This window comes from Aethalodelphis obliquidens, unplaced genomic scaffold (genome assembly GCF_003676395.1).
Source record: "Aethalodelphis obliquidens isolate GAN/ISIS:26980383/991018 unplaced genomic scaffold, ASM367639v1 scaffold6, whole genome shotgun sequence".
Lineage (NCBI taxonomy): Eukaryota > Metazoa > Chordata > Mammalia > Artiodactyla > Delphinidae > Aethalodelphis > Aethalodelphis obliquidens.
The window spans coordinates 73,052,348-73,122,292 of NW_020837950.1; the positions used below are offsets into that span (position 1 = coordinate 73,052,348).

At 54.3% G+C, this 69,945-nt stretch overlaps 1 protein-coding gene and 1 non-coding gene across 4 annotated transcripts; one reads left to right on the forward strand and one right to left on the reverse strand.

Annotated features, from left to right (window-relative positions):
- The first annotated feature begins 1,636 nt into the window (after window positions 1-1,636).
- Window positions 1,637-24,335, forward strand: CPZ (carboxypeptidase Z). Of its 3 annotated transcripts, XM_027103823.1 has the most exons (11): window positions 1,638-1,800; window positions 6,735-6,767; window positions 7,663-8,037; window positions 10,476-10,691; window positions 12,859-13,055; window positions 13,594-13,755; window positions 14,163-14,321; window positions 18,120-18,255; window positions 19,981-20,120; window positions 23,142-23,241; window positions 23,891-24,335. In XM_027103823.1, exons 1-11 carry the CDS (start codon window positions 1,713-1,715, stop codon window positions 24,238-24,240), a joined length of 1,956 nt encoding a protein of 651 aa, XP_026959624.1. In that variant the 5' UTR covers window positions 1,638-1,712; the 3' UTR covers window positions 24,241-24,335. The 3 variants fall into 3 exon arrangements, with proteins under 3 accessions (XP_026959625.1, XP_026959624.1, XP_026959626.1); XM_027103824.1 differs by lacking the exon at window positions 23,142-23,241 and having other exon boundaries at window positions 1,637-1,800; window positions 23,891-24,121; XM_027103825.1 differs by lacking the exons at window positions 6,735-6,767; window positions 7,663-8,037 and having other exon boundaries at window positions 1,640-1,800.
- A 24,240-nt stretch (window positions 24,336-48,575) lies between these two features.
- TRNAG-CCC (transfer RNA glycine (anticodon CCC)) lies at window positions 48,576-48,648 on the reverse strand. The gene has a single exon. It is a non-coding gene; the product is annotated as a tRNA-Gly (tRNA).
- Between the last annotated feature and the right edge of the window lie 21,297 nt (window positions 48,649-69,945).

Sequence of the window (69,945 nt, forward strand, 5' to 3'; positions counted from 1 at the left end):
CACGTGGGCGTGTGGGGGTGAGGGAGGGGGAGGGAACACACGTCCCCCAGTATGGGCACCACCAGCTGGCACTCAGGAAGACTGGGGTCTGCATTCACACTCCCAGTGTGGGCCAGAAACCTCAGAGGGGAAGTCGAAGGAAAGTGCCCGGGAGACTGCCCAGAGAAAGGCCAGGGGCTTCTGGAAGGACAAGCCTGCAGTCCATGTGGACAGAGGGTAGCAGGGAGGCCAGCGCCCCAGACTCTGGAGGTGCTGACGTGAGTGGAGTGAGCGGCTCCTTCTCTGAGCCAAGGATGGGTCAAAGCCCTCTTCCCATGTGTACTCCACAGTAGGTACTGTCACTGTCACCCCAGCCTCTGGGCTAAGCGGCTCATCCCAAGTCTTAGGGCTGGGTGACAACCGGCTCCAGGGTCCGGCCTCCCTGCCAGCCAGGACAATTGGTGAAGGAGGCCCATATAGGAACCGGGCTCCAAAGATGGTCTGGGCCAGTGGCCCAGCTGGGGAGGGACCTGCCCCAGGGGACGATGCTGGGCTGAGGACCTCCGTGTCTGGCCTGCACTGTTCCCAGTACTCAGGGCACGAGCACAGCAACGTACACGCTGGCTGGACCACAGCTGTGGGGCTGTGAGAAGTGGCTGGCAGGCAGATGTGCGCACATCTGGACAGCAGAGTGAGCACCTGTCCAGCTCCTTGGGGGGGCGGGGGGAGGGTTTCAAAGGCGTTGGCCGAACGCCCAAGCAGTCCTGACCCTGGGAGGAGAGAGGGGCTCTAGGAAGCACCTTTTTCTCCCCTTGGGGCTGAGGTCCTGGGCCTCCCTCCTCCCAGGCCCCTCAGGCCTCCTGCCGGGATGGCTCCTGGTGGTGCAGGCAGGAGCATGGGGGAGGGGAGGGGAGTGGGAAGGGGCTCTCTCGCACCCCCAGGTGTAGACATGTCGCCCTGGAGTTAGAGTGTCTGCGCTGGGCTCTCTGCCCGCCCCTGAGGTGCTTTTGCCCTGCCATCTGCTGGGGGCGGGTGGGGGGGGATGGAGGAGACACCCCAGTGAGCCTTTACGCCACCACCTGGACCTCTGTTGGCTCCTTTAATGGGCTGAGTGGAGGGACTGCCACGTTTCACTGAGGACCCCTGGTGCCAGACTCCCTGGCAGGTCCTGCTGGGAGCAAACCAGGAGGGTGCTCCTCCCCAGGGTGCTGGCTCAGAGGTGGGGGGTCACCCAAGGCGACAGAGGAGCTGCCTGCCCTTCCTGGTACCTGACCGCTCCCCCGACCCCCGACCCTTCAGGTGCATCCACAGCCTGTGACGGTGAGGGGAGGTAGGGACACTCCATCACTCCTCTCCTGGGACCCAGGCCCAGAGCTGGGGATGATTTGGCCTGGCTCCCCGCCAGCTGGGTCCAGCGCGGGCCAGGACCCCGTCTTGCCCACAGACCCCTCGGGTCCAGGAATCAGGGTTCGTAGGCAGGATCAGCAGGGGATCTGGAGGTCGGGGGGAGGCAGAAACCGAGCCCCAAGGGGGGCACCCACCGCTCGGGGCGGAGCATCGGCCCGGAAGCGGGCTGCGCGCTCCTTGGTCCCTCCCGCCGCATCGCTCTGCGCGGCTCCTGGCGCCGCCGTGCTGTAATCCGACTCCGCGCTCGTGGGGGGCGGGAGCCCGCGCGGCGCTGCGCCCCGGCCCGAGTGCCACATCACTGCCCGCCACCCTGCCCGCCGCCCACCATGCGGCCCCCGCCGCCGCCGCTGCTCTTCGCGATGCTGGTCCTCGCCGCCGCCCGGCCCTGGTGCGAGCCCACCCCGGACGCCGCGGGTAAGGCCGTACGGCCCGCGCCCTGGGGTGGAACTCGGCGCCCCGGAACCGGGAACTATCCCCCGCGTGACCCATGGTCCCCAAGTGGGCACCCTGTGACCTTGGACCTCGGGGTCTGCGCAGGAGGGGGCAGCCGGCTGTCTGAGCGCATCCAGGCTGGGACCCCCGGGCGGAACGCACAGGCAGCTTGTGGGCAGCGGAGGTACCCGGTGCTCTGGCCGGGGCTTCTTCTCGGTCTGGGCACAGCGGGCAGGGCGCCCTGCAGGTGGGGCCCGAGGGAGCGGATGCCAGAACTTTGCAGGAGGAGAGGTCGTCCGAGGTCCCCGGTCCTTCCAGGAGGGGGGCGGCCTCTGGGCAGGGCACACTCTTGACCCCTCCCTCCCATCTCTGCGGCCTGGACAACAGCGTCTCCGGAAGTGGGCGCAGAGGGCCGGGGAGGAGGGGATAGGATTCTGGGGCAGGGCGAGGGGGAGAGTGTCGGGAGCCAGGGACCCTCCCGGGTGCCGGGCTGAGGCGGGGGCCAGCTGGGGGCCCGGGCTCCGGTCCTGACCACACCTCCCGTTCTGGAGTGGGCCTCGCTTTCCCTTTACGTTTAAAGGTGAGGGTGTATCTAGTCCGCTGCCCTCAGGGTTCTCAGCAGCAGCAGACATCTGTGCCCCTGGAGTGCGGGGGTCCCCTGGGGCACAGGGGTCTGGGCGTGTCAGATTTGGAATCTCTCGAGCGCTGGAGGTTTGTGGATACCTGAGAACTTGCGGGCACCAGCCCAGTGGGTGTGCCAGGAGCAAGATGCCTCTCGAATGTGCCGACGGCCATCGTTTCCCTCGCTTCTCCCTCAGCCCAAATTAAATTTTCTCTCCTCCTCTACCCCGCTTCACCTTTTTCCTCCCCCACGTGCTACAGAAAGACCCGGGCCAGGCGGAGTGTGTATGGGTGTGTGTGTGTGTGTTCACACGCACGCCTGCACATCTGTGCACGGGATGCAGATGGAACTTGCGTGGTGTCATGGATGGACCCTCCCCTGAGGGTCCTCTCCTGAGGCCCCAGGAAATGTCTAGAATTATAGGCTGGTCAGGGATTACAGTCCCCTCTTCCAGGAAGCTCTCCCTGACCTCCCCTTTTTCCAGGGAGAAATGCAGCCCCCTCCTCTGGGCCCAGGTTGCCCCTTCCTCACCTGGAGGGATGAGCAGGGTGGATCTCTGTCCTCCACTCCGTGGTGGCATCAGTGACTGTTTCTAGAATAATTCCTTCCTCTGGTTGGATCTTCTCCTTACAGATGAGCATGTGTGGTCCATGGAAACCCAGTGCCTTTTCCAGACCGCACGCTGACGTGGGCAGGGCCAGGCAGCCTGAATCCAGGCTTTTATGTCCAGGAATATATCCACGTCCTCACCGTCCCAGGGCTCAGAGCGGGCCCAGACGCTTCCCCCCGCCTGTCCCTTGCCTCCCTCAGGTCTTTATCGAGAGCCTGGGGTTTGAGGCAACTTTCATGCTCCTAGGGGCCAGGCAGGTCTGGGTTCAAATCCTGAGTCCTCTACACTGCTGTGTGGTCTTGGGCAGATGGCCCGACCTCTCTTACCTCATTCTATTATCGTTCCTCGCCTCAGCCCCAGGTCAATGTTGCTCCCTTCGTTGAAGACATGCTGACACCTTGTGGTCAAGAGGTGTAACGGTCACGTGTGGACTGCTCAAAAGCAGCCTTGGGACCCGCGCTGCCCGACAGAACGATGCCAACTACATACATCACTTCACATTTCCCAGAAGCCACACGAGCGAGATAATAAGAAACAGGCGAAATTAACTTTAATAACAAATCTGATTTAACCCAATATATCTGAGACATTGTTTCAGTGTTTTGTCATCAATGTAGAAATTAAGAATGAACTGTTTTACGTTCTTTTTTAAGTGCTCGTGGCTACCGTCCTGCATGGCGTGTCCTCTCTCGACACCACCTCCAGCCCGAGCTCCCCAAAGGCACCCCCTGGGGCTTGCTTATCGTTATGGGTTGAATTGTGCCCCCCTTCCCCCTTCCTGTGACTGTGACTTTCTTGGGAAACAGGGTCTTTGCAGGTACGGTCACATTAGAAGGAGGTTGCACTGCTTTGGGGGGGTCCTGAATCCAATGACTGGTGTCCTTAGAAGAAGGAGGAAATTTGGACACAGACACACCAGAAAGGACGTGTGGTGACAGAGGCAGAGAGCAGGGTGATGTGGCCACAGCCAAGGGTTGCTGGGGGTGGAAGCTGGAGGAGGCAGGAGGACTCTCCCCGGACCCTGCGGAGGGTGTGGCCTGCCAGCAGCTTGATTTCAGGCTTTTGGTCTCCAGAACCGGGAGAGGAACAATGTTTGTTGTTCCAATTTGTGGTTCTTTGTTACGGCAGCTGCAGGAAACGAGTCCACCCATCTCTCTGTCTTGCTCCTGGTGCCCACCCTGGAAGTGTTGGTGACCAAGTCAGCAGATGCCGCGCCCTTGTCCTCCCACTGGGCATCGCTGTCTGGCGGGAGTCACAACGGGCCGTCCCTCCTTCTCCCCGTGCGACCCCGAGCCACTGTGTGTTGGGCCCTTACTGGGCCCAGGCCCTGGCCTCAGCACCACCTCATCGGACCCTCCAACAACAGTGGGCACTCTTATTATCATCCCCACTTTACAGATGAGAAGACTGAGGCACAGAGAGGAGCTTGATTCCCCAACTTCAGTTTTCTCACCTGTGACTCGGGGAGGCTCAAAGCCACGTGAAACCAGGAGGATCCGCTTGTCAAATCCGTGTGGCATCTGATGGCTTTGAAGGAGCAGGCGTGGGCATCACTGTGCTCCGGCCTCCCTGCCACGCGTTTGCCTGAGGCCAGCACAGGCCCCGGGGCCAGCGGGGGCTCTGCCCACTGAGCGCCTGCCGAGAATCTGAGCACATCTTCAGGTTCGCCCCCCTCGGCTCTGGGCTGGGCACACGGCAGGCGCAGCCTCGGCGTGGTGGGTGCAGGCATGAGGAGGGGTGGGGGCCTTGGCTGGAGCCATCCGCCTAGGGAGGCCTCGGGCTCCCGAGCTGACTGAGTCGTGGCGTCCGTGTGGGTCCGAGCTCGCACGGGCCGTGAGGGCGGGTCGGCCGAGCTGAGCGTGAGTTCTGAGTGTGAGCCCTGGGCACGAATGCTCCAGGGGGTCCTGCTCCGATCGCGTCCTTTCATCTGTTCTCCCGACATCAACGCAGACAAGCAGGTGACAGCGCAGCGTTCCAAGCTGCCCTGGGCCGGTTTCTGGTTCTTTCTTTCTTTCCCTTATGTTTTGATTCATCCTCACGCCTCCTCATTCCGCAGAGGGCGGTGGGCACAGGTCTGGAGACACTTTAGACCGTAAAGGTGTGGAGTCGGGCGGGTGCGTGGAAATCCCCAGGCTGCAGGCTGAGAGCAGGTGCCTCACACCGCCTGGTGTCCTCACTCACCACCAGCCTCATCCCAGCGGGCATTGCGGGGTAGCCGAGGGCACGGCTGGTGGGCACGCAGCAGTCCTCTCTGTTGCGTTAAGGGTGGCAGTTCCACTGCCTGGATACTTTAGGAAAATTATTCTCTTGCCCGTTTCTTTGCCAAGTGGTACCAGCCGGTTAGGACAGCCTGAGTCCTTGGCTCACCAGGTGGTGAGAGGGCACCCTGAACGTCTCCATCCCATGAGAGCTTCGAGAGCTGGCCCGAGGGGTCAGGGACTGTGGCCGCCTAGTCCACGGTGGGGGAACCGTGTGCAGAGGTCCTCACGGGGGGCTGCCGGGCCCCCGCCGCGTCCCCGCCACTGGGGACTGACGTGCTCAGGCAGGTTTCCACGACCCCCAGATCTTAAGGCGAATCCTTAGAAGCAGGTCCCACCCTTGCTGTGGTCCAGGCCTAGTTCCCGATGAGGTTACGGGGTTAGAAACAGCCTTTCCCTCTGGTCCTAGCCTCCTTACCCTGCTCCTCCTGGGCTCCCCCTGCACCCACTTCCCACTTTCTGTTTGTTTGTTTATTTACTTACTTATTTGCCCCTGGTCTTAGTTGCGGCAGCCAGGCTCCTTAGTTGTGGCGTGTGAACTCTTAGTTGCGGCATGCGTGTGGGATCTAGTTCCCTGATCAGGGATCGAACCCGGGTCCTCTGCATTGGGAGCGTCAACCACTGCTCCACCCAGGAAGTGCCCTCCCCACCACCAGCGCTGTCTTGTTTCCTGCCCTCCGCCTCCCGGGACCCCTGCAGCAGCTGAGCTTGAAATCTCATTTCCGTCTCTTGGAGCTGTTTTTTTCCTCTTAGCTCTCACAGAGCACTTGGGACCTGCCTCTGATGGGGAACCTGGCGGGTAGTGTTGGTTGAGGTTGGTCTCACTGACCTTCCCAGGAGTCTCACTGTTGGGTCCATGTGTCTGGGCCTCGGGGAGGACCCTTGAAACCCACAGTTCCAAGGACAGTTCATGCGTTGGTCCTCTTCTCAGGAAACAGGAGACAGCAGGCTGCAGAGTGTTCTGGAGGGGAGGGGGCCGCTGCCTGCCTGAGTCTCGGGGGAGCTTGGAATAGCGTGGGGTGAGAGGCACTGCGGGGTGCAGCCCCGGGTGCAGCCTCTGAGGGCTGTTTGTTAAATATTTGGGAATCTGGTGAGAACCCGCTGAGCTGCAGGAAGCTGCAACTGGCCGCAGTGGAAGTATCCTCACCACGGCGATCGGCCGCCACTGTGAGCCAGGGCTCTTTCGTCCTGGCTGTCTTCCGTTAGGGGAGTCGTGTGACCTCTTCGAGACTCAGTCTCCCCTCCTGTGAAATACGGGAGCACGGCCATGTGGACATCAGAGGGTGGCTGTGAAGGGGAGGGTGGGCAGGGGGCCGGCGGCCTGGCCAGTACCCAATGAGAAGCAGCAGCGCCTTTGTGCACACGTGGGGGACGACTGATGGGCAGGGGTCCGCTCCCCTGACAGCACCGCCCTTTCTCTCCCCAGGTGGATGCCCCAGGGCAGGAGCTGCGGACAGCGGTACGGTACACGGACTTCCTGGTTTTGTTTTGTAGCAGTGACGCAGGTCCTTCACACTATCAAAGCGTTTTAGGGGGTGGAACCCACCGTTCTAAAGTGGTGAGGAATAAGGTGGCCCATCGATTAAATCCAGACCCATTTGAAACAGCCAGAAATCAGACAAAACGAGACAAGGAGGCCCTTCCCTCTGTGCAGTTGGGCTCCCGAGCCTGACTCTGCCCGGCCTCCTGCAGGGTGTCCTCCCATTCCCCTCCCCCCTTCCCCCCCGCCAAGGCGGGATCTAAGTGGGCCGGGTTCCGACTGTGAGGTGTGCACACACCCGCTGCATTGGCTGTTCATCCTGTGCGTTCCCAGTCCTGTGCCCGGCACCTGCTGAGTCCAGGGCTGGGACAAGCCCCTTCCCTCCCTGGCCCTGAGTTCCTCCTTTGTAAAACAAGGAAGGGAATACTGATCTCGGGATGATTTGGGAGACGGCGTGGCTCTGACCTATCACAGGTGCTCAGAAGCACACGTTTCCTCAATGCCCCTCCTGCCAGACTTAGGCATCGGGTGTATTCTAAGTGGAGGGACTAGATTTTTTTTAAAGTAGGAAAATCTTTTCCCCATACGGAAGTCAGTGGCATGCCCTACCGTGGCAGACCCTCGGCCAGGGTGGCTTTCCTGCACTCCTTTGGCACACGCGGAGGCTGGGACCCAGAGAAGCCTGACCTGCTCTCTCACCAGTGAGCCCCGGGAGCCTTCTCTGGTCCTCCCACAGGCCCCGGCCTCTCCCTCCCACGCTGCAGGTGCCCATCCCCCAGGCCCCGGCCCTGAGCGGGGGGCAGAGCAGGCCCTTAGTAGGCGTCTGGGTGGGGCATTGTGGGAGGGAGTGACGTGGTGACCCCGCCTCCCCCAGCTACATGCGTGGACCTGCAGCTCCAGACCTGCAGCGATGCCTCCTACAACCAGACGACCTTCCCCACGCTGCTGGAGCATCGGTCCCGGGTGGCGGTGGAGTCCAGCTCCGAGTACATCTTGCTGAGCGTCCTGCACCACCTCCTGGAGGGCCAGTGCAACCCGGACCTGCGTCTGCTGGGCTGTGCCGTGCTGGTCCCACGGTGCGAGGGCGGCCGGGCACGCAGGCCCTGCCGGCACGTCTGCGAGACGCTACGGGACGCCTGCCAGCCCGCCTTCGACGCCATTGACATGGCGTGGCCCTACTTCCTTGACTGCGGCCGCTACTTCGCGGGCCAGGAGGAGGGCTGCTACAACCCCCTGGAGAAGCTGCGAGGTGGGCTCTGGAGTCCCGTGGTGGTGAGCAGCTGGGGGGCGGGCGGGCGGATAGGACGCACGTCGGGTGGGAAGTGCCTGGGCCAGGGCGCCGACAAGGAGGCCCTGGATGCAGGTGTGCGGCTGGGAGGGCGGAGATGTGTGAGTCCTCGACGGCACCCCTCCCCCGCCTTCAGAGAACAGAGGGCACTGTTCTGAGGAGGACCTGTCCCCCCGTGAGGCCTGCCCGGCAAAGCCTGCCGATGCCTGTGGTCAGTCCTGAAAGACCACACGTAGAATACTGGCCGGGAGTGGCAGCTAGACTCCTCAAAGTGGGGTCTGTGGAGCCCCAGGGGAGAGGGGAAGAGGGGCTGCAGAGATGGGCTTTGGTTTCTCGTGTGGACAAACCAGTGGAGGTAGAATGGGCAGCCCTGGGTCGTGGTGATGGAATGGGCAGCCCTAGGTGGTGGTGAGCCCCTCGTCTTGGGGGGTGTGCAAGGAGCTCCTGGGGCCCCGCTTGGTAGAGATGCTGGAGGAGGGGGGGCGTGCAGGCCAAGTGCCTCTGCAGGCCTCCCTACCCCCTGGCTGGGCTTCCAGACTGGGTGAGGAGGGATAGCTCCAGTGCACAGTGGAACCCACAGCAGCCCCACTAGTAGAAGCCTCTGTGCCACCCGCCACCCCAGTCAGCAGCCACTGGTCACACGTGGCTCCCGAGTGTGACTAAGGATCTAAATTTTGATTTGGTTAGATTTTAATGAATTTGAGCTTAAATGCAGATAGCCACACGTGGCCAGTGTGTGACACGGGGCGGTGCAGGGTGACGTCGGCTTCTGGCTTCTCACGTGCTCGTGTCATGGAGCTCGCGGGGAGGTTCACGTGATCTGGGGCCAAGTGCTATACGCGTACTGTCTCATGAAGACCCCACAGCGACCCTGAATATTGGTGTAACCATTTTACAGATGCAAAGTGGAGGCTCTGGGAAGGCCAGTGGCGGCAGGCGGCCGGCTCCTGCCTGGTGGAGCTGGTGGGAGCCAGGCCAGTCACGGATGGATGGATCCATCTGTCCGTTCAGCAAAAACTCTTGGGCACCTGCTGTGTCCATGGCTCCTGGCTGGGACATTGAGGATGGCGGGGGGCGGGGCACAGAGGTGCCTTGGGCTGGCCTCCACTCGCTGGCTGTGCGGGGCTCAGGGCTGATCCTGGAGCTGAATCTGGGGCGCTGGGGGTTCCGTCCACCTGCAGCTTCTGGGCGATGCGGTGGCCCGTGGGTGGCACCTTGCAGGCAGACAGGAGCCCTCTGCACGTGAGGACGCAGGAAGCGTGGACAGCGGGGACAGCCGGGTGGGGGACGAGAAACAGAGGAAGGAAACCAGACATCTCCCTGGGGTTGAGCCTGCCCGCCCTGAGAGAGCCCGCAGAGTGGGCTGGAGAGAGTTTATTTTGGGCAATTTTGCCACCAAATTACCAGTTCCATCTGCTTGCTTCTCCCTCGGAAACCATTCTGAGGAGAAACAAAACCACAGGGCAAGTGAGACGCTTGGGAAAAGCATTCCCCATCAGTGCTTCCCCCCAGGACCAGCCTGCGGGGACCTGCGTCTTCCTGCGCAGACACCCCGGGGAAGGGGGTGGGCAGGGGCCCCTGGGGCCGGCCTTGGGGTGCTTATGTGGGTGGGAGGGGACAGCCAGCTGGCCTGTGGAATTGTGCTAAAAAGCATCCTTCCCTCGACCTGGAAGCCCAGGAATTTCTCCTAAGAAAACTTTAAAATCGGGAAAAAAGCTTTTCTCTCGCCCCCTCCCGCTCCCATCCCCTTCCCTGTCTCTCCGCCTCCCCCCCCCCCCCCCCCGCATGCTCACTGTTGTGTGGGTAATAACAGCTACGTCTGGCCTCAGGAGGGTAGTGGAATAGTGGGCAGTAAGGAGCCTTTCAGAGCCTTGCTGCCTCCCTGACAAGATGTTGAAACTGTTTCCACCGCGATGCTGAGTAAACAACAGTAAAGGACAGAACCCTGCCTCCCTCCCCCCAGTTATAGCTTGACGCTCCCGGGACACCCAAAGTCAGGGGCGGCAGCTGAACGGAGCGTTTCCTTGGGTGGAGGATTCTGTCCGTGTGCCTCTTCCTTGGTGTTCTACTGTTCTGTCTTTCGTAAAATTTCCAAACTAACTACATATGATCGTTACTCATGGTAACGCCGGGAACTGTGTTGCTGGATACGTCTGCTGGGGGCTGTTCTTAGCTGTTGATATGAAGCATTATAAAGAGAGCTTTCATTACCAGCAAACACGGACTGGCCGGGGAGCCATCCGAGGGGGACAGGTGGGTCCCGACCCCCAAGCTGCCCCGGTGCAGTGTGGTCGGGGTGAGGGCGCCGGGAGAGGGCAGGGCCCCTTGTCGTCATCGTGGGGTGGGGAGGGGGGCGGGCAGGCCCCAGCTGACCCCCGGGACCCGCGTCCCTCCCCCAGGAGGCCTGGACGTCGTCGAGGAGGCGCTGCCCTCGGGCCTTCCGCCAACCTTCCTTCGTTTCACCCACCACTCCTACGCCCAGATGGTCCGCGTGCTGAAGCAGACGGCGGCCCGCTGCACCCACATAGCCAAGACCTACAGCATCGGACGCAGCTTCGACGGCCGGGAGCTGCTGGTCATCGAGTTCTCAAGCCTGCCTGGCCAGCACGAGCTGAGTAAGCCACTGTCGCCGTCGGGGGCAGGGGTGAGAGGCCTGGGCCGGGAAAAGGCTCTGGCCTGCTTGGCCTTGGGGTGCACGAGCCAGACCCGGGATCCTGATCAAGGTCCCCGATGTCAGGGGGACAGGGCACGGGCGGGGGCTTCGGGGTGTGCTTGGGGCGCTGGGGTGCAAGTCCCGTCCCACCGGGCATGTGTGACCGCTGTCACAGCCACATCGCTGGGAGGAGCAGCAGGGAGGCGGCCACGGTCCTGGAGAAGTGGGCTACACAAGTCAGGGGGCGTGAGGTGAGGGTGTACAGTGGCTGCAGGCACGTCGGGCCTTGTGCGTCTGTAGTGCAAACTTAACTGTGCTTTGTCTGTACCTTTCGTTGTTTTTGCAACCTTGCCCTGGCAAACCCGGACCCCAGGCAGGTATGTGGGGCTCTGGGTCCTGGCCCTTGACGTTTGCTACTTTAAGTTGCGCGCTCCACATTCAGAGAGGGATGTGAATACAGCAATTTTGCCATTTATTTAAAACCCATGTCCATTTCAGCTCGTATCAGGCTTAGGTCCTGTTTGGAGACGGGGGAGCACATGGAGAGCACCATATCTTACTGTCCCTCAGAGCCATGTTCTTGCAGGGCTGAGGAGGCGTCAGACTCCACGACAGTCCTGGGTCTTCTGCCATAACTGAGATGGGCCTGCAGTGCGGATACTGAAAAAACATGACTGTGAAACTAAATTTCAGGGCCGGGTCGAGGAAAGGCAGTGGGCCCTGGGGGCGGGGCTCAGGGGTCTGGCCCAAGAATCCAGACGTTCTAGCAAAGACTCAGCGCCCTGGCTGCAGCCTGTTTCCGGGGTGGCGGGGAGAAGATGATCACGAGACCCCCCCCCTCCCGGGGCACTGAGAGCATCGGGCACAGGGGCCCCGTTCTGGCCTCTGCTGGGGAGTCGATGAGTGAGGGTCCCCGTCCTTCCTCGTCTGGTCTCTCAGCTTGTCTGTCCCTGTGACTGTGGAAGTCGGACGGGATTGGTCTAGAAACAGCCCCACTTGACCTTGGTCCTTACCCCTCGTCTTGGTTAAGTGGCTCTGGCCCCTTCGCTGGGCTGGCCACACTCAGCCAGTTTCCATCCTGGTGGCTTGGGCGGCATGGACGTCATGAGCCCTGAGCCCTGTCTCCCATCAGGGGCCAGAGGTCATCTAGCCCCACTCCAGCCTCCAAGGCCCACCCTGTCTCCTACCCCTCCAGCCCTGGGCTGAAGACAGGACTCTGGCTTTCAGACTGATTGGCCTGAAGCTTTGGAACATGTGGGCGAGGGGTGTCCCCTGTGAGAGGATCAAGGGCGGTGGCTGGTGTGGAAAGCCTCAGGGTTGTTTATACCCTCGGAATGCGGGAGGGATGTGGCCGCTTGTTCCCACAGCTGGTGGTCCTTGGGCTGTGCACAGCCAGGGAGGGAGATGCCATTTTCCATTTTCCAGGTGAGCAGTGTGAGGCTCAGAGAGGAGAGGCGACTGTCCTAGGTCACACAGTTACTAAGACTGTCAGGCTCCTGGTCTACTCTTCCATCCATCCATCCATCCATCCATCCATCCATCCATCCATCTATCCATCCATCCACCCATCCATCCACCCATCCATCCATCCATCCACCCATCCATCCATCCATCCACCCATCCATCCATCCACCCACCCACCCATCCATCCATCCATCCATCCACCCACCCATCCATCCATTCACCCACCCACACATCCATCATCCATCCATCCATCTATCCACCCATCCATCCATCCATCCATCCATCCACCCACCCACCCATCCATCCATCCATCTGAGGGCCAGCTGCCTTTGCATCTAAGCACCAACGTATACCCTACTCTATTGCACAAACATGAAGAGTGGCCATGAATGAAATTCCCACAGACCAATGATAACTTATATTATTATTAATCCATATCTTTGATCCATCATGCTAATAGTTATGGCCATACATCACAGATGAGCTCAACAAAAGTGATGACCTTGATGAGACCTCATTAGTCACAGAGTCGCTTGGGCCAAAACGAATAGGAATAGGTTCCAAAACAACTGGCCCCCTTTGCCGTGTGGGCCCTCAAGTCTCTGGGGACCCTGGGGCTTTGAGACGATGCCACCAGGTCACTATATCCCCCCCCACTCCCGCAGTGGAGCCCGAGGTGAAACTCATTGGGAACATCCACGGCAATGAGGTGGCGGGCAGGGAGATGCTCATCTACCTGGCCCAGTACCTGTGCTCTGAGTACCTGCTGGGCAGCGACCGCATCCAGCGCCTGCTCAACACCACCCGCATCCACCTGCTGCCCTCCATGAACCCCGACGGCTACGAGGTGGCGGCCGCCGAGGTGAGCGCCCCCAGACTGGCCCCGGGGCTGCTGCCTTCCACCCTCCCCTGTTCGCTCACCCCCTAGCGGTTGTGCAGGGTCTCTGTGCACAGGACTCAGTGGGCCTCAACATCCACAAGGTCCCGCTTGGGGGTGGGGAGGGCGGCCGACGCTGCGAGTTCTATGGTGGGTAAAAAGGCGATGCGTGCTGTGGAAACAGGATGACGGGGGTGGGAGGAGCCGGACCGTGTGCTGGCTGCAGGGGGCGCTCCGGGAGAAGGTGGCCCTGGGCAGGGCCTGCGGGAGGTGGAGCGAGCAGTGCAGCCCTGGAGAGGGGTATTCCAGGCGGAGAGCAGCCAGTGCAGGGCCTGAGGTTGGAGGAGCAGCCCAGAGGCTGGAGAGATGGCAGAGGAGGTCAAGGGCAGCTCCCAAGTTCATCACATGAAGCCAGAGAGAAACCACAGCCCTGCCCGCGACTCTCAGCCCAGCCCTGCGCCTCCCTCCAGAAGGATCAGGGTGGGCGTGCTGACCCCTGGTCGGGGGCGACCTGTGTGTTCAGGGTGCCGGCTACAACGGGTGGACAAGTGGGAGGCAGAACGCGCAGAACCTGGACCTAAACCGCAACTTCCCCGACCTGACGTCCGAGTACTACCGCCTGGCCTCGGCCCGCAGCATGCGTGGTGGCCACATCGCCATCCCACAGCACTACTGGTGGGGTAAGGTAGGAGCCGCGCGCGCCCCTCTGATGCAGCCGGGGTCTCTGGTGTTCTGGGACCCTCGGGGGTCATCCTTCCCCAGGGCAGCAGAGCCTGGCGGTGAGCAGCCTTGGCCTCTGAGCCTCGGTTTCCTGCCTGCAACATGGGGATGGTTCTCACTGGGCCGCCGGTGGGATTCGGGGAGCGTGTACCGAAAGCACCCGGAGTCTGGCAGGTGCTCAGGGGCGGTGCCCCGGAGGGCTGCCTGGAGGGGGTGGCATCCCCAGGAGGTGGGCAAGAGAGTTCCAGGCCAGAGGATGGACACGTGTGAGTGCCCGGTGGGGCCTGTACGGAATCCTGAATCTTGGGCGTGGGGCTGGGTGGTCGGCGGGGAAGTGCCTCGTCCTGAGGACTGCCTCGTCCGCCTGGGCAGGTGGCCCCTGAGACGAAGGCGATAATGAAGTGGATGAGGACCATCCCCTTCGTGCTCTCCGCCAGCCTCCACGGGGGCGACCTTGTGGTGTCCTATCCCTTCGACTTCTCCAAGCATCCCCAGGAGGAGAAGATGTTTTCTCCCACGCCTGACGAGAAGGTGAGAGGCTGGGCAGAAGTGCAGTGGAGGCAGGAGAGGCAGCAGTGTGGGTGGTGCCCTCGGGGCCCCGGAGTCCTTCCGGTTCTGACCCGGTGAAGCCCATGGAGCTCTGAAACATTAGGAGCCTTCTAGGCCCACCTCCAAACCCCCTCCTCCAGGAAGCCTTCCAGCCAGCTGGAAGCCGCCCCTCCCTCCTCTGGCTGCCCCCCTTCCATCAGTGTCTCATCTCGTCTGGGAGCTCCTGGGGTGGGGACCCTGGCCGAGTGCCCTCCCCCGAGGCCGCCCCGTGTCTTCTGTCCTCGGGAGGCTGGGGTTCCGGGCAACACCGGCAGAGGGCAGCACTGCATCGTACACGGCGCCCGGCTGGCTCCTGGCGCCTCCCTCCTTCCTGTGGGTCTGGCCAGTTTGTTAAGGGTCAGGTACCCTGGGACTTGAGGATGCGGTGGGATCAGAGTAGGAATTTTGGCCCCAGTGCTCACGTGGGCCCTGAGGAGACCCTTCAGACCCTGCTCAGACCAGCAGGGCATGAGACCCGTGATGACGGCCGGACCCCTCACCAACGCCGTTCTTCCCTTCCCCAGGGGCACCCCCTGCCCTGACTGATAGTAGAGGCTGGTCTCCTGGGAAGGGCATGGGGGTTGAGGCCAGGCAGTGGGTGACCTTCGGTGGGTCACAGCTGAGTGCACTGGAGCTTAGCTGCCCCAACTGCCCTGATGCCCCCCCCGCCCCCAGGCCAGCTCCTGCCCTCCCACCCCGTCAGGAGGCAGGAGACTTCCCTGCCCTTCCGGGAAGACAGAGTTTGATAGTCCTTCCTTGACCAGCCCGGGGAGGCTTGGGAGGGTCTGAGCTGCCCGCTTGGTCACTCAGCAGGCCCCCTGGTGGCCCGGACTCGGGGTGGAGAGCGAGGCCTGGCCTCTGCTGCCTTCTCGCACTTTCCACCGGTACTGGGGCAGGGCAGGGAGGGTGGGACTGGTCCTGGACAGACACGTGCCCGGGGCTGGCTCCCCTCGTGTTCTCCTCCTGTGGCCACCCAGAGGTCGACCCTGCCTCACCCTGTCCCTCCCTGTGTGTGGCCGGTCCCGTGGACTGGGCCCTGGGCCGAGGGTCCTAGCTTAGGGTGGGAGACGGAGCGGAAACGGGAAAGGATGAGAAGGTGTGGCCTGGCCAGAACAAGGGACTGCCCAGGAGGCCGGGGACGTGCAGGGGTGGGGTGTGTGCGTGCGTGTGTGGGGGTGTGTGTGTGTGTGTGTGTGCGTGCTGGACCCTCAGCCTGAAGGTGCACTTTAAGGAGGGTGTCCTCAAGGGGCAGCTACCGCAGTGGAGCCTGAAAGAGCAGGTGGAGACTCCGCCAGACCCCCAGGAGTGAGGGTTCAGGGCCTGTGAGCAGTGGGGCTGGGGAGGCCCAGCAGGGATGGGCTGGGCCGGCCTCCTCCAGAGCTGGGGGCGCAGAGCCCGTGTCTCCTGCGATTGTGCCTGCACTCGTTCATTCTCGCTCCCACTCATCCATTCAGCCACTCGTTCACTCCCTCATTCATTCATTCATCCAGTCACTCCCTCACTGACTACAACCAGCACGTGCCTCGCACCTGGAGGGGTGCCAGGGTCTATGCTTGGAGCTCAGCCAGGGCCCCCTGGGGTGGCTGGGCGACCTCCGCTGTGCCTGGCCTCCGCCCGCTGTGCTGTCGGGGATCAGGGCCAATGCCTGGGGGAGGCCTGTGTCCTCCAGGCAGGAGGAGCCCCTGGCTGCTGGACTCAGAATCTCTGGATCTCAGGGGCAGGTGCGTGAAGACGCCTCTGGGGGGAAGTTCGCCTCCAGGAGTCCCCGCGGAGTCAGAACCCTGAGAACTTCCCCATCAGCCGTCAATCATCGATCATCAATCGATACTCCTTCAGCCCCGCAGCCAGTGGTGGTCTCTGTGGAAACCAGGGTCCCAGGAGAGGCTTGGGGAGTGGGGGCACGTGAGGAGGGCTTGGCCAGGGGGACCAGTTAACGCCCCCAAACTTCCACAGTGCCCGGTGGATGGGGGCCAGCGCCTCAGGGCAACGTCCAGGCCGGCCAGGGCTGCCTGCCTCGCCCGCCTCTGTCCCCCTCACACCTGCCCTTTCTGCCCAAATCCTACTCCCCAGCTGGGTTCGAGCTCCGTCCTGCCGACCAAGCCCTCCCTGACGCAACCCACCCCCAGTGGGAAGTAGCTGCCGTGTATCCAGGTCCCGGGCAGCCGGTCCTTCTCCGTGGCCCTGACTGTGATCCTAGGCCCCTCGCCAGCCCATGTCTGCCCCTCCTAGCAGCCCACTGCACCCCACCTTGTTTCATCTGGGGGGGGGGGCATTGTCTCTGTGTCCTTCCGCCACCGACCCACCGCCCCGCCTGGACTCTGGGCGGAGATCCTGCCCCCAGGTCGGGCCTGTTCCCAGCCGGGCCTGGGGCTCCAGCGCCCTGGGGTTGTAGGGACTGGTGGTGACTTCCCCTGCTCTCCTGAGGCGGCTGACTGACAGGTGACAGGACGAGGCCCCAGGGCAGGATGGAGAGAGAGACCTTCGAGAGGGGCTGGCCCAACCTACGCCCACCAGCCTAGGTCCCGCCCTACAGACAGGCGGTGGAGGCCCGGCCACAGTTCCAGAAACAGCCCCGTCACCCCCTGGACGCCTGGCTGAAGATGGTTGACCACAGCTCGCGGGTGACGGGGGCTGCTGGCAGGATGGCGGTCCCTGACTGCCCACCTCGGTGACTGAAGGACGTGCGTGGGCTTGTGTATTGGGTGCTTGGTTTGCGTCTGTGGGACCGAGTTGAAACTGCAGTCTTATCCCTGAGAAAGTGGACTCATCCTTCCCCAAACCCAAGGTTCCGGGGTCTGAGTCGCCAGGAGAGACTCTCGCTCTGGCCTGGAGCAGCCCCCCATTTCTGACCCCACCTGCCCACCTCCCCTTTTCTTAAAGAGGGGTGCCCAGCTCAGGACAGACCTCTCTCAGGGCCGCAGGGCCTGAACAGGCCCAGCACAGGTGGGCCCTCCTCCATCTGACCTCTACTTGGAGCCTCCGTCCTGGGTCAGACCCGTGTCCAGTCCTGGGACGTACAGGTGGCTGAGTCCAGCCTGGGGGAAGGACCTCGCGGCCCTGTGGGGTGGGGAGTGTAACGGGGGAGCTCTGGGCTGGGGGAGGTTAGTGGGGGAGGGGCTCTGCACCACCCAGGAATCGGGGTCACACCCAGACGGGCCCTGCCCCTGAGGCTCCCCAACAGGGGGTGGCAGGCCCCGTGAGCTGCATCCCAACCGTGGTGGGCACTGCACGTGGTTGTGGCAGCGGGCTGGTGGGCGCCCGCAGGGGCTGCTTGTCTCCTAGGGAAATGAAGTGACAGTTGTCGTAGCCATTCGCTTGGGGGATGAAGTTAGTGAAAATGAGCCCCATGCCAGCCTCCCGCCTCTCCCGAGGCCTGCCCTCTGCACAGCGGCAGGAAACGCTTTATAAATTGCAAAGCCGACCTCCAGGTGCCCTGCCAGTGTCCCCACAGGGTGACCCCTTCTCGAGAGGAAGCCCCCGCTCCCTAGCCAGATGCGTAGGGGCTCCACGATGCGCCCACGTACCCACCACCGGCGCCCCGAGCTCTGGCCGTCCCGCCTCCGGGCCTTTGCACGTGCTGTGCCCTCTGCGTGGACCCTGTTCCCCCTCCCACCCGAGCTGCAGGTGTTCCCTGCGGTGGCCCTTCCTCACCCCACTGCCCCCAACTCGGAGGGCGTCCTGCAGAGTGCCCACCTTCTGGTCTTGCCCTCGAGGGGACCTCTCTCTCCATCTCCTTTCCAGATGTTCAAGTTGCTGGCCAAAGCCTACGCCGACGTGCACCCCATGATGATGGACAAGTCGGAGAACAGGTGTGGGGGGAACTTCCTGAAAAGGGGCAGCATCATCAACGGGGCAGACTGGTACAGCTTCACGGGAGGTGCGCCCTGGACCGGCGGGGACGGGGCTGGATGGGGCGGGGGGCGGGCTGGTGCCTCCTCCCAACAGCTTCTCCTGGGAACAGGGAGAGCAGCAGGGATGCCTCACATGTGGGGAGACTTACGCTCTGGGGTGGGAAGATTAGGGCGTGGCTGACCTTAGTTCTCTCGCGGCGTTGGTGAAGTTCACGTGCGCCTGTCGTGGAAGGGCTAGACTGTGACTTCCCCATGGCCGGTTTTGTGGTTTATTTAGTGGTCACTTAACACCTCACGGTTCCACCCGTGACCAGTTCTCTTTTGCCTTTTGGGGTTTAGTAGGGTTGCCCGATGGAATATGGGATTCCCCAGTTAAATGTGAATTTCAGAGAAGTAAGGAAGAGTTTTTAGTTCTGTATAAATACTGTGCAAGTCCCAGAGATCGCACGGGATATACTTACACTAAAACCATATCCGTTGTTTCTCTGAAGTGTGGGAGCAGGTGACACCCTGTGTCATGGGGACACTGGAGGCTGGGCCCGCGTGCTTCCAGGTGCTGCCGCCAGCCCTCCACGCACACCCTGTGTCATGGGGACACTGGAGGCTGGGCCCGCGTGCTTCCAGGTGCTGCCGGCCAGCCCTCCACGCCAGCACGACCCTTATTATTCATGTCACAAGAATAGGACCAGCTCGAGGGCCATGGCACGTGGTAGAGCTGGGACCCACCCTGCCTGTGCCCCCCTTCTCCTGTGGAGGCGGAGACGGAGGCCCCTCAGCTCCCGTTCCAGAGCCACTTTCACGCCCTGCTCAGCTCAGCACCCCTGCTGCCCACGATGGCACGTGTGGTCCTTCCCGGGGGTCAGGGAGGCTCCTCTCCCTCCCAGGATCCAGACGGACGGGCTCCCTGACCCTCGGGGGGTGGGCTCCGAGTCTCAGGCATGACCTGTTCCTGGGGTCTGCAAAGGCCCCACTAGGGGGCTGAGCCTGGGAGAGGCCAGCTGGGCTCCCCTCCCTCGGGACACGGACCCAGGGAGGGCATGGGGCCAGTGACCAGGGACAGAAGGGCCATCTGCAGGGGAGTGTGGCCTCTCTGTGGACATGACGTTAAGTCGGGAAGGTGGCCGCTGGGTACCGGGGTTCGGGGTAGGCTCTGAAGCTCTGAAGGCCGGGGCTCCCGCTGCCCCAGCAGGGCCCAGGGCTGCCACAGAGCCCGGCTGCAGCTTCTGCTGGAGAAGACCTCCCAGAGCAGATGGGGTGGAAGGCAGACACGGGGGGGGCGGTCAGCCCCACTTGCTCCGACGCCTCTGCCGTCTCCCTGGCAGGCCATCAGCTTCGCTGGGCCAGGCTCACCCGGAGATGAAGGTAATAGGACCTTCTTCCCTGGGCTGTGCTCGGGACCATCCGGGTAAATGGACGTTATCACTGCAGGTTCAAGCCAGGGGAGGGCCAGCAGCTTGGGCCCCAGGGGCACGTATGGCCCCCACATGCTCCCAGCTTCTCTGCTGGAAGTGGGCTTGCTCCCTACCCCCCAAGGGGCCGCAGGGATGCTGCGTGAGCCTGCGGACATGGGCGCCAGACCACTTGGTCCACAGTGCAGCTGCCCACTCCCTGGACCTTGGGTGGGAGCTGTGACGTTCCCGGGCCTCAGTCTGCTCATCTGGGAGGCGCGGGTAGGACCGCAGCCCCTCCCAGCTGCCCGGCCCAGGGCCCTGCAGGGGCCGGCGTTGAGAGCCACCCACTCTGTGCTGCAGGCATGTCCGACTTCAACTACCTGCACAGTAACTGCTTTGAGATCACGGTGGAGCTGGGCTGCGTGAAGTTCCCCCCCGAGGAGGCCCTCTATACCATCTGGCAGCACAATAAGGAACCGCTCCTGAACTTCGTGGAGATGGTGAGCTCTGGGCAGCCCCCGGGGCCTGGCATGGGGAGGGCCAGACCCAGGCCGTGCGTAGGGGCTCAGCGCCCGTGCTGTCACACCATTCACGAGTGAGGATTCACCGTGGCTGGGGACACCACGGGGCATACACCAGGACCCCCAGTGCAGGAAAGGTCTCAACAAGGCGAGTGCAGGGTCCAGGGCAGCCCAGGAGAGGCACCTGACCCAGCCTCAGAGGCCACGGGGGTCTTCCTGGAGGAGACGGCACCTGGGCTGCATCTTGAAGAAGGAGGGAGATCAGGTGACAGGACAGGGACCCCTCTGGCAGGGGGGACAGCACATGTTAGAATTCAGTGGGACGTTTAGGCCTGCAGGGGCGCCGTGGCCAGAGGAATGGGGCAGGCCCTGGTCGGGGGCGGGCCCAGAGGTGATGGCTGGGCAGCAGGGTGTCTGTGTGGTCCAGGCAGGGCCTTGTGCGATCTGCCCCTGGGACTCAGAGGGGAGGTCACAGGCTGCTGGGGCAGCAGTGAGGCACCCGGACTGAGGGGTAACCCCCCCACCAGTTATGGGGCTGAGGTCACCCAGAGGTGGGCAGGCTGTGAGCGGGGGCCTCGGAGAACGTGTGTACAATCACCCATCGCTGGACCCCGAGAGCCAGGTCTCCCAGCGGCCTGGTGGCTGCGTGGGGACCGCATGCCGCAGGTCCCACTGCCTCTCCCAGCCCTGCCCCGCCTCAGTCTCCCCAGCACGGCCTGCCACCAGGGCTCTGAATAGGATAACGCTCATGAAAGGGACACAGGAACTCAAAAGGGAGCGACGGTGCTTTTGTATTACAGTAGAAGCCTCTATATTTTGCTTATCCCCGAGCATTTTTAAGAATCATAAAGATGGCATGTTGCCGTAGCGTCCCGGTAAGAAGCAGGCCCTAAGAGGAAAACAGGATTGCCCGAGGGAGACAACGAGGGGCTGTGAGCGCACAGAGCTTTCTGTTGCTGTCCACGTGTCATCGAATCCTGACACCAGTCCTGGCCAGGGGATGGGGCTGCCCCACTTTTTAGATGGAGGAACAGGGGTGCTGGGGGAAGGATCGTGCTGGTCCGGGGTCGCTGGGCTCCCATCCTGGCTCACAGAGGCTGTGATACAGCCAGAGGAGGAGACAGAGGGTCAGAGAGTGACCGGGCGGGTCCAGTGTCACCAGCCACTGCGCAGAGCTCGAACTCAGATGTGCCTGCCCCCAACGCCAGTTCTGTGGTCGAGCCCCCTGCTTTCTGGAAAGATCAGGAACCTTCCTCCAGGCAGGAAGGAAGCCGAGCCTCCGGACCAGCAGCTGCAGCAATAGGAAGGAAGCAAGGCCGCGGATAACAACTGGGCGTTGTTGGCACTGTTCCTTCTCTGCGGCTGTGTCGGTGACCTCGCCGCGGGGCCTGGGCATCATCGATAATGGCTCGAGGCCAGGCCTCCTGGCTCTTTTCGTTTTACGGCTGTCTGGTGAAAATGAGTTTTAAGGAGTCTTAAATGGAGCTGGGATTGCTCCGTGGATATTGTATGTGAAGGCTCGGGGTATAAAGATTTAATAGCAAGCGCGATACCGTGGAAGGCCGGGCAGCACATGGCCGGGCGTGGCCGGCCTCCCAGGATGGCCCCCAGGACAGCTGCCCGGGCCTCCTGATAAGGATCCGTCTGTCGTGTCCACTGAGGCCTTTTGCACAGTGATCCTGACCAGGCCTGGGCGGGGGGCGGGGGGAGGGGGGCGTCTACATCCCCCTGGACAGGAGGGGAGGGGCAGGCACGCCATCTCTCCTCCTCTGCCTGAGAGCTCCGCGTCCCTGGTTCTGCGTGAAGGTGACTCCTCAGCCCGAGAACGAGGTCGGACCAAAATCTCGCTGGTGCGTGCTGGGATTACGTGAGGCCCTACTGTGTGCTGGTCTCTGTTCTCAGGCCGCGGGGGAGGGGAAAGGGCAGATGACATTGCAGTGAGGTCAGGGCTGGGAGAGTGGAAATCAAGACCGTGGGACCCCAGAAGAGGCCCCTGATGTGGCCAGTCACGGAGGGCTTCCTTGAGGAAGAGGAGTGTGAACTGGGTCTCTAAGGGGGAGAGGAATAGGCCAGGTGAGGGAGCTGGTCAGGTGCTCTGAGCAAAGGAAGGGCCGGGATGCAGGCTGGGGGTCCGGGGCAGCCTCCGGGGATAGGGCAGCGCCCATGCGCTGTCTCCCCTCCCCCCAGGGCATCCCGGCAGCTTTGATGTGAGCTTCAACCTCTGGTTGTTTGCGGCCCGACAGAGCAAAGGGTGTTCAGCGTGTTTGTTGCTGATTGTTTCAGGAGAACTGTGCACGGGCTCAGGGCTCCAGGAGGTGATTTCTTTGGAAAGTGCGGCTTCCTAGTCTTACTGTGATGTGCGCAGGAGCTGCAGGGCGTGTGCTCGGGAATGGCTGTGCTTAGGACCCACCAGGAGGGTGGGCCGTCCTGCCTCCAGCTCGGCCGCTGCGGCTCACGTGTATTAATTCTTATTTCCTGAGGTGGGCACGGTGACCCTGTGTTACAGATGGGGAGAGTGGCCCGAGATGCCAGGTAGCTTTCCAAGGTCAAGGAGCGGGTTGGTGCCCGGCCAGGACTGACACCAGGGTTCAAACCCTCGGGCCCGTGTCCTCCCGCTGCCCCACGCTGCCTTGGGGCCTCGGCTCAGAGAGAAGCTGCCACACCGGCTCTGCCTGGGAAGGCAGGGGGCTCAGCGCTCATGGCCCAGGAGATGATGTCAGCCAGACCCCCGAGCTGGACTGTGGGCCGTTCACAAACCCAGGACGGGGTTGATTGCCGCAGGGGGAGCCCAGAGGTGGGCTCACTGGTCACCCTCGCTTCACAGATGAGGAGACCAAGGCACAGAGAGGGGTGTGGCTTACTCAAGATGGCGAGGCGACTGGTGCAGAGCTGGGATTAGCCAGGCTGTTTCCCTGGAGACGGGTGGGGACTGGCTGGGAGGGCTGCCGGGCGCTCAGCAGGGTACGTGCCGTACCCATGCCCTGTCCTTGGTCTCCTCAGGTGCACCGGGGCATCAAAGGCGTGGTGATGGACAAATTTGGCAAGCCGGTCAAAAACGCCCGGATCTTAGTCAAGGGCATCCGTCATGACATCACCACCGGTGAGCACTTCCCGGGGCCACGTGGTGCCGGCACCTGCAGTGCTCGGAGCATGCCCGCCGCTCCCTCCGTCCTGCGCCGGCCCAGGGGGGTGAGGGTGGGGAGCCCTGGGGTCTGCGTCCACCGCGAGCTGTGTCTCCCGCAGCATTGGGTCCAGCGGGGGGTTAGGGGTTGCGCTCACGACCTGGCTGCCAGTGACCATCGATGCGGATTCCATGTTCCTCAAGAAGTGACTGCTGGGCAAACCTTCTCAAAGACTACAGGAGGGACCCCGCTGGTTCCTATCCTAGAGCTTACATCCCACTGATAAGCTGGGGTGCCCATGTGGGCTCCAGGTGCCCTCAGGGATTTCACAGCTGATTTGAAAAATACCGTACATTGTGATGTGAGTTCCTTGTGGAAACAGTCCAGAGGAGGGAGGGACTGCTAACTGTGTGGGGGATGGAATGGTCTGTGAAGGCTTCAGAGAGGAGGTGCTGCCTAAGCAGGGTTTTGAGGGATGAAGAGGAGTTTGACAGAGGGAGCATGTGGGAAGGACATTCCAGGCCAATGCAGAGGTAGACCTTTGGGGTCTGCTGCCCCCCATTACCCATCATCAAAAAGCTATCTGAGCCCAGGTCTGCGAGTCATTTTCATTCCATCTGTCCACAGCCCCAGATGGTGACTACTGGAGACTGCTGCCCCCAGGGTCCCACATCGTCATCGCTCAAGCCCCGGGCTACTCCAAGGTCATCAAGAAAGTCATCATCCCTGCCCGGATGAAGAGGGCCGGCCGTGTGGACTTCATTCTCCAGCCGCTGAGGATCAGACCCAGAACGTTCCTTCTCGGGCCACGGAGAAGTGGGCCCGGAGGTGCCGGCCCACACAGGGAGCCCGAGGAGTCCAGCCAGGAGCCCCTGGGGGCCCGGAGACAGCCCGCGGCCGGCGGCAGCAAGCCCTGGTGGTGGTCCTACTTCACGTCGCTTGGCCCGCACCAGCCTCGCTGGCTGCTCAAGTACTAGGCCCCCCGCCCCCCACGCGCTGTCTTGCTCTTGATTCCATCCTCCAAAGACATCCCACAAAGCTGTGTTTGTTTTATTAAAGTGATGAGGTGCTCTGTGTGTGAGGCCCTGCAGGGGAAGACACGGTCCCTGGAGGAGAGAGGGTCGCTTGGGCAAGGGCTCCTCTGTCCCACAGGCAGCCAGTAGCGGGGTTGCCCTTCAAACCCCTCTGTGTGTGGCCCATTCCCAGAAGGTGAGGTCTTAAATCCAGAGGGGCCTCTGCTTTACAGACCGGAAACCGAGGCTCAGTGGGGGCCGTGACACCCCAAGGTCACACATGGAGAGGGTGGTGCCGGGCTGGGAGCCGAGACTCTGGGTCCTACAGCTGAAGGTTGTGTGTCTGGGAATATGTGGAGGTTGGAGGCCACGGAGACAGGTGGGGGGAACCTGGCTGGGGGCGTGGCGGGTGAGCAGCAGGTGACCCCCTCAGAGTCACAGCCTCAAAGGCAGGAGAGCTGGCAAGAAGCGTCACCCAGGGCTTCCCTGGTGACGCAGTGGTCAAGAGTCTGCCTGCCGATGCAGGGGACACGGGTTCGTGCCCCGGTCCGGGAGGATCCCACATGCCACGGAGCGGCTGGGCCCGTGAGCCATGGCCGCTGAGCCTGCGTGTCCGGAGCCTGTGCTCCGCAACGGGAGAGGCCACAACAGTGTGAGGCCCGCGTACGGCAAAAAAAAAAAAAAAAGCAGCATCACCCAATGGTCACACTCAGAGACTCCTGACTCCAGGAGGGAGGGTCTCCCTCAGCCCCATCCTCATCCTATGTTGCCACCAACTCAGGTCCAGGGGTACCTGAGGCCCCAAACTCCCCACAGGACCCCCTTCTGGTCCGCTTCTGAAGTTAGGTGGGTCTGTCGTTCCTGGGATCTATCAGGCAGGGAGTGAGGTAGCCTATCAGAGAAGGCTCGTAGAGAGCGTGCATTAGTCAGCTAGGGCTGCGTAACAAAGCACCGCAGACCAGGCCTCAGACCACAGACACTTGTCTCCTGGTCTTGGAGGCTGGGGATCTGAGTCAGGGTGTCAGCAGGCTGGTTCCATCTGAGGCCGTGAGGGAGGATCTGCTCTAAGCCTGTGTCCTTGGCTTCTAGATGGCTGTCTTCACCCCATCTCTTCACATCCTCTTCCCTCCATGCCCGTCTGTCTCTCTATCCAAATGCCCTCTTTTTATGTCTTATTGGATCAGGGTCCACCCTGATGGCCTCATTTTAATTTGATCACCTCTGTAAAGACTCTGTCTCCAAATACAGTCACATTCACATGTACTGGAGCTTAGGACTTTGACATATAAATTCCGGGTGGGAGGGAGCACGCAATTCAACCCATAAGAGAAGTGGGATCCTTGCTTGCTCCTGGCTGTGTTCTTGGGGTCCTTTGCCTCCTAGTGTCCCTGGCCTGGGCAGGGTTGACCCCACACACAAGTGTGTTATCCCTCTGGAGCAGTGCCTTCACCCCAGCTGGATACCAGCCTGACCCTTACTAGCACCATCAGCACTGTGGGATTGCTTCCTGTCAGCCTGGACCAAAGCCAACAGGAACAGGCATGCTTCCGATGGTGGGTGGTGTTGCCTTTGGGGGGGAAGGTGCAGGAGGGGGCGAGGGCATCCTCCAGTCACACAATCCGCCCCCCATACAGCGGTTCACAGTTTGCAAAGCCAGGCACGTGTGTGCATCCAGGGATGACCCGGAGCTTTGGTCAAACATCACGGCTTTCGGAGCCCCTCTACTTCACATTCCCCAACTCATGTGTCAGTGGTCCTGAAGACCAGCAGTTATTTGGCCCTACTGTGTACTGGGCACTCTATCCCTGCTGCACGGATATGGGTACCGCCCAGAGAGCTTGTGGGACGAGCCCAGGACCTCGCAGCATGTGGGCGGCAGCTGGACCCCTCCTGCATGACCCGTGTGTGGGGCTCCTGCTCTCCCGGCATTTCTCACTTTCTCTGCTGATCACAGCCACCTCCCAGAGTCGGTGTGAGAGGCAGAGACAGCTGTCTGGCGCCTGGTTCATGCCAGGTGCTGAGGACAGGGCCCCAGAAACGGGGATGAGGACGAGGAGATGGAAGACCAGGAGGCCACCCCCAGCCCCTCACTCATGCTCACATCACCTGTCTGTGGCCAGCAGAGACACTGTGGGGGCTCCTATGTCCTTTCGATAGAAGCCAGGAGTCCTTGGCAACACCCTTACCCTCTGACAGTGCCCTGAGCCAGGGCCCTCTGGCTCCACCCCGTCTTTTCAAGTCTCCTGGTTTCTATCGTGGGAGATGACGTTTAAAAATGTAACCTGCACACCTGGCTTCTCATTTTCCCCCGGGGGTTGGCCATGGCTTCCAGGCCCTGCAGAGGACATGTCACTGAGTCTAAGCTCATGCTGCTTGCGGCGCGACAGGCCAGTAATTGAGAGACAAGTTGTTGGGACGAGGAATAACGACCTTATTCAGAAAGCCAGCAGACAGAGAAGATGGTGGACTTATGTCCCAAAGAACCGTCTCACCTGAGTTAGAATTCAGACTCCTTTTATACCAAAAGGGGAGGGGGCAAAGTCAAACACTTCTTGGTTCCTGTGTTAATTTCTTCCCCCTGCAGTCATTCACAGGTGGGCCGGGTCAGGATGTGTCCTGTGAGCTGAACGAAGGTATTTTAGCTTAATGCTCATTACCTGGGAGTCAGGGTTCCCAGAGATGGGCAATGATGTGTAATTTAAGCTTATAGACAACATCCCTTTAGAGATGAACTTGTAACAGAATACAAAGGTTCTTCCCTGTTACAGACAGCTGGAAATAGGTTTCCTTTGAAGGGGGAACATAGATGAGTTCACATTCATGGTTCCAATGCAAATTCAGAATTACTTAGCCCTCCATGCTACTCTGAGAAACCCGGTTTTCAACAGCGATGGGGAAGATAGAGTGTTTGTTATAATTGCTTATTGGCTTTATCCCGAATACACACACACCAGCCTCAGGTGACACCACCACCCCACCGCCCATGGTGTGATGACTGAAAACAGCTCAAGATTTTCCTTTTTTTTCTCTTTTGTCCTGGGAAACAACCCATTAAAGATACAAGGTCAAGATATTAGATTTTACTAGTCCTGGCAGTTGAGGGCACAACACTGAGGGGCAGCAAGGAATCACAGGCACTCGGTAGCACTGGCTGCAGGAGCTGGTCCTTGCTCTCCTGCACGGGGCCGGGCACTGGGGAGGAACGGGTTCGAAAGGGAGCAGAGCTCTCAGCAGCTGGGGGCGGGGTCACTGGTTGTGGGGAGGGGTCTTGACTTCAACACAGAACTGGGAGTTTGATGTAGAAGCAGGAAAGGGAAGGTGACCCTTGATGTAAAGAGAGAGCCCAGATGACTCACAGATGCTGATGAGGAGAAAGGGGGGTGGGGGTACAGAGCAGAAAAAAGGAGGAAAAGGAAAAGATCACACAGCAAGGAAAAAGTAAACGATAAGCATAAAGAACACGGTAGGAGTGGAATGCAGAGACCACCAAAACTGTGCACGGGTTAAATTCCCTGTTAAAAAGCAGAGACCACCAATTTGGGTTTTTTTTAAAAAAAGCCTATATGTATTTTATTTTATTTTTTATTCTCTTTTTTTAAAAAGAATTATTGAAATATAGTTGATTTAAAATGTGTTAGTTTCAGGCGTACAGCAAAGTGGTTCAGGTGTACGGCAAATGTGTTAGTTTCAGAGTACAGCAAAGTGTATATATACACACATATATATATTTATAGTCTTTTTTTCCGTTCTCTTAAAGAAGCAGCCTTCAAGGCAAGGGATAAAGAATGCTTGAGAGTAAAGGGATGTTGAAAGGATACCGAGAAATGCAGACAAAATGAAAGCAAAGGCATCATTTTTAGTCCAGAGAAGGCGGAACTGAAAATCAAAACACTAAATGGGAAAGAGGCATTCTGAAGGATTAAAAGGACAATTTATGAGTAAGATAAAATAATAAATCTGTATTATGCACTAATCAACGTAGCAGCCAACTATATAAAACCAAGTTATTTAAAAATACGAGGAGAACGTGATAAAAGCAGAATTTCAACAGGAATTGCAATGTACCATTTTCAGAATCAGACCAATCTGGTAGACGATAAATAAATGAATCAAGTTTTAGAGAAATGGAATCACCAGCAAACTCAATTTAATAGATGTACACAAAATATTTCATACTTCAAATACAGATCACACATTCTTTCCAAGAGCCACTGACCATTTATGAAAATTGATAATGTACTTAGTCACAAAGTAAACCTTTAGAAAAAATTTAAAAGGTTGAGATTTTTCTCTAGCCATTTGCTAGAAAAATTAGAAATAATAAATAAAATTTCGATCTCTCCCCCGCAGAAAAACCCAACCGTTTACCAGTTGGAAAGTAACACGCACACTCTCTTAAATTATGCTTTATCTTAGAGAATAGATTTAGCTGCATGACAGAGAACCAACAGAAGAGTGAATTAACATAATGGAAGTTTAAAAGTCTGGCCTGGGTTGTGGTCAGACAGCAGGATGCTGCACGAGAGCCCAGGTCCCATCATCCTGCTGCTCCACCGTCTCAGGGCTACCCTCATCCACATGGTCCCCAACTTGCCCCCGTCACTTCTGCTCACATCCCATTGGCCAGAACTCAGTCACACGGTCATGCCTAGCTTAAGGAATGCTGGGATTTGTAGTTTTTATCCTGGGTAGGACTAAGTCCAATAAAAACTGAGGGCTCTGTTACCATAGAAAAGAGGAGAATGGATTTCGTAAGACAATTAGACCCTGTACTATATCCTCGGAGTAAAAGGAAATGAAAACTGAAATTTGAAATTAATCTGAGAGCAGTGACAAGGAAATCTTCTCAATGGGACGCAGTGAAAGCTGGTACACTGGTTAGATACATTCATCATTGAAGAAGAAAGACTAAAAATATAGGAGTTAACTTATCACCTGAAGGAAGTATTTTTTTAAACTCAGAATATAAGAAGAGGAAAATGATAAAGAAAAAAACATAAAGAGAGCAAAGAAACCAAAAGAGTAGCAAGTGTTCACAAGCCCCAGAACTCGCTCTTTGAAAAGACCAGCAAAACAGATCAGTCTCTCACAAACCTGATTAAGAAAGAGGGTATAAGAGACATGATCAAAAATGAGAAAAAAAGACAATAACTAAAAAAATTGGAAGAGATTTAAAAATATCTTTTTACAGAAAGTTTTATGTAACTCAATGGCATTAAAACTGAAGACCTGGAGAAAAAGAGATGGTTTCCTGGAAAAATGTGAATGAAATATATAAAATATATTTTAAAAATAAGTATAAATTTTAAGACTTAACCTAAGAAGCAGTAGGTAACTTGAACCGATCATGTATTAGAGAGCAGATGAAAACATGGGTGCTGAGAGCTGCGGGAGGCGGGAGTGGGGAGTGCCTACTAACGTAATGGGTGTGGGCTTTGGGGGGTGACGAGAATATTCTGGAATTAGGTAGTGGAGATGGTTGTACAGCTCTATGAATATACTAAAATCCACTGTACACTTTAAAATGGTTAAAATGATGAATGTTATGTTTTATGAATTTTATCTTTTTTTTACTTTGTTTATTTATTTATTTATTTTTCTTTTTTGCGGTACGCGGGCCTCTCACTGTTGTGGCCTCTCCTGTTGCAGAGCACAGGCTCCGGATGCGCAGGCTCAGCGGCCATGGCTCACGGACCCAGCCGCTCCGCGGCACGTGGGATCTTCCACAGACCGGGGCACGAACCCGTGTCCCCTGCATCGGCAGGTGGACTCTCAACCACTGCGCCACCAGGGAAGCCCTATCTGTTTTTTAAAGAAGGTAGAGAGAAGGCTCGTTGGAAGGAGCGCCCAGAGATGAAGAATTGAGTGACACTGAGTGACATCCGGGTGACAGTGCTCACTGATGGGATGTCAAGGACTGAGGGGACGTACAGACTGTGGGAGTGGGTCTGGGGCACATCTGTCCTCGGTCATGGGATGCTCATCACACACGCATCCTCCCACCCCTGGGGACTGTGACGTCCTCGGGGGAGGGAAGGTGTCACCACGTCCCAGGTCCTGTGAGAGGCTAGTGCCCTCTGATGTTCACTGAACAAGGAATGAATGAGTGAGAAGCAGGAGGAAAGCTGGACGCGCCTGGGGAGTGTTGAGGTCGGGCAGGGCTGAGGGTGCCCGGGGGTGCTGGCCACGCTTTCCTGGGCCGCCTGGGAAGAAAATAGGCGTCGGCTCTCGCCAGAAGATGGAAGGGGTCAACCGAGGGTTCTCATCTTCCCAGGGTGGGGGAGATGTGGCCTGATTGTAGACCAAGTATTTCCTGAGCCTCCTTTGCTTGTTGGTCGTTGCTTTAGGGACTGGGAGAGACAAAGGGCCAGAGCAGGGGTGGTGAGGGTTCTTGGCCGCTGCCAAGGCTGAGGTGGGGTGGCCGCAGGCATGGGAAAGGCAGGGCCTCTCTTCTCCCTGTGAAGCAGGAGAAGAAACTGTTGGGTGAGAGTGAAGGGGGTGGGAGGGTGATGGTATGGGGAGTCACCTTGGGAAATCGGAGGGGGCCACTGAACAAGACTCGGGGGCTGTGAGGGAGGGACTTCACCTGTGCCAAGGGTATGCACGTTCAAGGTCCCTTCCAGCGCACCCACAGCTTAGGTTTGGGGCATTCTCTAGAACCCTAGACTCTTGATTGGAAGTGACCTTGAGGGTCTTCTAGAGACATTTCTGCCCAAGCAGAGTCTCCTCTCTGACATCTCTGATAGTTAGTCTTACAATCTTTGCTTACATACCTTGAGGGGTGGGAAGATTACCCCCTTACAGGGAAGCCATCGCTGTGTAGATGTTTCATATTGTGAGAAAGCACTTCCTTAAAGGGGGCCCATTTCTTACGTCAGATCCTCTCTCTTCCCATGACCACTCTTCCACCACCCCGGCAGCTCCCGTGGACTCACCGTGCTCCCCTCTGCTAAACGTCTGGGTCCCTCCTTCCCAGGTGGACAGTCCACAGGGAGAGGAGAGAGCAATCTGGAACCAGTCTCCACGCCCCACTCTGCATTAACCATAAACCACTCTCAAATGATTTTATGAGAGTCATTTTTTTTCCCTTCCATTTTCGTATACAAATCTAATCTTTCGAGAACCTACTTTCTTCTAACTCACATATTACGGGCTTTCATCAATAATAATATACGATCAATTACTCAAATGTAATTGATTAGTCTCGAGAACCCTATTTTCCCCTCTTAGCTTGCGTCTGATTGGACATAAAGCACTGCGATTGCCATGGGATGGTGGCCTTGCCCTTTGGCTGTGGAGTATCTTTACCTTTTAGCTGAGATTAAATTTATACACAATTTTCTGATGTCAGCTTAAGAAAAATCCAAAAGGGCACTTTATATCCCAACCCTGCAGATGACACCATCCCCCGACGCGATAAGCAGCCCGTGAGTGGGGTTAGCGGACGAAATTGCCTCTGGAGCTGGCCCTGAGCTCCGTTCATCCTTATTTGGCCACACAGATAATTTTTTTGTCATCGGAAAGTTGAGTTTCATAAATTCAATAGCACCCAATTCAATAAAGAGAATCGGAGTCTGTTTCAGCCAGTCTGCGTCTCTCCCAGCTGAACCGAAACCATGACGTCTTACCAAGATGGCAGCGGTGTCCAGAGGATCGGGCTCCGGTGCACAGGGACAGTCTGGGCCGCCAGCACCAGCCTGGGCTACACCTCTCTCCCCCAGCAGAGCGGATCGCTGAGAACCGTGATTCCGCTGGGCCACCGGGTTGGAGGTGATGAAGAGAACGGCGGGCGTGAAGGATGGGCTCTGGGAGGCTGGAGTTCAGCCTCCTTGGCTGTGTCGCTTACTGTGCGCCCCGGTTTCCTGGGGCGGAGGATTCGTGGAGGAGGACGATGTAGACAAGGGGCCAGGAGCTCAGGAGATGTCTGAGGCTGGCCACGTTCGCCACCCGGTCAGGGCTGCCAAAGAATATTCGATAGAAAAAGTGGGGTGGGGGAAGCCCTTTGAAACCCTGACCCCAGTGCAGATCCTGCTTTCTCCGTGCAGGCTTCACCATCACCATCACCCTAGTCAGAATGGCCTTGTCCTTCCCCACTGATTCCACAGAAGGCAGCCAATACCTCTTTAAATAATACGGGTCCTGGGAGGGACCAGACGTGGCTTCTCGTCTAGAGCCAGGAGGGGGGCCTCCTCGTCAGCTGTGTCCAGCCTCAGAAGGAAGCTTCGCGGGGCTTCCGAGGACGCGTGGAGGGGGCCCTACAGTGAAGCGGCTGGAAGCTACTACTGTGCAGTGTCAGAGTGGCGTGGCCGGCGGGGGTTCCCAAGTTCCCAGCAAATGAGAGACTCCGTGACCAGCGGAAGAGGCCTCTGGGCCTCACGTTTGAAGCATCCCAGTCCGACTCAGAGGCTGGAGTCAGACCAGCTCTGTCACCTCCCAGCCCAGCGCGCTGGGGCAAGTGACTTAAATGCTCCGCTTCCGATTATTCATCAGGAAATGGGATGCTGCTGACACGGTCCTCATGGGCTGTTTCGGGATCAAATGGAGAAAAGCATGGACACCCCGGTCCCCACTGCCTTCAACAATGAGTGGACTGACGGCCGCGGGGCAGCGGCCCTCTGCAGGCAGGAGCGGGGTGCTGGGGGCGGGGGACGCATCACTTCCGCTAGAACTTGGTGCAGAGCCTGCCATCAGGTAGATGGAGTCCTCATCGGCAGGACGCCTCCAGATGCCCTGATTCTGGAGGGAGACAGGGTTGAGCCCCTTCCCGGAGCTGGAGGCTCCCAAGGTGGAGATGGCAGGAGGACTTGAACCCTGCTTCTCCCCATCCCTCAGGCTGTAGGAGGGGAAACTGAGGCCTGGGCTTCAGTTGCACAGCCTGTTGGTGGCCAGTCGGGCATCGTGCCCAACGCGTCTTCTGGGATCGACCTGTGCTATAGGCAGCCCCCACGCGTCGGGCTCCCAGCCAGGTGCTGTGCGCCAGCTGCCAGGCCTTAAGGCCCCCTGTGCAGTGATGGCAGCGGGGACAGCAGGTCTCACTGTGAACCTGTGTGCCCGGCCTGGCTGCGAGGCCGAGGCCTGCCCCCCTGGTCACATGCTCCCTCCTGGGGAGACCAGATGGGACGATGCCTATAGGAGGCCTTGGCGTGAGCCTCGCTCCCCGGGCCTCCCTCCCTGGTGGGTCCACAGGTTGGAGGATGGTGGGTGGATCCTGTTGGGGGTTGGACTGTGTGCCCACAGAAGCTATGCTGACGTCCAAGCCCCAGGTACTCACTTGGAAATGGGATCTTTCCAGGTGTAGTCAGGTTAATACAGGGTCATGCTGGACTGGCTGGGTCCCACTCCAATGACTGGTGTCCTTCTAAGAAGAGGAGAGACACAGGCATACAGGGAGAGGCCACGTGACGACAGAGGCCGAGACAGGAGTGATGCAGCCATGAACGAAAGGATGCAAGGACTGGGGTGGCCCCTGTGGGGGAGCAGCCTGGGAGGAGCTACCCTGACAGCCTCAGGTGAGCCCACACCTGGGTCTCAGGCTCTTGGCCTCCAGACTGTGAGAGAGGAATTTCTGTGGCCTTTAAAAATTTTTTTTAAATTTTTTCTTAAAGTCTTTATTGAATTTGTTACAATATTGCTTCTGTTCTATGTTTTGGTTTCTTGGCCGCAAGGCATGTGGGACTCTAGCTCCCCGACCAGGGATTGAACCCATACCCTCCGCACTGGAAGGTGAAGTTTAACCACTGTACCTCCAGGGAAGTCCCTCTGTTGTTTTAAGATGTCCAGTTTGCGGTGCTCCATTAAGGCCTCCCCAGGAAACGATACAGACCCTTCTCAAGTGATGGCTGGCCCTCTCTTCACATCTGGTGATGGGCTCATTCAGCGGAAAAGGAATTGGGCAGTCATTCCTCAGGGGCTGGGGAGCATCACGTTTCTCCCCAGGGCGGTCACTCTGCGAGAGCGAAGGAAGCAAATCCCTCCGGAGCTGTGGCCCGCGTGCCCCAAGTGCAGCGGGACGCGCATAATTGGGTGGCTTTGCAATTCTCTCCCCTCAGTGGAGACAAACTGATTTGTACATGGACGTGGGCTGTCACTGGCGGGGGCGGCCGTCTCGTTAGAAGATGAGATTTGCTGGGTGAAGGAACGGCGGGCTCTGGAAGGGCTGGCGGTGGCAGCAGGTAAGCCCTCTGGGGGCAGCAGGCGCGTGGGACCTGCGGCTGCATCCGCCGGCCCTGGGCCTGTGCTTCGCCGAGCACGTGCGCGCCGAGACCTGCAGGCGAGGCCCCGGGGCCGCAGGAGCACACACACGTGCTGGCCTGACCTGGGCTCTGGGCTCCCGACACACACATACCGTTACGGGAAGTGTTACAGGAAGAGAGAGGATGCTGCCTCAGGGCAGGACCAGGCGCTGTTCACAAAGAACAGAAATGATTTAGAAACCGCCAGAGCGCCACATCCGACAAGAGAAGGCAGGACCATGAGCGGCTGTTGGAGGGTCCAATCAGCGCCCTCCGCCTCCCGGCTGGGGCCAGGCTCTTCCGCGAGTCTCATCCGACCTCACCTCCACGCCAGCCGCTACGCCCATCAAATGCCGGCTCCTCCGTTTCCTAGAAGGGACACTAAGGAGAACCTTAATGCAGTGCCTCTTCATTGGTTCTGTGGGCAGATAACAGAGTGTGACGGAGCCGCGTGGAAGGCGCAGACAGAAGCTAGAGGATCCACGGCAACGTGGCCTTGGCACTTGTCTCAGAACTGTCACCGGAGGCTTGACGTTCATTTTGTGCCTCTCTGCTTCCAGCATTTTCCCAATTTTCTGTGGTAAACATGTATTCTAGTTCACATCCAGAGGCATGACTGATTAGTTGAACTCAGAGTTCCTGTGCGAAACGTCAGCCTGTTTCTGAGACGGGACCCGAGCTGGAGACCCGCTTGAGGGTGGGGGGCTTCCCCTCCGCTGGCTGGATTGCTCCACACGTGACGCTGGGGCTGGGTGGGAGGGTGGCTGTGAGCCAGACGGTGGGGCAGTCTGTCTCCTGCAAGGCTGGAGACACACGCTGGTTTCAGGCTTTCTCGGAGACATTTATGACGCGGGAGAAGACTTCAGGCGTGGGCGAGGTCCCGTTCCAATCCCAACCCCTCCACTCGCCTTTGGGGTCACCCAGAGAAGGTGCTCGAGATCTCTGGATCTCAGCTTCTTCGTCCATCAGACTGGCATCGTGTCCACTAGATCAAATGAAGTCACTAAGAGTGCGACACACAGTAGGCCGTCCAAATCTGCCAACTGCTGTTTGCTATTAGTGTGCCGGACCCCCGGGAGCATCGCGGCAAGTGTGGGGCTGAGAGAGTGGCTCCCCTCTGTTACTTTTATTTTTCCTTTACACAAGCTGATAACTGAGACCTAGTTGCCCATTGAGGATTTTTCTGTGTGATTTAAAAAAAAAATTCTAGTGAGGAATAAATTAGGAGTTTGGGATTAATATATATACACTACTATGTATAAAATAGATAATCAACAAGGACCGACTGTATAGCACAGGGCGCTCTACTCCATATTCTATAATAATCTGTATGGGAAAAGAATCTGAAAAAGAAGGAATACATGTATATGTATAACTGAATCACTTTGCTGTACACCTGAAACTAACACAACATTGTAAATCAGCTATACTCCAACATGAAATAGAAATTCAATTAAAAAGAAAAAGAAGGCTGTGGAAGTAGAAAAAAATTTTTTAAATTCTATAGCATGTCCCCAAACGTCTGAGAGTTTATAGAAATACTATCATAAAGGAAAGAATTAATAAATGAAGGAATCTGGACAAAGGGAAAATAGGAACAGAAAGATAAGTCAGAGGTAAGGATCACACACAAAACGCCACCAGAAGCCCCTGTGTGCAGGTGAGGGGCGGTGGAAGTTCAAGCCTGGACTTCAGACCAAAGATGAGAACAGGCTCATTGCACGGTTCGCAGTGTCCACAAGATTTAAAATGTCAGTTATTCAGAGGAAAGACAGGGTGTTCTCAGGTCGGGGCCTGAGCGAAACTGGCAAAAGAGAAAGTGGGCGATAAATGACTGCATTAGGCAAATGTTTATTGAAGACCTACTATGTGCCTGGCGTTGGAGATACAGCCATGAGCTAATGGAACACGGTCTGTGGATGGGAGGAGCCCTGTGACCCATGTGCTGTTCACATCACATCCGCTGTTCTAACCCACTCGGCCATCCTACCTGGCGGGGATCACCAGTCTCACCTTACAGGTGACGTGTGACCTGCTCCAAGCCTCACGGCAGGTGGGAGAACCGGGGGTAGCTCCGTCCTGCCCATGGTTCCAACCGCTGCACGAGGTCCCAGACCCCATGACCCGGGCGAGAGACTCCTAATGCAGCTTCCCGTGCACCTTCTGGTTCTGTCTGATCCGACTGCGTCTGACTCGAAGAGTTCAGAAGAGTTTCCTGGAGGGGCTCAGACCTGACCTGGATTGAAACACTCAGCTGTCAGCCGGCGCAATTCAAGAATAAAATGTGAGAGACAGAGAGGATGGGTTTTGGAGGCTCTGGTCCACCGCCTCCGTGTGCAGAATTTCTTACACAAGCTGTCAGCACAGGCTGGCCCCGAGCGGGCGTCCCCCAGACACGTGATGAGCGGCGGAAAGAAGGAACAGTACTGCTGGTTCTGACCCATCTGGCTTGGCCGGCGAGGCTCCCGTGCTGAGTGACGGTGAAAGCGCGGTGGCTGCCGTCCCCCCCAGAATCGGGGGTCAGGTGGTCTCCGGGCCGAGCCCACGTGGCCAGAATTAATACGTAAGATAAACAGACCCAGAGGCGCTGATCGAGTTCTGCAGGCCCAGGTCAGAGGTCTGCTCTTTAGGTGTGAGAAAAGGTTTAGGGAGGACCAGGGTCAAATGTGTGCAGACAGACAGGCTGACCATGGGCAGGCTGCGGGCCCCTCCTGCGCAGGCCAGCTCCCTGACCGGGGAAGCGGTGTGGTCAGAGTGGACTCATTACTCAGAAAGGCCGAGAAAGTTGTCTGCAGCTGCTCTCGGCTGCCTGAGCACATCAGTGTCAGCCCCTCACCCACCTCTCTTCCGGGGAAGGGGAGGGGGACGCCAGTGGGTGGAGGGGCCAGGCGGTGGGGCAGCAGCGGTCCTCGGGGGCCGCGTCCTGACTGGTGACGCCCCTCCAGCCCCGTGACAGGGAGCTCACTACTTCACAGGGCTTTTTGGAGAATGCCGATCCCCTGTGACCCCCCTGGGTTTGACCCCCTTCCCGCTTTGAGAAAGCCCTTCCCACGTGGAGTTAGAGCCTCAGGCCTCGGCCGTCGCCGGGGGGGCGGGGCTAGGGGGGTCTGGCCCCGTTTAATAGCTGAGGGTCTTGGGCAAGCCACTTAGCCTCGGGGTCCTGCTTGCTGGCCGGTGACCACAGGAGGGTGGCAGGAAGGGACTCCCCTCACCATTCGACCTGAGGCCCCACTGGAATTCCCAGGCCTCTCCTTTGAACCTTCAATTTGTATAAAAATTTAAATGAATCAGATTCCTCACCTTTCCGTCTCAGTTGTAGGGATCATTGATAGAATAACCGCTGTTTATAAAAATCATGACTGGATTTGCTACTCTCGCTCAGATCATTCTTGAAACGCCTCAGAGACCGAAGTCAGCGCCCAGGTCTGCGCGCTGACCGAGAGACGCAGGCTAACCTAGAACAGAAGTGAACAAAACAAAGGAAGGCTTTTAAATCATAAATCCGTTCCAATACTTTCACAAAGAAATGTGCACCCAGGTCTCGTGCTGAAGAAAAGCCCGTGAGCTAGAGAGTCCCTGACCGTGGTCCTTCCTGGTCACCTCGGGTGGACCTTCCATGCTGTGCACCTGCTGCCTTCCTGTAAACCCCCGGCTGTGTGTCCACCACGCACCTGCTCGCCGAGCACGCACTGCGGTTCCCGACGCCACCGGATATAAGAGGCAGTCTGGGGTGAGGGGGGATATTCCAGGAGGGCTTCCCAGAGGAAGAGGCATGAGTGGCTCTTCCACACAATCAGAGCTCTCAGGGAGGGGAGGTGGGCTGGCTAGTAGACAGGGCATTGGTGGGGAAGTGTCCTCGGCCCTGGCTGTGTCAGCTGGAGCCCAGGCTGGGAGGATGGGGCAGAGAAAAGGGCAGTATCTTCCGGATGTGATGGCTTGGTCAGCTTGCAGGTCTCAGTCTTCATTCCGGAGCACGTGCCATGGAGGAGAAGGCCTTTGGGGTGTCCCCCAGGGCAAAGGGGTCCCTTGGCCCAATAAATTTGGGGGATTTTCTTGGAGATTTCCAGTGCACATTATCATGTTAAAGGCTCTGAGAAGCCCTGCGTAAGGAAACCGGTTCACTCTAGCCCGGCGGTGCCCCAACTTATTTGACCATGGGACCCCTTTTTGCACACGACCCAGGAAAACCCCAGGAGATTGACATTGGGTGGGTCGCCGCCCCTAGCAATGGGGTTCACGGACACACTGGTGATCAGCCTCATGACTGACATCCCCAATCTCCACACCTCCAACTCTTCTCCCCCGAAGAAGGAGGCGTGAGCCCGGGGGTTCGAACGTTGGCTGGGGCGCTCACCAGCTGGGCTGTCCCAGCCCTTGCTCCTCTGACCGAGTCTCACGGGGTGGAGAGAGGAAAGGAGGTGATGGATGGAACCCGGAGCCCGGAACTGGGTGCCTGGGATGCGCTGAGACCTCGGCCAGGTGCTGTCAGTCTGGGGGGCCGGGAGGAGAGGGTCCAGGCCCGGGGAGGAGGGCGCTCCAAGGCTTGGAATACTGGTTTCCCTCACCCTGACGCTCCGTCTTCCCACCCACCCAGCATACATCAAAGCCATCTGCCTACCCGGCCGTGAGCGGAGAAGCACGGATGCCTCCTGACCACTGACCCAACGCACTGGCTCGCTCCAGCGCCGCCAGAATAAGAAGCAGACTTCCTCTGCACGCCCAGATCTACAGGATGCAAACCTGAAGGGGCAACTCTCCACGAAAAGAGACAACAAACCCAGCCTCCCCAAGCAGGTGGAGGCGCCTAATTCTCTCCAGGGCACCCAGCAGGGAGGATGCTGGTCTGCGGGAAGGCCCATGGGAGGGGCTGCTAAGCAGAGGACGTGGACCCAAGGTTCGCTTGGTTCACGGGGCTGCAGACCCCCGGAGCATCAGCTCAGCCCGGAGCCGTGCGGGGGGTCTCAGCCGCTGCCAGCGCAGGGCAGACTTTCCCGGGAGCCAGGCATGCAGCTTAACCTTCAGGTGGTCAATGTCATCCCCACAGACAGGGAGAGCAAGGTGGAAAGGTGAGCTCACTTTCTGCAGGTCAGGCGGTGGGGAAGAGACAGGATCTAGGTTTTGAATCCCACGGTGCTCTCCGCAGCCCTGGAGTTTTGCAGTCAAGGAGACAGGCCTGAGTCAGGGCTGGGGAGCTGGGTCCCACAGACCAGCCTTCCAGAATCATCCCACTTGCTCTGTCTCTGCCGAGGGGCACCTGCACGCAGGCCAGCCATCCTGCCCTTTCACTTCCATCCTGTCTGCCTTCAGACCTCAACCAATGTGAGCTGATCCCCTGCCGGGCAGTCTTGGCCAGGACGCGGGCTAGAACCCCTGGGGTGAGCGGCCGTGCTCCCCCGCTGTCTCGGGGGTCCCCAGGCCGCCTCGAGGAGCCGGCGGGTGGTGACTGAGAGCGCGCCCTCCCCCATCAGGCCGCCAGGCCCAGCTCTGGGTTGCGCCGTGTCCACTGGCTGCAGGGTCACTTACCCTCTCTGTAAAGTGGGCTGGGGGATGCAGGTATGCGTCAGAAAGGGATGATGCAAGGACAAGTGGTTCCAAACACGCAAAGCCCCCGGGAGGGCACCTGGCCATGGAAGCCCCGTCGGCTGTCTGTGTGTGTACACTACTGTGCTGGGAATGTTAATGACCGGCTCTCCAGAAAGGAAACACCAACCAAGCAGCCCTGACTTGTAGTGTTTGCAGATTTCCATGGAGTAAATGCTGTCACCATGAGCACTGCAGTAATTTAACACGTGGCCCCAAAACTTCTGGACTGGAAAGGTTAGCCCCGGCAGCTGTTGCAGCCCCTCCCCCCCGGGGCACTTTTCCTTACTGCTGGAAATAGAAAATCAGGGCTGGAGCCAGGGTGCCTGGGCGGCCCCTCGGGCTGGGGCTCTGAATCCAAACTCCAGAGAGGATACCCTGCTGATGGTTTGGAAGACAAGACACACAAGTTACATTTCCTGTCCCAGGCAGACCACCACACTATAAACCACTCCGGGGAAGATGTAGACAGGCCCCACTGGAGAACGGGCTGCCCTTCAGGGGGTCTGGAGACAGAGGGGTACATAAGCCACTGCAATGCCCGGACACTTGTACGGAAAAAGGGACTTTACAGATGTGATTGAGGACCTTGAGATTTGGAGACGGTTCTAGATTATCCAGGTGAACCCTACATGTAATCACAGGGGTCCTTATAAGAGGGAGGCAGAATGGGACTCGACTACAGAAGTACGACATATGACGATGGAAAAAGAGATCAGAGGGATGCAACCAGGAGCCAGGGAATGCCGGCAGCCTCTAGAAGTTGGAAGAGACAAGGAATCGTTCCTCCCCTGCAGCCTCTAGAAGGAAGCAGCCCAGCTGACACTTCGATTTTAGGCCTGTAGGACCCATTTCAGACTTCTCACCTCCAGAACTGTCAGAAGAAATTTAAGCCACTAAGTTTGTGGTAGTTTGTTACAGCAGCTGGAGAGAATTAATGCATAGTGCGATACATTTTCCTGCCATTCCTCATGTGGTTTCTTGTTCCTAGGACTCTCTTCCTCTAACGAACTCCTATACATCCTTCAAAGCCCCACTGAAACATCACCACCTCTGACCAGGCTCTTGGTGTGGAATTGATGGTTATTTGCTCATTGCACACACCTCGTTCAGAGCATGATTCATGGTGCTGTGGTCAGCTCTGTAAGCAAGTAGCATCCTCTCCATACACGTCCACACACAGGAGAAGGTAGAGGAAGCTTCATTCCTGTGTCCTCTTGCCTCCCTGGGACAGACCAGCTGCTTAATGAACTGTGTGAGAGCTGAATGAACCCTGGACGAAGTGATTGATCAAAGGAACGTGTCCCTCCAAGTGGAGACCCCCGAGTGGGCCTGCTCTTGGTAATAAGCGTTATGGAGGAGAGATGTATGGGGGCTCGGGGAAGATTTACTGATGATCCAACGACTGGCACAGACTGGAGTCCCCCATGTAAGCGCAGCGTTGGGAAACGCAGCGGTTCTCTGTGGGGGTGGGGCAGGTCTGATGTGGGAGCGGAGGTGGGGGCCACAGGAGTCGAGGGAGGTGGGAGGGGGGGAAGCGGGCTGGCGGAGGCCGTGCAGACGCACAGGGCTCCGGAGCCCCACCCTGGTTCCAATCTGCACATGGGGAGGCTGGTCCTGAGGGTGCTGTGGGCTGTCCAGCGAGGGGTGATGCCAGCGTGATGAGGAGTCCCACCTGCAGAGGCTGGGAGGGCTCCCCCGGCAGCTGCTTCTCCACCAGGGGCGTCCTTGCGTGTTGCGGGGAAGGCGGGCTCTGCAGGTGCTACGGCGGACTTGATTCTGTCCTGATTCAGCCTTCAAGGGGGAGACATTCCAGAATCAAATCCATCCTCAGCCCCACACAGTACCCTACACACACACTCCAGAATCAAATCCATCCTCAGCCCCACACAGTACCCTACACACACACACACACACACACACACACACACACACACACTGGAGCCACGGCAGGATCTCGGCGAGCCAGTCTGTCCAGGCGATGGCCCGTGAACGCACCCTGCTTGTGCTCCAGACGTAGCCTGGTGGCTGGAGAAAGCCCTGGGCAGGGTTCGGGGCGGGATGAGCCCAAGATGAGGGAACCCAGGCTCGGGGACCATGAGATCCGTCACGGGTCCCCCAGGGTAAGCCGCAGCGCCGGGCCGCCCTCCGCCAGAGGGATCTCTCGCCACAGGGCTCCCAGCGCTTTTCCTGGCACCTGCCAAAATTAGCTGGTTTTCAGGTCGCATGCGGAGGGCTCCCACTGCATCAGGAGGATAAATGCTTCACCACCTAAATCAACTGACTGTGTCTGCGGGCCTTCCTGAGCGCTGTTCCCTCGCACCCACCGCGGGGGAAACCAGAGACCATCCTGGATCTTTACCCTGAAGTTTTATACATCAGGAGACCTGGACTAGAGGGTCCCTGGTCGGTTGGGAGGTGAGGGAAGAACAGTTTCATCACAACGGTTTACAATAGAAAGGGTCTCAAGACTCTTGCCTTATTGCATACCAGGTGGGAGCATCTTACAGAGACTGGGAGTCAGAATTCTTGCTCTGAGGCCACGTGAGCCCTGCAGGCATGTGTTCTGGTGTCTGGGGGGATGCAGAGTGGTGGCTGCAGTAAACCCCCGCTCCGGCCCTGCCTCTCACAGCACGGGTGGGAGGTAACCCCGTCTGCACCACATTCCAACTTGGGAAATGTCGTTCAGCCGCGCGTTCCCAGGGGTCGCTCCACGTGGCTGCCGCAGATGCCGTTCACGTTTCTAATCCCCAGTGTCCCCCTGGACCCCAGTGTGAAGTCTAGCCCCACTCAGGCAGTGCCAGGGTCGTCCTGACTGCTGCCCCCTCCCTCCAGCCTCGCCGCCCGGGGTCCCTCCCAAACACTGGCCAGCACCATCCCCCGCAGACAGGTCGATGTGCGGGCAGGTTTCCCGCTCTCTCTGACTGCCCCCATCTCCCATGCTGCCCTCCCTCCTCCGGTGGGTCAGAGAGGTGGGCCAGGGAGGGCAGAACTCAAATCCCAGCTTCTCCACTCACCCCCCGGCTGGATGACCAGGGGCGGATGCTGAACCCCTCTGGCCTTTCTCATGCAGTCATTCATGCACCAAACCTGCAGAGTCAGTCGACAAATGTTTATCACATGTTGGCGTGCGTCAGACACTGTGCTCCACCTGGGCCTGGGGAACAAACTGGCACAGCCCTGACCTCCTGAGCCCACGCTGGTCCCTTTTCCTCGCTCTCCACTGGATAGAGCCTTTGTCCAAAGAATGTACATTGAACTCACATATCATAAAATCCACCTCTTAAAAATGTGCGCAATTCAACATACGACATTTTAGAATCAGTTCATTAAGACACACACACACACACACGCGCGTGCAGAAATGTGGGTGTAATTGTACTCAATCTATAGACTGATTTGGGGAGAACTGACATCTTTCAATTCACGAGGATTTGTCTCCATGAATATGGTATATTTCTCCATTTATTGGGTCTCCTAAAATGTCTGTCGATAATGTTTAATGACGTTCTCCACAGAGCTCTTTTCTATCCTCTTTTAGATTTATTGCTAGGTGTTCTTTAATTGCTGTTACTTTTTTTTTTTTTTTTTTTTTTGGCGGTACACGGGCTTCTCACTGTTGCGGCCCCTCCCATTGCGGAGCACAGGCTCCGGACGCGCAGGCTCAGCGGCCATGGCTCACGGGCCCAGCCGCTCCGTGGCATGTGGGATCTTCCCGGACCGGGACACGAACCCGCGTCCCCTGCATCGGCAGGCGGACTCTCAACCACTGCGCCACCAGGGAAGCCCCGCTGTTACTATTTTAAAAATTAGATTTTCTACCTGTTACCTGTTGCTAACTTAAAGTAATATATTTTTTAAATGTACTGATCTAGTTTTTAGAAATCTTGCTAATCTTTTAGTAATTCTGATAATTTGTCTATAGATTATTTTGGGTTTCTGCAGGGAACAATCATGTCATGTGAAAATAATGACAACCTGGTTTCTTTTCCTAAAATCCTTCTTTTCTTGCTTTTTCTTGCCTTGCTGAGCTGGCTGGCACCTCCTGGTCGTGTTGTCTTGAGGTGGATACACTTGCCTGGTTCCTGATGTGTAAGAGAATGTTTTTAATAGTTCACCTGCAAGCAGGCTGTTTGCATAGATTTGGTGGGTATTCAATATTGGTCAAGGAAATCCTCTTCTAGTCTTAGTTTGCCAAGTTGGTTTTTAAATGTTAAAAGAGTACTTACAACTCGTTATGCGTATTACCTTATTAATTTTTTCACAACAACCCATGAACTGGGTCCTCTTCTCTTCTCTTTATAGATGAGTGGCACAGCAAGGTGGGGTAACTTGCCTGATGTCAAACAGGTGACGCAGCAGCTGATTCAGTCCAGGGTCCAGGTTATCAATCACCACCCTACTCTGCCTTCAACAGCAAGAATAAAACGGTTAAAAACCTAAGGTAGAATAAATAGCAACAAACTCCAAAATTTGGTTCTTTGAAATATTAAGCAAGTAAATATTTACCAAGACTGCCTAAGAGACAGGGCAAAAGTAAAGAATATGGAAAGCAGAAGAAGACACAGCTACAAGCACAATAGGGCGCTGTAAAATCCTCAGAAACTATTATAAACAACTTTACATGAATATTGTGGCTTTTTGTTTTTGGCGTTTTTTTGGGCTGCGTTGGGTCTTCGTTGCTGCGCGTGGGCTTTCTCTAGTTGCGGCGAGCGGGGGCTACTCTTCGTTGCGGTGCGCGGGCTTCTCATTGCAGTGGCTTCTCTTGTTGCGGAGCACGGGCTCTAGGCACACGGGCTTCAGTAGTTGCGGCACACGGGCCCTAGAGTGCATGGGCTTCCGTAGTTGCAGCGTGTGGGCTCAGTAGTTGCAGTGCGAGGGCTTAGTTGCTCCGAGGTATGTGAGATCTCCCTGGACCAGGGATCGAGACCCTGTCCCCTGCACTGGCAGGCAGATTCTTAACCACTGTGCCACCAGGGAAGTCCTATATGAATATTTTGAAAAATTAGAAGGAGTAGACTTTTTTCCAGAAAAATATGTTATCAAATTTTACTTAAGGAGAAATAGAAAACCTACAACGATGAAAATAACTGAGCAGCCCCAGGCCATTTCAAAGGTGAGTTTTAACACATCTGCAATTAGCAGACAATATCTATCTCATTCAAACTTTCAGAAAAGAAAAATAAAAGCAACTTGAAGAGGTGGTGCACCCTGGCCTTAGACCTGTCTTTAAAAGAAGAGGCAAATTTGGGCCAAATCTATACACACACATATAAAACCTTAAATGAAGAATTAGCAAGTTCAGTCCAACAGATTATTTAAAAAATCCATCATGAAAAAGCAAGCTTTATCCTAGACATGTAAAGTTGTTTCAGCAAAAATTAGATCCACGCCTTCCATAAAACTTCTAGCTGGATCTAAAATCTTAGTGTGGAAAACAAAACTATTAGAAGAAAATACACAAGACGAGCTCAGAATCTCAGGGCAGGAAAATTCTGAGTCAAGAAACAAAGATCATAACTCGTAAAGGAAAGAGTGATCGATTTGATTACATCAAAGTTTAAATGGTCTGTAGGACAAAAAACAAAGATAAACATTGAGCAACAGAAGACATCTGTGGCCTATTCATCGGAAGGAAAATTAATGCCCTGGATTGTCCATCACTGCCGTGACCCAATGAGGAAGAGGCAGACAATCTCGTGGAAATGGACAAAAGATATAACCAGAGGGGAAATCTGAATGTCCAACGAGCATAGAAACAGACAGATGTCCAGGCATCGGTTAGGTGGGCTCATCCAGGGACGGGAGAAGGAGTAGAGTCCAGCACTTTCCTTCCAGAAATTCACCCTCAGAGGCCATGACACACGCCCGGGGGGCACACACAGGGGCTGGAGGCAGCTTTGCTGGTCGTGGCCAAAAAAATGGGAAACGGCCTGTACGGCCATCGTGTGGAATGGATAAATGACATGGAGGTGCACTCATATGGGGAAATACTACAGCACAGTTGAAACAAAGTCTGAACATTTTGCATACATTTTAAAACACGCGACGCAACGCCATCCATTGTTTCCAGACGGCCATCCATGTAGAAGAGAAGGTGAACCCCAGGAGAAACCACATTCAGAACCGTGTGGCTTTGGGAGGGCGACGGGGAGCGGCGGGGAGGCAGAGCAGGATGGGCAGGAGACGCGCAAACTGCATCTGTGACTCGCGTTTCCTTTATTCCCACAGATCTAAATAAAAACAATAAGATGTGGCCATTTGTGGATTCTGGGGGCTGGGAACAAGGGTGGAACTTTTCCTCGATGCTTTTCTGCGTTTCTAGAATGTTTGGAAAGAGACAGCGGAGGACGAAGGACATGAGGAACGACAGCAGAGAGGGGGAGAGAAGAAGGGGCTTCCCTCCCTTCCTGCAGTCCTGACTCACACAAGCCGCCAGCCGGCGGCTCCGTGAGGCTCCTGGCTATTGATCGGAAATTCACTCTCTGGCCACGAGCTCCCCGGCTGGTGTCGGCAGCAGCAGTCTGGATCATGAGAATTGCCACCCCTGGGGTAAGCTGGGCAGGGTGTACAGAGAACGTGGTGGAAGAGGGGTCAGGCCAGAAGCTGGAGAGCCCACTCTCAGGCCCAGCCGCCCCTCAGGCTTGCTGGGTGGCCTTGGGCAGGTCACACCCTTTCCCACCCACATTCTGACGAGGAGGGTCTGGCTGACCTCGTACAATTCTGAGGCCCCTGGGTGTCCACATCACCACATCACCGCATGCGCCATTGGGAAGCAAAGGAGGACCTGCTGAGAAGGGAGCATATGCTTGGGGTCTTGAGGAATGAGTAGGAGTTTACAAGATGGAGGAAAGAAGGGTGCTCATGTCTGAGGGAACAGCACGGACGAAGGTACGAAGGCATGACAGGGCTTGGCGAGCCCAGGAGGCTGCAGACAAGCTGAGTTGATTTCACCTTCCCTTGAAGCGCCCACACCATCCCACCTGTGACTCTGGCACCTGTGACCTCCAGCGAGAACAGGCTTGCACCTGCCAGGAAACCTCACCCAGGGCTGTACCTTCAATCCCTGGGTGGAGCCATCTCCCTGCCCCGAAGAGTCGGGCAGCCATTTGGGAGGATGCAACCTCTTCCAAACCCTGTGTGGGTTTCGCTTTGGGTTCCAACATGGGAAAATCAAAAAGTAATCCACTTAACTGAGATATATGGCTACTGCCACTGACAGCAAAACAAATGCTGTCTTTCTCCTCCATTACCATTCTGGACCAAATCAATATCAAAACAACCAAAGTCTAGACGCATAAATGTCAAACTATTTAACAAGAAGCAGTTAGCACAGAAAAAACACTTAAGTGGCAATTGAGGGGTCTGACGAGCCTTAAAGTAGCTTACGAGGATTTATGGGAGATAAAAACAGTTTAACTAAGCCTGGAGCCTGGACCCGAGGCCCAGCACGGGGGCCAGCAGGGCTTTGTCTTCCCTGTCAGGCTGCCGAGTGGGGCTGCCTTGTCCAAGGAGAGAGAGCCCTTTCTCTTCTGGGTCATTTCCGCCTCATTCAGCGGCACACTGCATTTGTATTAATAATAATATAACATGATTTCCGTCGTGGGATGTTGGGTTGCAGCCCTGTAACTGCAGCCTGCTTTCCAGTTACCCCAGGTCCCACTCGTGACCTGTTTCAACATAGCAACAGCGACAGCTGACCGCGTGACCACCATATTCCAGGCACACACATTATGGGATATAGTCAGAAACCACCCGTGAGGTGGGGACTTTGGCCTCCGTGTGGACGGGGAAGAAGTAGAGGCGCAGGCTTCGCTCAAGGTCACTGCTGGCTGTGCAGCTGAATCCCTCCCCTGGAACCTGTGCTCTGCCCACCCACCATGCTGCCACACCAGCGTCCACTGTGGACTCGGTACGGGTGGTCCGCGCAGGTCCCCAGGGAGGAGGAAGATGACCTCCCTTGAGGACACATCTCAAGTGGCCTTCGACTGCCCATTTGCTGGTTGGTGGAATCGACGGCGGCTTCTTAATTGTTGGTAATGACTCAGGCCCATCCAATGATTGCCGCACTTAACGAGGGTCCATAAATCACCTTAAGTTTTCGGAGGGTAAACGAGAATAAGATTGCAATTTGAAAACTACTCAGATGGTCGTGGACGGCATCACCACCTCTCCTTCCATCAGCTTCTATAGCAGGTCAGTGTTTTCCTACAGGGAGACCTCACCGTAAGCAACAGCTATCGTTCCCGGGATATATCGGTAAATTTCACGGTTGTGACCCAGAGTCATCTTTCCATGCGCTAAGGCGAAGGTTGGCAGTTCTTCACACAGTTCAGATAAGGGCCACCTACTGCGACCAGCTTGCTGAGTCTTTTTTTTTTTTAGTATTTATTTATTTATTTTGATTGCACTGGGTCTTAGTCGGGGCACACGGGATCTTCGTTGCAACATGCAGACTCTTAGTTGCAGCATGCATGCGGGCTCTAGTTCCCTGACCAGGGATCGAACCTGGGCCCCCTGCATTGGGAGTGCAGAGTCTTACCCACTGGACCACCAGGGAGGTCCCTAGCTGAGTCTCCTTGAGGTGGGCATAACCATGGTTCACGTCTCTCTGCTTCCATAGCCTCCAATTAAAGTGAAAGTTACAGCCTGGTTGACACTTGGCCACCCTTTTAAGTTTGTCGTGACTCTGCCTGTCCCTTCACTGGACAGGGGAGCCCTCCAAGGCAGGCAGAGCACCAGCTACAGTGCCCAGGATACAGTATGTGCTCAGCGATGCGCATACGGCTCAAAGAATAAGTGTACTTTTCTTTCTTTGAAATTAAAGGACCCTCCTTCTGGCAATGTAGTGATCTAGATGTCTGGAGAAATCAACCCAGCTCAGAACAACTTAAAATGCTGGATGAAATAAATATGCACTATACACACATTTTATACATTTCAAGTAAAATCTTTTAAGGTGCATATCTGAGCTAGTAAAAAAGAAAGGGAAACCCTCGATGGCTAGAAATGATGAGAACCATGAACCCAGGGCAGCGAGCCAGCACAAAGGCGGGGTTCACTGGGACACCTCTGCCTATTTTGGGTGTCTTAGAGATAAGCCTTGAAGGGTCCCACGTAACTGGGGACAAGAAATAAAACCAGGGCCCCAGCAGGGTCGTAGGTTGGGACGGAGACCCCTACCTAAGCCAGTACTTCTGAAACTGGATGAGAAAGACACCACTTCACAGAGCGAAATGGTGAGTTCTGAGTAGAGCAGAGAAAGCTCCCGTGAGACTTCCTCCCACGAGGGCCTGGGGTCACACTACTGTGCATCCCCTTAGCCAACAAAAGTAAGGTGGGAGTGAGGCTTAGAGTGGCCCTAGGATACTGGAGACTCCAGGTGTCAGGCAGGAGGGAGTGCAGATCTGTCCAGGGGGTGCATTCAACCCAGGCCTCAAGACATTTTCTACAAAGTAAGTTACAATTAATATAAAATACTAGTGAAAAAATAATACCCGAGGAAAAGTCACAACATTTAAAATCTGCGGAATTAGATCCACAGAGACCGCAACAGTGGAATCATCCATGAATATATTTAAAGAATTAAAAGTTGGTGTTGAAAATTTGACCAAGGAGAAGAAATCATCAACCATTTGAAAGAAGCAAAAAAAAAAAAAAAAAATTCTAGAAACTGAAAATGTAAAGACTGCAATTAGAAAAACCATTAACCAGCAGAGTCGATACAGCTACAGAGAGAATTACCGAAAGGCAAAGGAGACATGAAGAAATCACCCAGGAGGTAACCCAAAGAGACAGTGACATAGAAAATACGGAAAAGAAGTCAAGAAGAGATCTTATAAGCATTAAAGAAACAGAATCAGTAGTTTAAAAATCTTCCCAGAAACACACACACACACGCACACGCACGCACAATCCTAGATGTTTCACAGGTCAGTACTACCAAATGTTGAAGGAACAAATAACCCCAGTCACTCCCAAGTTCTCTGAGAGAATAGAAAAATAGGAAACATATTCTAGTTCATTTAAAAAAAATAGACTATTTTAAAGAGCATTTTAAAGGTGCACAGCAAAATTTAGAGGAAGGTTTGTCATATAACTCCTGCCACCCCCATAGAGCCTCCCCCATTACCAACATCCCCTATGGGACGGCACATTTGCTACAATCTGCTACAGAAGATGAGCCTATACGGACACGTCGTAATCACCGAAGTCCGTAGTTGACATTAGGGTTTGCTCTTAGTGTTGTACATTCTGTGTGCACTGACAAGGGTACAGGGACATGTAGCCACTATTATAGGATCATAAAAAATCATTTCAATGCCCCCCAATCCTCTGCACTCCACCCATTCATCCCACCCTCCTTCTGCCCCCACATCCTCCAACTCCTGGCAACCACTGACCTTTTTACTGTCTCCACGTTGCCTTTTCCAAAATGTCATATAGAGTTGAAATCATACAGTGTGTAGCCTTTTCAGATTGGCTTCTATCACTTAGTCGTATGCATTTAAGTTTCCATGTCCTTTCCTGGCTTGATAGCTTGTTTCTTTTTAGCACTGAATAATATTCCACTGTCTGGAGGCACCACAGTTTATCTATCCAATTGCTGATGGACATCTTGGTTGCTTCCAAGTTTTGGAGATTATAAATAAAATAACTATAAACATTTGTGTGCAGGTTTCTGTGTGGACACAAAGTTTTTTAGCCATTCTAATAGGTGTGGAGTGGTATCTCACTGTTGCTTTAATTTGCATTTCCCTGATGACATATGTCGTGGATCACCTTTTCCAGCTCATTTTTGATACAAAAATTAGATTAATTAGAAAAAGTCACTCATGAAGATAGGTGTAAAACTCCAACAAAAAATACTACCACATCAAATTCTACAGTGCGTAAAAGGTAATAAGTCATGATTAATTGGGGTTCATTCCAAGAATGCAAAATTGTTACAACATTAGAAACATTAATATCATTCACTACATTAGCAGATAAAAGGAGAAATTATATAATCATCATTTTTCTTTTTGTTTTTCTTACATGATCATCTTAATAGATATTGAAAATATTTACAAAATTGATCAGTAAAATCCATTTGAGTCCTTTAAGAACTTACTATATTAGCAACTAGTGTTGGACTGGAGCTTCTATAACCTGATGAAGAACATCTAAAAAACAAAAATGAAAAGAAAAACAAAACAAAAAAATCTTACTGTAAACATCATACTCAGTAATGAAACAAAAAAACCCCAATTCCTTTAAAGTCTAACACAAAATCCATTAATCAAACTTCTATTCACCTTGTATTGGTAATAACAGGCAGTAAATACAAGAAAAAGAACTAAGCTATATAACAATTATAAAAGAAGAAACAGAACTGTAATTATTATTCTACAGTATGGTTTTTCTACATAGAAAACCCAAAATAATAACACAGAATCTATTAGAAGTAATAAGAGAATTTAGTAAAGTTTCTATTTAGAACAGGAATATATTAAAGTCAATTGCATTTATATGACAACAGCAGTTAGAAAATGCTCATTTTTAATAGCAGCAAGAAATGAGGCATTAAGAAATACATCTGAGAAAAGATGTGCAGAAGATTAGGTAGAAAATTATAAAATATTTACTGGAAGACAAGAGATAAGCCCTAATGGTGAGTTCTCTTGTGGATAAAACTCAATGGTCAGTTTTTCCCCTAGTGAATCTATAGATTCAATACAATTCCAATCAAATACCCAACAGATTTCTTGTTAATAAAACTTGGTAAACCAATTGTAAAATTGAAGTGGAACAGCAAAAAAGCCACAATGAGCCAGACACGGATGAAGAAGGTGGTGAGGCTAGGAGGAGTTCTCCTTACTAGACACCATGGGTGTTGCAAAGTTATGGTCACAAGGGTGGTGTCATATTGGTGCACAAATAGACTATACAGGCAGACCTCGGAGATGCTACGGGTCAGTTACAGACCAGCACAATAAAACAAAACGTTTGGCTTCCCAGTGTATGTAAAAGTTACGTTTACGCTATACTGTAGCCTATTAAGTGAGCAATAGATTTATTTCTAGAGAAACAATGTACACACCTTAATTAAAAGATACCTTATTGCTAAAAAGTGCTAACCGTCTTCTCAGCCTTCAGCAAGTAGTAACTTTTTGGAATAGTGACAGCAAAGATCACTGATCACACATCCCCATCACAAATATAGTAATAACGAAAAAATGTGAAATATTGTGAGAATTATCAAAACATGACACAGGGACATGACGTGAGGAAATGCTTTTGGAAAAATGGCACGGTTAGATGCGTTCAATGCAGGGTTGCCACCAACCTTCCATTTGTAAAAAACACTGTGTCTGTGAAGTACAGTGAAGCAGAGCACAAGGAAACAGGGTGTGTCATATTCAAATATTCAATGGAATATTTAGACGCAGACCTATGTGTGTGTGGAAACTTGACTTATGATCCTACACTGATGGGATACAGATCGACAGAACTACTTTGTAAAGCAATTTCTAGTACAGTTGAAGACGCGCATACCCTACGTCCTAGAAATTCCACTGTTCTATAGAGATACGTTATCAGAATCAATCGGGGGGACTTAGAGATGCAAATTCTCAGCATAACCCGGTTTTACTGCATCGGAAATTGGGGAGGTGATGCCCAGCAGCCTGTTTTAATAAGCCCCACGGGTCATTCTGATGCACATGCCCAGGTTTAGCACCAACCTTAGAGAAACACCAGCCCCTGTTCATCAGAGACACGCGCGTCCTGAGAAGCTGTGGGGAGCAGAGCTGCTGAGTGCCGGGCGTGGGCTGACTTTGGGTGGGAAGAGCACCCCCTTGCTTCCACCTACATCCCCGCTGCTCTTCTTGGACCTCTTTGCATCTGCTTCTCCTCTATGCAGTCATCTCCAGATGTTGGGGCACCCGAGTCTACTATGTCGTAGGCGCTGGGGATTCATCCGTGAAAAACAACATGAACAAACTTCCCTGCCTGCAACAGAGCTTACAGCTTAGTGGGGAGCGCAACTTCAGTAGTGTAACAGAAGGTTTTACGTGTTTACAGTAGGGTAGAGGAGCTTGGGGGTGGGCGTGGAGCTGGGGGTTGCAGTTTTGAACACCATGGCCAGGGCAGGCCTCACTGAGAAGGGCTGTTTGAACATAGACTTCAGGGAGTGTGCTGGGCAGCTGCCTGGAGAAGAGTGCTCTGAATGGAAAGGGCAGACCGTGCAAAGGCCCTGGGGTGAGCTGTGTCTGGACGCTCCAGGAGCAGAGTGGCCGGTCCAGAGTGAGCGATGGGGAGGTGACGGGGGCCAGATGGGGTCACCGTTTAAGGCATCGGGAGGACTTCGGCCTTTACTCTGAGTGAGATGAGGAATCGCTGGGGGCTTTGGGGCAGAGAAAAGAAGTGAGGTGAGAAAAAAGATCACGCTGGTTGCTGTTTCAAGAACAGTCTCTGGAGGCAGTAGTAAAGCAAGGAGACCAGTAAAGAGACTGGAATGACGGTGGCTTAGGCAGTGAGGAGCAGAAGAGGGAGAAATGGTCTGAGTCTGGGTGTGTTTTGAAGGCTGAGCCAGCAGGACTTACTGGCGGCTTGGATGTGGGTGGGAGGACAGTGCAGACACCCAAGATGACTCGGGATTTATGTCCCCTCTAAGTATGAGGCTGCAGGTGTAACAGGTCAGGGACCCTAAGTTGACAATGTCTATTGGCACCAGGTGGAGAGGCCGAGTGGGCAGCTGACCTCGTGGGTCTGGAGTTCAAGGCCAGGCTGGAGCTGTGAACTTGGAGGGGGTGGGGGTGGGCTCTTAGCTATAGGTGGATGAGATCACCTGGAATGCTCGTGGCCAGAGACGAGAACCGAGGGCAGAACCCTGGAGCCCTCCAGGGCTAGGAGGTCAAGGGGAAAAGGCAGAGCCAGCGAGGAGACTGAGGCAGGAGGGAGGCGATTGCCCTGGATAGCGTGTAAGGAAGGCGTTTCCTGGAGGAGAGATGGTCCAGCTGAATCAGTGCCACGAGAGGCCACGTCACGCGGACACAGAGGCAGCCAGTGGTGGCCTCCTTTGGGACATGTTGGGGAGCGGCTGGTGGGGCTGTCTGGAGGGATTTTAGCAGCAGCAGGGGGTGATGAGAGGCGGTGACTCAGGCGCCTCTCCCGATGCGCTGCCGTAAAGAGAAGCAGGGGCCAAAGAGCTGCGGGTGGAGGGGGGAGGGGCTGAACGGTGTGGGGAGCGGCAGCTGGGCTACACGCCCTGGGAGGGTCCCATCCAGACTCGGGGAGACCTGGGGGACCTTCCGCAGTGGTATTTGGGACACCCCGATGGCCAGGCACCCCCTCACATCTGTGCCCCCGACCCACTGCAAGACACAGGACAGTTCTGCGGCCTTGGAGCCATGGTGACCCTCTCAAGGGGCATGTCCCCTCCAGCACCGGCCCCGTCCCCTCCCTCCGGGGTCTGCCCAGTGCTCTGGGGGCAAGGAGCAGTTACTAAGGGCGCCTGGGGCTGCGTGTCCAGACTCCCGGCCTCTCCCTCTCAGGCCCACCAGTCACACGGGCCTGATTCCTCCAGCTCACTCTTGCCTCCTGGCCTTTGCAGGTGCTGTTGCCTCTGCCTGGACTGCCCTTCCCTCTGTGGTTCACCGGTTCATTCCTGCTCGTTCTTCAGATCCCTGCTAGCCCTTCCCAGGAACTGTGGACTGGCTGTGGCGGATAAGATTTCATGTTCTTTACACCTGCAACTAACACAACGTTGTAAATCAACTATATTTCAATAAAATAAAATTTCAAAAAAGAGTTCACGTCCTGTGGGGCTGTTTCTGTGATTATCTGAATGTCCCCTGAGGGCAGGACCGCCTTGGTCTTCTCTCTTGCTGACCCACACAGCTCACTATTTGTCGGATGGGTGGCTGGATGGGTGGGTGGATTTGTATTCAATATGATGTCAGTTCCCTAGAAGCATAGCCTGAGTCAGGGATGCTATGCAAGTGGCTTATTGGGGGCACGCTCTCAGGAGAAACTGCAGGATGGCAGCACGTCTCTGGGCCCCTCGAGGCTGTAGGGCTGGGCCTTTGTCTCAGCATCAGACAGGCAATGGCCACAGGCCGCCTACTGAGGAAGGGTGGGTTCAGCCCTGGCATCGCCAGGCCAGGCGGCTCAGGCTGGCTGGGGGCTGTTCCCCAGAGAGAAGGGTGTCTGGGAGCCATTAGCACCAACAACCCCAGCAGCTGGGGGGCCAGTGGGGGAGGAAAGGAGGGCGGGTGCACCACCAGGTTAAGGGGCTTGGAGTGGGGGGTCCCTGGAGCTGCAGGATCCCTGACACTTGCTGAGAGGCCGATTCTCGAGCCCCAGACCTGTGGAATCAGATGTTCCGGGGCCGGGCTGTCTGTGTTTCGTGAGCTCTCAGGTGATTCTGATTCTTCTCAGGCTTGAGAACTCAACATTGCGGGGCTGCACAGGACTCCCTTACATCTCCACCTCTGTCATTTCATGGGCAAGTGACGGAGGCCCAGGGGTCTCCTCCCTGTGGGAGCACAGAACCTGCTGGCTTGGCCCACTCCGGTCCTGGCGGGTGAGGCTCCTAGGGTCCCTGTAAGAAACTACCACAAACTTGGGCCTTGAAACAACAGATACCGATTCTCTCACGGCTCTGGAGGCCAGCAGTCTAGATCAAGACGTCGGCAGGACCAGGCTCCCTCGAGGCTTCTGGGGGGGATGCTTCCTGCCTCTTCCTCTTGCTGAAGGCCCAGGCGTCCCTGGGCGTGTGGCCTCATCCCTCCAGTCTCTGTTCCATCTTCACGCGGCCTCCCCTCTGTGTGTTGTCTCCTCTTCCTATAAGGATACTTGTCCTTGGATTTAAGGCCTAGCCTAATCCAGGATGACCTCCTGCAAAACACCCCCCCTCCAAATACAGCCGCATTCTGAGGCTCCAGGCGGACCTGGATTTGGAGGGTGTTACTCACCCCGCCGCACAGCTTCTTCCTTGGGTGTTAATCTTGTTCACATTCGTCAGTACCAAGCTTTCCCTCTGTTCTGTGGGCCCTTGAGGCAGGGGCTGTTTCTGACTTGTCTCCGCATCTCCGACACCATCCCGGGGCCTGTTACCTGCTATGAGCTGACTAAAGAGCTCGGGGGGAGTCTGGGGAAAGGAAGATTTTTGGAGTCAAACAGGCCTGGGTTTGGTTCCCGCTCTGCCCTGTCCCCTGTGACCGGGCATGTTGGTGATCTCTCTGAGCCGCAGCTGGCTTGTCTGTCGAATGGCAGTAATGGCATCTACTCTCAGGGTTTGTTGTGAGTTTGAAAATAAAGTAAATCACCGGGCACGGGCTGCATACCTCTAATGACAGCTGTCCTTTAAATCATACACGTTTCTGAATTGACCCCCCACACACACACACACAAGGGAGGTGGAGAAACTCGGGATCCTGGACACCTGAACAGGAAAGGACATCACACACCATCCAGCCCATGTCCCAGTGTGGACAGAGGGGCCTCCAGGGGTCCCCGAATCCCACATCTGCGGCCTTCCCACCAAATTCTCAGCAAGAAGGGGACACTTCCTGTGTGGGAAGGGGCAGAGACCTGCATCCTGCCTGTGGCCGACACTCTCAGAGGAAAGGGAGGTGGCGACCTCGTTTTAAAAAGCACGGTTCCAGAAACAATTTGTCAGAGATTGATCTGAGGAGGACGCTGGGAAACTGCTCCCGTTTGGGTCCTACCTGGACCGCTCCCGCCCCACTCTGAGCTATTCTGATTCCCGGCATCGCCTTTCTCATCAGAGGAAAAGACGTTTGCCTAAATTTAGAAGCTTTTCTGGAAGAGAGGACGCAGCTTGACAGCCAGGAGACCAGGAAAGGAACACAGCTCAGGCCACAGCCTCATCTGCCCACCGACACTCAGACGGGGTCCCGCCACTGCAGGGAGGGCAAGGGGGGCAGGGTCTGCTGCCTTTGCCGGGTCCTCTGCGCAGCGCGGGCCCCGTGAGCGTGAAGCACGAGACCACCAGCTCATGTCTCCCTCGTGGGTGTGATTTTGCCTGTTTGTAATTGAATAACCCCGAGGTCTCAGAGCTGGTGAGAGGCTGGGCCTGATCCCACCCACCTCCTTGCTCAAGCCCGTTTTAGGCTTCCCTTCTCTCCACCAAGACAGGAGGTTTATTTCCCCCGGCGACCGTCTCAGAGTCGAGGGTCAAAGCCTCGGTCTGCCTCTAGAGGTGGGTGGTCAGAAGGGAGAGACAAGTCCCCTACACCACAGCTCGAGAGGGTGCGGGAGTGCCCACCTCCAGACCCACCAGTGAAGCTTTGGTTCTGCAGACGTGATGTGACTTCGTAAGGTCCGGTCTGAGGTCAAACCTCCTGTCCCCAGAGCAGTGTTCTTCTCATGACGGAGGAGCCCCTGCCTGGAGCAGGGTCTGGCCCCGCAGTCCTCAGTTACCAGGTGAGTAAAACGTGAAACCCTCACTAGCCCCTCTGCACTGCCCTCCTTAGCCATTAAGCGTCTCCTGTTCCATTTTCCCACCCAACCAGCCAGAATTCACCAGCTGAATCCACATCCTCCGAGGAAAGGGTGTGCCACTGCCTGATGCGTCCTGGGATCCCAGGAGACGCGACACAGGGAACCGCAGGAGGGGCCTTCCCCATCCGAGCCCTCAGGCCCAGGGCATCCGCACAGAGATGGGGATGATGGGAGAGCCCTGGGCGGTGGTGCTGGGAGCTGTCCCTGGTGCTGACCGCAGGCGTGGGCTCCTCCCCCTCTCCAAAAGTCAGCCCAGTCTCTGTCCTAGCCCCGTCCTTTCGGCTTTTCCAGGCCCTTTGACTCACCCAAATCCCGTTTATAACTGTCCACTCACCAACACTCAGTGTTGCCAGGTATATCGTTATATATTTGGAGAATAAATAGATTAGACTTATCGCCACCTTCATGGAGCTCGGGGTCACATGGGGGAGACAAGCAGGTGTGTAAACAGATGTCCTATAAGGCATAAGGGGATACAGAGGAAGTGACGTATCCAGTACCCTGACCCTCGTCATTCTTCTACTCAAAAATATCGCCAGGCACCTTCTGCACACAGGCTAGTTCCACTCACAGAGGCTGCAGAAGAAAGGATAAACAAAGTGTGATCTTTTCATACAACAGAATAATATTCCACCCTAAAAAATGAAGGAGATTCTGACACATGCTACAGCATAGATGAACCTTGAGGACAACATGCTAAGCGAAACAAGGCAGTCACAAAAAGACAAATATTATATAATTCCATTTATATGAGGTAGCTAGAGGAGTCAAATTTATAGGGAAAGTAGAATGATGGGTGCAGGGGCTGGGGGACAAGGGAAGGAGGAATTCGTGTTTTACAAGGATAGAGTTTCTATTTGGAAAAGATGATGGAAAATTTCTGCTGATGGATAATGGTGAGATAGTGGTTCAACAGTGTGAATGTACTTAATGTCACTGAACTGTGTATTTAAAGTGGTTAAAATCCAACAAGGACCTACTGTATAGCACAGAGAACCATACTCAATGTTTTATAATAACCCATAAGTCTGAACAACTTTGCTGTACATCTGAAACTAACACAACATTGTAAACCAACTAAACTTCAATAAAAATGATTAAAATCGTAAATTTTATGTTGTGTATATTTCACCACATTCTTAAAAAAGATCTTTTTAAAAAACGACTCATAAGTCAAAGAGATGAGGCCACCACTCGCCAAACCTGCAAAATTTGAACTTCACTAAGAATAATGCAGTTATTAACTGCAGTGATCTAAGATGCATTAAATATGTTTAAATTCATGAGTTCATAAGGATTAAAAAACATAAACCCCCCAATCGGCCACCAGTGGAGGACACTGCTCTGAACATTTGTGTACAGGTCTTTGTGTGAACATATGATTTTATTACTCATGTGTAAATAAACATGAGCGGAATTGCTTGGTCACATGGTAAATATCTGTTTGACTTTATAAGAAATTGCCAACCTGGCTCCAAAGAGGTGACAGGACTTGTAATCCTTCCATTCCAGCAGGATAAGAGCTTCATTTGTTCCATGTCTTCGCCAACACTTGGTGTGGCCGGTCTTTAATTTTAGCCATGCTTGGGGAGTGTAATGGCATTTCATTGTGTTTTAATTTGCATCTTCCTAAAGATTAGTGATGTTGGGCTTCTTTTCACGTGCTTATTGAACATTAATATCTTCTTTTTTGTTTTTGGTTTGTTTAGTGTGTGGGCTTTTTAAAAATTGAAGTATCCTTGACCTACAACACTATGTTAGTTCCTGGTGCACAATATAGTGATTTGATATTTGTATACATCACAAAACAATCACCAGGATAAGTCTAGCCACCACCTGTCACCATACAAAGTTATTACATAGTTATTGATTATATTCCCCACATTGTACATTATATACCCATGACTCATTTATTTTGCAGCTGGAAGTGTGTACCTCTTAATCTCCTTCACCTATTTCACTCATCCCCCCACCCCTCTCCCCTCTGGAAACCACCTGTTTGTTCTCTGTATCTATGAGCCTGTTTCTGTTTTGTAATGTTTGTTTGTTTGTGTGTTTGTTTTTTAGATTCCACATATAAGTGAAGTCATGCTGTGTTTGTCTTCTTTGTCTGACATTTCACTTAACATAATACCCTCTAGGTTCATCCACGTTGTCACAAAGAAAACCCCCAAACCATTCTTTTTTATGGCTGAGTAGTATTCCATTGTGTGTGTGTGTGTGTGTGTGTGTGTGTGTGTGTGTGTAAAGTATCTTCTTTATCCATTCACTTATTGATGGACACTTAAGTTGCTTCATATCTTGGTTATTGGAAATAGTGCTGCAATGAACATACAGGTGTGTATGTCTTTTTGAATTAGTGTACTTTTTTCTTCAGAAAAATACTCAGACTTAGAATTGCTTGGAATCGTATACTAGTTCTATTTTTATTTTTTTGAGGAACCTCACATTGTTTTCCATAGCAGATATACCAATTCACATTCCTACCAATGGTGCACAAGTGTTCCCTTTTCTCCACATGCTTGCCAACACTCATTATTTGTTGTCTTTTTGATAACAGCCATTCTGAAAGATGTGAGGTGGTATCTCGTGGTTTTGATTTTCATTTCCCTGTTGGTGATGTTTAGCATCTTTTCTTGTACTTGGCCATCTGTATGTCTTCCTTGGACATACAATGTCTATTCAGGTCCTCTGCCCGTTTCTTAATCGGGTTGTTTGTTTTATTTTTTCTTGATGTTGAGTTGTATGTACTTGATCATGATGTATAATCCTTTTAATGTGCTGTTGAATTCATATTGCTGCTGCTAAAATTTTGTTGAGGATTTTTGCATCCATGTTCATCAGTGATATTGGCCTGCAATTTTCTTTTCTCTCTCTCTTTCTTTCTTTCTTTCTTTCTTTCTTTCTTTCTTTCTTTCTTTCTTTCTTTCTTTCTTTCTTTTTCTTTATTTTTCTTTTTGATGTTTTTGTCTGGTTATGGTATCAGGGTATTCTGGCTTTGTAGAATGAGTTTGGGAGTGTTCCATCCTCTTTAATTTTATGGAATAGTTTGAGAAGAATAGATGTTAACTTTTTAAATGTTTGGTAGAATTCACCTGTGAAGCTGTCTGGTCCTGGCCTTTTATTTGTTGAGAGTTTCTAAATTACTGATTCAACTTCATTACTGGTAATTGGTCTGCTTATATTTTCTATTTCTTCCTGATTCAGTCGTTGGAGATTGTACATTTCTAGGAATTTGTCCATTTCTTCTAGGGTGTCTGTTTTATTGATGTATATTTGTTCATAGTAATCTCTTATGATCCTTTTTATTTCTGGGGTCTCAGTTGTAATGTATTCCCTTTCATTTCTAATTTTATTTATTTGGGTCCTCTCTTTTCTTGATGAGTCTAGCTAAAGGTTTTTCAGTTTTGTTTATCTTTTCAAAAAATCAATTCTTGGGCTTCCCTGGTGGCGCAGTGGTTGAGAGTCTACCTGCCGATGCAGGGGACATGGGTTCGTGCCCTGGTCTGGGAAGATCCCACATGTCGCGGAGTGGCTGGGCCCGTGAACCATGGCCGCTGAGCCTGCGCGTCTGGAGCCTGTGCTCCGCAGAGGGAGAGGCCACAATGGTGAGAAGCCCACGTAATGCAAAGAAAAAAAAAAAAAAAACAACTCTTAGCTTCATTGATCTTTTCTATTTTTTTTTTTTTTTAGTTTCTATTTTATTTATTTTATGCTGGGATCATTATTGTTTCTTTCCTTTTACTAACTTTGGGTTTTGATTATTCTTCTTTTTCTAGTTCCTTTAGGTGTAAGGTTAGGTTGTTTATTTGAGATTTTTCTTGTTTCCTGAGGTAGGCTTTTATAGCTATAAACATTCCTCTTAGAAGGCTTTTGCTGTGTCCAGTAGATTTTGGATCACTGTGTTTCCATTTTTATTTGTCTCCAGGTATTTTCAAATTTCCTCCTTGATTTCTTCAGTGACCCACTGGTTGTTTAGTAGTATATTGTTTAGCCTCCATGCGTTTCTTGCAGTTTTTTTTCTTGTAGTTAATTTCTAGGCTCATACCGTTGTGGTTGGAAAAGATGCTGGATGTGATTTCCATCTTCTTAATTTTACCGAGACTCACTTTGTGGCCCAGCATGTGATCTATCCTGGAGAATGTTCCATGTGCACTTGAGAAGAATGTATATTCTGCTGCTTTTGGATGGAATGTTCTCTGTATATCTATGAAGTCCATCTGTTCTAATGTGTCATTTAAGGACAGTATTTCCTCATTGATTTTCTGCCTGGATGATCTGTCTGTTGATGTAAGTGGGGTGCTACAGTCTCCTACTGTTATTACGTTACTGTCGATTTCTCCTTTTTGTCTGAGATTTGTTTTATATATTTAGGTGCTCCTATGCTGGATGCATATATATTTAAAATTGTTATATCTTCTTGTTGGATTTAGCCCTTTATCAGTATGTAACGTCTTTCTTTGTATCTTGTTACAGTCTTTGTTTTAAAGTCTACTTTGTCTGATACTTTGTCTAGTATTGTTACACCAGCTTTCTTTCAATTTCCATTTGCATGCAGTACCTTTTTCCATACTCTCACTTTCAGTCTGTGTGTGTCTTAAGATCTGAAATGAGTCTCTTGTAGGCAGCATATATTTGGGTCTTGTTTTTGTATTCATTCAGCCACTCTGTGTTCTGATCGGAGCATTTAGTCCATTTACTTTTAAAGCAGTTATTGATAGGTATGTACTTAATGGCCGTTTTGTTCATTTTCTTGCTGTTTTTGTAGTTCTTTTTTGTTCCTTTCTTCTCCTTTCACTCTCTTCCCTTGTGACATAATGACTATCTTTAGTATTATGTTTTGATTCCTTTCTCTTTTTTGTATGTGCATATTTATTATAGATCTTTGGTTAGTGGTTACTAGGAGGGATATACATATATACACCGTTATTTGAAGTTGATAATCTGTTCATTTTGAGTGCATTCCAAGAACCCTGCCGTTTTGCTCCCCCTCCACCATGTTTAATGTTTTTGACATCATATTTTACATCTTCTGTTTTGTGTATCCCCTATTTATTGTGGATATAGATGAGTTTACTACTTTTGTCTTTTACCCTTCCTACTAGCTTGGAAAGTGAATGATCTACCACCTTTACTGTATTTGCCTTTACCAGTGAGATTTTTCTTTTTTTAATTTTCATATTTTTAGTATAGTCTTTTCTTTTCCACTTGAGGAGTCTTTTAACCTTTCTTGTAAAGCCAGTTTACTGGTGTTGCCATTCTTTTAGCTTTTGCTTGTCTGTAAAAATCTTTATTTCTCCTTCACTTCTTTTTTTAACACCTTATTGGGGTATAATTGCTTTATAATGGTGTGTTAGTTTCTTCTCCTTCACTTCTGAATCAGCCTTGCTAGGTAGAGTATTCTTGATTGTAGGTTTTTTCCCTTCATCACTTTAAATATGTCAAGTTACTCCATTCTGGCCTACAAAGTTTCTGGTGAAAAGTCAGCAGATAGCCTTATGGGAGTTCCCTTGTACATAACCAGCTTCTTTTCCCTTGCTGCTTTTGAGATTCTCCCTTTATTTTTAATTTTTGCCATTTAATGATGATGTGTGCTGGTGTGGACCCCTTTGGGTTGATCTTGTTTGGGACTCTCTGTACTTCCTGGATCTGTTTCCTTCCCCATGTTAGGGAAGTTTTCAGCTATTATTTCTTCAAATAAGTTCTCTGCCCCTTTCTCTCTATCTTCTTCTAGGATCCCTGAGTTAGTACACTTGATGTTGCTCCAGAGGTCTCTTAAACTATCTTCATTTTTAAAAATTCTTTTTTCTTTTGTGTGTTCAGCTTCGTGATTTTCACTACTCCATCTTCTAGTTTGCTGATTCATTCCTCTGTATAATCTAATCTACTGTCGATTCCTTGTGGTTTACTTTTTATTTCAGTTGTTTTATCCTTCAACTCTGTTTGGCTCTTCTTTATATTTTCTAACTCTTTGTTAAACTTCTCGCTAGGTTCATCCGTTCTTCTCCTGAGTTTGTTGAGCATCTTTATGGTCATTACCTTGACCTATTTACTGGGTAGATTGATTTTCTCCACTTTGCTTAGTTCTTCTTCTGGGTTTTATCTTGTTCCTTTGTTTGGAACATATTCCTCCATTGCCTCATTTTGTCTAATTCTCTGTTTTTATTTCTATGATTTGTTAGGTTGTTTACATTTTCTGATCTTGGAGAAGCGGCCTTATGTAGGCTACACCCTGTGGGTCCCAGCAGCACAGTCCCCTCCAGTCACCAGAGCTCTATGCTCTAGAGGTGCCCCCTATGTGGATCGCATGGGCCCTTCTGTTGTGGCAGGACTGACTACTGTGGCTGCGCTGGTAGGTGGTACTGGTCCCCAGCCTTGTTGGCTGCCAGGCCCTGCCTTGTCAGAGGTTATTGGCCAACTGGAGAGTGGGGCCAGAGCCCAGTGCATCTGGCTGTGTGGCCCAGGGGGTCCTGGAATATATATTCTTTAGTTACATACTGTTCAAATCTCTTGTGCACTTTTAAGTTTAGTTACCTTATTGATTTGTGTGTGTGTGTGTGTGTGTGTGTATATATATATATATATATATATATATATATATATATATATATATATATATATATAATGGATACATATTTTATAACTCTTTTCTCCTGGTCTGTGGCTCATCTTTTTCATTATCTTTAAAAGTTTCTTTTGTAAAACAAAAGTTTTATCAAGCCCAATGTGTCAATTTTTTCTTTTATAGTTAGTGTTTTTGTGTCCTATTAAGAATTTGCCTATCCCAAGTTTATTTATAAGCTTTATAGTTTTAGCTCTTACATTTAGTTCTATGGTCCATTGTGAGCTAAGTGAGTGGGAAGCATGGGGGTAGGTGGATGCCGAGGTTGGGGCCATGTAGGGGTGCCAGACTGAGAAGGGGCTGTGTGTCTTCTGTGAGCTTATAGTGGCACTTGGGGAGATTGGGAGGAGTCAGAATCCCAGGTCGGCCAGTGATAGTCATGAATAATGGCGTTGATAATTTTCACAAGCAGGATTTAATCATCTACAAATCATTTCCTCAATTGACCTGCACAGTATCCTGGCACAGAAAGAAGGCTAGACAGCACTTCTCTGCTCTGTTCTGCAGGTAAAGAGGCTGAAGCACAGAGAGGTTCACACACCTGCCCAAGGTCACACAGCTGGTAGGGCAGAACTAGGATTTGCACTCTGGTCGGTTTTTCTGCTCCAGGGCAGCCTCTGTTTCCCATCATGGCTCCCTCGCCTGCTCAGTATTTACCCTTCGACTTGGTCAAGCCTCCTCCCTTCACCTGCTGGGGCGTAACCTGGCAAAGCTTGGAAATTGCCTCATCCGTGTATTCCTTTGTTCACTGAACAAACACTGAGGCCCAGCTATTGGCTGTTGCAGGGATTGAAGCAGATGTTGGGTGCAGTGCACCTGGCTGAGTGAAGTTCACAGCGGGTCCCCACCAGGCTTGCTGAGTCTGTGTGACAGGTGTGCTCCATCTCCAGCAGGGCAGCGGCTGAGCCAGGGCCCCAGTGCCGGCCACTCTAGAGCTCTCTGCTCACCCCCCTAACACAGCTTTATCTAGGGAGGTGTATGTGTCATCAAGGGACCACCAGATGGCAGGACCGCTAGAGGGGCTTCGTTACAAAGGCGTGGGCATAGAGGGCCGTGAGGGAGCATTTAGGGCCAGGGTTAGTAGCAGCCGAGTTGTTACCACCTCTAGTCCTGACGGGACAAGAGAAGGGAGCAGTTATGACAGCACAAGAGTGAGAGAGGGGGCGAGGGATGAGGAGGGGAGAGGAAAGAGATGGAGGGAGGGAAAGAGCGAGAGAAAGGGGAAGAGACCTTCCGTTCCAGATGCAGCTCTAGCGACCTCATGGGGAAGCCCTGGGCCCTGAGGACTCTGCCCTTTCTCTCCTCCCTCCCTCTGACCTCCACTGGAGCTCCCTATTGGCCAGGTCCAGTTGGAAGGCACAGGGCACGGAAGTCCAGGGGATGTGACCTTCCAGGTCAACCTCCCGCAGCGGGGAGAGGGTGAGGAGACGCAGATGAGCAAGAGTGCAAGTGCAGGACTCCAGCTACCCTGGAGACCAAGTGACCTGAATGTCCCTCTGTGATGACTAGACTGCAAACACACAGATGAGCCCGCCCTGGGGGGAATGCAAGGCTCCTGCAGGCAGGAAGCCGCCTGTCCTTGGAGGTGCAGAAAGACCCCTGGGGGTTAGGAGAGGCTGGAAGGCGCTAAGCCCTGGACAGGGGCCCCGCGGGACATGCTCGGCTGTGGACGCTGGGCAGGGACATCATTGTGTGGAGCCCCCCTTTCTAGCCTACATTACAGGAATAACGTGCCCGATGCCTCTTAATCAGCAAAGTCGATCTCTGTGCTTCTCAAACGGAGCTGGAAAGAGGGGGCTCTATGGAAGGCCTGTGGCCGGAGCTGCTCGGGATCTGAGAAATGAACCCCTTTCAGCCTTGGTGGGGAAGCGTTCTTCTGCAAACATGCTTGAAAGTTTGGGGGCCTGGACACTTGAAAAACATTTCAAGACATCCAAAGAGCTGCAGAGACACGTGGGTTTGCTTAGGCCCCGACTGAGCCGTCTTTCTTGTGGGATTAGGTCCGTTCTCTCCTGGAGCCCAAGGAGCCGGGAGGGGAAAATGAAAAACAAAGTTTTCAAGAATTATCGCAGCTTCTTTCCTTCCTCGCCGCCTCTCCTTCCCTTTCAAGTTGACAGAAAAGAGCTTTGCCCCCTCCCAGATTTTTTGCAAATGTGAAATGGAGCATTCTCGCCGTCTCGGGCACCACATTTGATTCTGATTTGCGCCCGCAGCGTGATGACAAGCGCCCCTGGCCGATAATGGACGAGGCCGCATTCAGGAAGGTGAGGCTCCAGGCCCGGCATCCCTCTCTCCGCCGCAGCCGTCACTCAGCCGGTCAGCGGGTGTCTGCTGAGCCCCCAGCCCCGCGGGTGGGAGGCAGTGAAGCCACAGTGGCAAACAGCGCGGCTATGCAGGGTCAGGGGTCACTGCTGGGGTCAGAGACCCCTCGGGCTTGGACACCCATGTAGGTGAACATGATAGGCATCTAGATGAACGGACCAGATGACGGTAAGGGGACGGCTGGGGCGCCTCTGGTGGTCACTGGAGTCTGGCGGTGGCCGAGATGGCTGTGTCCACCCTGGGGACAAAGCCAGCTCTAGCATGGGGTCGATTCTGGAGTCAATTCTGCTCTTTCTCCGAGGCCTTTGCCATGTAACTCGGTCGTGCTTTCCCTCACCAACAGAATGAGGTAGCAGTGGCGTTGTGCCCGTTCAGAGCCTCGGCCTCCAGAAGGCTTGCACGTTTCCACCTCCCTCTGGGTGCTCTGCCACGAGAGTGTGCTGGGCTAGCCTGTTGAGGACGAGAGACACGTGGGGCAGAGCGGGGCTCCCTGTTGTCTCCCCCGGTTGTCAGAGCTCCCCAGTCTGCCCCCAGTCGACCACAGCCACACGAGCCACGTGCTTACTGTCATTTGCACAGTGCCTGCAGTGGTCGGTTACGCAGCGCAAGCTGGCTGATGAAGGGACCCAAGGGACCCACAGTGGGCATGTGCACCTGCTGTCCTGCCTTCTGCTCCTTTACTCCCTTTCCCCCTTCTGGTCAGACTATGGGCTGCCTTGAGTTGCACTCCAGACAGGGATCCTTCCCCCACAGGAACACCCAGACTCACAGCACCTGACTCTAATCCACGCTGACCACAGGAGGGCAGAAAGCCACGTGCACAAGCAGTACCAGCTCCCTGAAGGGTGCTGGCTTTGGAGGTCTGTGTCCCAACTGTGCCATGCACCAGCCACAGGGCTGTGGGCACTGCCAGTTTCCGGATGGGTGAAGTGTGGATGCCAAGGAACACCAGCTTGCCAAATTGCAGCGCAGACGGCACTAGCTGGATACGAAGTGCTGTGTATACAGGTGACACTCAAAGGACAAGGTCTGCACAGCAGCACCTTGCAGGAGGCAGGAGGCCATCAGCTGGGGCATCACTCTAGCCCCTCTGTGCAGGGGGCGTCAGCTGGGCATGGGTGGGTCATCCCTCCCTCCGGAGAGGGAGCAGAGACATTGCCAAGTGCAAATTTGATAACCAGACACCGTGCTGAGGCTGGTGGACAGCCCAGGCTGCTTTGATCCCAGGCTGTCTGGGCCAGACACTCTCTAGCTGCCCAGGGTCTGTTTTCCATTTTGAGTTTGGCTGGGCTCCCCTTTATGGAAGATCAGTTTCAGGGCCCCATAGGCGGAGCAATGGGTGGGAAGGAAAGGCAGGCCTCCCCTCCTCTGGAGTGGTACCCCTGTTCACTTGGCCCCCAGAGAAAGAGGGGTCCTTGGAGCCCCCTGAAAGTTGGAAAAGTTGCTGTGGGATGGAGACAAGGGTGCCACCAGATGGAAGGTTCCCGGGTGGCTCTGCAGGCTCTCAGTACGGTTACTATGGCCACCGAGAGCATCACGTCATGTGGGAGGCCCTGATGCCCAGTCTCCTTTGGGCCTCTGAGAGGCTTAGCAGAGCAGCAAATGGAGATTTGAGAGTGGGCACTGACTTGGTGAAAGAGGGAGAGGGTCTTGGCCTTGGGTGTCGTTCAAGGAATCTTTGTTGAATAAATGCATGGATGGATGGGTGGATGGGTAATTGGATGGATAAATGGATGTTGGGTGGGTGGATGGATGAATAGGTGGATGGATGGATGGGTGAATGTGTAGGTGGATGGATGCATGAATGGGTGGGTGGATGGGTGATTGGATGGATAAATGGATGGTTGGGTGGGTGGATGGATCGATGAATGGGTGGATGGGTAGATGGATTGGTGGATGGATGGGTGGATGGGTGGATGGATGGGTGGAGGATTGGTAGATGGATGGGGGGTGGGTAGATGGATGGATGAGTAGGAGGGTAGACAGATGAATTCCCCCTTGCTTTGGCTTTAATGAAGGGGGCTAAGATGTCCTCATCTGCATAAGGAAATAATAAGCCTTGCTCTATTCCTCTCCCAAGGTCAAACAAAGGTGATCTGAGAGTCATGTGGGTTAACAATGTGGTGTCATGAGAAGAAACAGAAGCTGGGAATCAGATTTGAAATCTTGGCCAAACTGTGTTCTCTCTGTAGGTCATCACCAGGATTTCAGCTCCATGGATGAAGGCCCTTGTATCCCTTGCTTGCCACTGTCTCCCTGCATCTCTGCTAAGGACTGAATGTTTGTGTCCCTCTAAACTTCATATGTTGAAGCCCTAACCCTTTTATGGTGATATTCCGGCTTGGGGCCTTTGGTAGGTGATCAGGTTTAGATGAGGTCATGAGGGTGGGGCGCCATGATGGCATTAGTGCCCTTGTGAGAAGGAGAGACAACAGAGCTCTCTTTCTGCTGTGTGAGCACACAGCGAGAAGGTGGCCATCTGCAAGCCAGGAACTGAAGCAACCATCACCTTGATCTTGGACTTCCAGCGTCCAAAACTGAGGAATAAATTCCTCCATCTACGGTATTTTATTATGGCAGCCTGACCTGACTAATACAATCACCCACAGCGTCTAGCACTCAGTAACATTCAAAAAACACATTCACTGACCAACACAGTCACTCTGAGCCTCAGTTTGTTCAACTGCAAAATGGGGGTAACAGCAACCTCTCAGCCTGGAGAGCTTTCGTGAAGTTGGCCACAGTGAGTGAGGGAGCCGGCTGTGCTGATGACACATAATCGTGCTCTTTTAGCAGGTTATTCCCTGTTACTGTCATTTTAAATAAAGGACCTTAAGCAACAAGAGCAGGACAACACACCCACCTAACAGTGTGTAGTAAACTACAGGACACGTCTTGTTTCCCGCACGGGACTTCTGCAGTTACCCAGGTGGACGGTCTCAGGGTGGGCTAGTCCGTTCCATGTTGTCATAGAGATCCAGTCCTTCTGATCTTTCTCTTCTGCCATCCATGTGCATCAACTATACCTCTCCTCATGGACACAGGATGGCTGCCCTTGCTCCACCCATCTCCTCGACATGCCTCAGAACAAGGCAGGCTACTCTGTATGAGCCACTTCCCCTTTTTTGCCTCAGTTTTCCTACTTGTCAGATGAGGCCAACAATACCCCTTGCCTTATGGGGTCATTGTGAAAATCAAGCAAAAATGTCCATGAGGAGCTCAGCTCTGGTGTGTGCATAGCCGTGATGGGTGCTGGCTGTTATAGTACAGAGATCAGGAGGAAGCCTCCTGCCTCTCACGCCCACCCTGCTGCACTTGATCACACCACAGCCGTGGCCATGCACACAACAGGCCCCATACTCAAATCTACCCAGTATCTCTCTGCACTCAGCAGCTTTTTGT

What these genes read in the sequence shown, in the direction of transcription:
- CPZ (XM_027103823.1), top strand. Translation starts at nt 1,713, where the DNA reads ATGCGGCCCCCGCCGCCGCCGCTGCTCTTCGCGATGCTGGTCCTCGCC. An exon ending in GCCTGGCCAGCACGAGCTGA is followed by an intron (nt 10,692 to 12,858) that starts GTAAGCCACTGT and finishes CCACTCCCGCAG; the next exon opens with TGGAGCCCGAGGTGAAACTC. An exon ending in ACGAGGTGGCGGCCGCCGAG is followed by an intron (nt 13,056 to 13,593) that starts GTGAGCGCCCCC and finishes CTGTGTGTTCAG; the next exon opens with GGTGCCGGCTACAACGGGTG.